Here is a 64,072-nt window from a genome sequence, read left to right as displayed (position 1 = left end):
ACCCTCCACCAGAAATTGCAACTTTGATTGACCAGCGCAATGCCTTTGGGCAAAACTGGAAAGCAAATAAAAGGGGGAGTTCTACAATACAATACCCTTAATATACGGTTAAAAAAGACATTACTGATTTTATTATTATTTAAATAACAAAACCGGTAAAAAATTACTTAAAACATTATTATTTCTACTTAAAACATCAAGTTTTTTAACATTTCCGGTAAAGTGTCTAATAATAACAAAACTGGTAGAAAAAATAACTAAATCAATAGCGCTTTACCGGTTTTGTTAACAAACCCGATAGAAATAATAATATTTTCGATAATTTTTTACCGGTTTTGTTATTTAAATAATAGCAAAATCGGTAATGTCTTTTTTTAGTTATATATTAAGACGTCACACGTGATCATTTCTCAAACAAAGGTCCCTTTTCCATTAAAAAAAAGTGTATGTGTACCGATTACCTCCGAGAAATAACATATACCTATTTTCATGTACTCATACACACATAAGAATCACATCAATCATCAACATTTTAGGAGTCACTTCTTACCATAGTAACTCCTTCACTAGCTCATCGCAAGTCCATGTTTGATTAATAACATAAGTACAATTTTAACTGCACTCACCTTAGCCTTGCTTTGATTCAATCCTAATTCTTTGATTGTTCTGGAACTTGTTTAGGCTCAATATCTACATAAACATAATTTCCGAGACGATTATCAGAAGCCTAAACCTTATAACTTGTTGTTAATAACTTAAGCTAGTTTAATGAACCAAAATTTCATTTTTCCTTTAGGGTGTATCGATACCTTCCCTAAGGTATCGATACCCTTATTACATTCTGAAATTTTTCGTTCAAGAGGGTATCGGTACCTATTGAATGGGTACCGATGCTCTTTGCCCAGAAATCACATTTTAAGCACGAAATTCACTCTTTTCAGCTTCAACACTTCATGTTTCCTCCCCTTTCATGTTCTTAACTTACAAATACATGCTTAAACTCGTTTATATCCATTTATCTTATCTTAAACCTCAAAATCCTCTCATCTTTATGAACTTCAAGAATCATACCCAATTTTAAACATGTTTTAAATCCAATTCTAACATTTCATATCTCTTAATTAGATTGATGACAAGTCAAATTCAACTTTCAATTCTTATTATAAACAATATTTCAAGACTTCACTAAAAAATTCCAAATCTTTAATCTTCTTTAACTCATTTATCTTTTGATTTTAAGATAACTTAAGCTTTCCTTAAGCTTAGTTGTCTTCTAATAATAAAAACTCAACTTAAATTTCAGCTAATAATCAACAACAAAGAAATCTTACCTTTGCCTTGCTTCCACGGGGAGGAGGAATAAGAAGGGAGAAGAGTTTTCCAGATAACTCTCCCCACATGCTTATCTCTTTATAAAGAGATAATTATCTTTCCTTATTAAATGACCATTTTGCCCTTTAATTCCTTTAATAATTACTAACAACTTTCAGAAAATATTTTCAAACAAATCATTGAACTATTCAACTATTCTACTTTTATCACCAAATTCTAAAATTTTACAATTTGGTCACTAACCCGTATTGAGGATGTTAATAATTTGATATTTTTTTTGTTAAATTTATTAATTTATGTTTATATTAAATTCTAAATAGTGTTAGTAGATTTTAGGGTAAAGTACATGAATGGTCCCCCGACTATAGGTTACTACTTTATTAAGTCCCGTAACTGTTAAAATTTATAAAATGGTCCTACGACTATAGAGTGTTACTTTTTAAGTCCCTTAACTTTTAAAAGTTACAAAATGGTCACCTGACTATTCATTATGTTCCAAACTTGTCATTTTTTGTTAAAAAAATTGATTATATTTTGAGTTGAACGTTAACTTGCTGACTGTGATATGATAAAATCTGACATCAGAATTTCAAACGACTATCACATCCCAGTCATCATGTTAACTTCTAGCTTAGACAACCGCCAATTTTTAATGGAAAAGGACGAGTTTGGAACATAAAAAATAGTCGGGTGACCATTTTGTAACTTTTGATAGTTGAGGGACTGAACAAAGCAACACTCTTTAGTAAGAGGATCATTTTGTAACTTTTAATAGTCGAGGGACGATTTGTGTACTTTCCCCTAGATTATACATATAATTAAGAAAATAAGGTCAAAAATTTCGGTGAACTTAACGAGCAACAAGTTGAATAACAAACTTTTTTAACGAGCTTAATGAGTAACGAGTTGAATCCAGCAACTAATTTTTTTAATAAGCATGAGTTGTGCACAATCTAGCTCACGACCGACTTGCTCAATAACCACCACTAGTTGCCCATGACCTACTTCATCACAACCTTCACTATAAGGGCCATAAATGAGACAAGACAAATCTCGAGCTACTCGAGATCGACTCAGTCAAAGCTCGGTCAATACTCGAATCTAATGGACTAGATCAAAAATAATATATATAGATTTTTAAATTAAATTATTAATAATACTAATATTTATATATATATATATATATATATATTTTAAAATACAATATAAGACTTTCATATATTTAAAGTTCATATTTGAGTTCGAGTCGAGTTTTAATTTTTGATTTCAACTGGAGCTTGAAAATTTTAAGCTTGTGAGCTTTCAAGTTGACAAATTTAAACTCACGAATTTTGAACTAAATCAAACTTAATTTTAAAATTTTCAAATCAAATTCCGTTTATAGTGCTGTTTACCACCTGGCATCAACCACTTTTGTCTACACTGAAACATCGATAAAATAACAACACCTAGACTTACCAAGTTCACTACTCAACTAACAACCAAACTAGTTAACTTATCTACGACACGAACCATCCCAACTCGAAACACCTTTTACCCCAGCCAAAACCAAATCAGTACCTGTAAAACAGACGCTAAGAAATCATTCGGAGAATTAAAATAAAATTAAAGGAAAGAAATAAAAAAAATTGTAAGTTTTATTTAGTTCTCTGATTAAATTTTTTGCCATTGATGAATCGATTACTTTTTTTATAAGATCATTTTTACAGAGTACAATAAAATCATTGTAAGAATCATATTGTCTTTTCACATTTTTTATAAATCTTTATATAAAAATTATTAAAGCGAATTACTTAAATTCTGAAAAAAAAATCTTTTATATACAAATCTTTTATCATTCTATCTAAAATCCTTGTAAAAATATTATTTTCAACAAATCAAATATCTAAATTTATACTTTTAAACGCAAACATGTGACAATTTAATTAAAAGTAATAATTATGTTAAAAAATAAATATTTGATTATAAAAAAATATTATTGATACGCGTTTTATTTAAGAACTAGTTTTGATAAATTAAATTGTTGAAATGAAATTTTGATTTCCATTCTTTGGATAATTATTTCGGTAAACTACCACCTATGTGGTTGTATTATTGGTTTTATTCCGATCATTAATTATTATTAAAATTATTGATATGGTAATTAAATATATTTTTATAATAACATATTTGATTTTTATTACTTATGTATTTTATGAATTTGTTCATAATTAAGATAATAACACGTTCGATCCTCATTATTTACATATTTTATCAATTTTTTTTAATTTTAGTTAAAACAAATTAATAAATTCAATCCTTTAATAAAATAATAACTAAACTGATAGCTTAATATATAAATTTACTTAACAATCGTATCAACATTTCTATTATGAAATGCTAAGTGACTTGATTGAAACTAAATTAAAAATTTAATAACCTAATTGACAAAACATTTATTTCAATGATAGGATAGAATTGCGCTAGCAGTTTACTGACCATGGGGGAGTTTACCCTTCCTTATTAAAAAAATATATTACGCTTAGCATTATTTGGTTTGAAAATATGTTGTAAATTGACATGCGGTGATGTATTTAGAAATATTTTTTAAGGTGAATATATATATTAATAACTTACAATTTTTGGATGGAATAAATGTAAATAAACTTTTAGGATAAGTACAGTTCGTAAAATAAAATATTAATTAAAAAAATTTAAATTTTAAAATAGATACTATCAATAAAATAAATAATTAATCGAAAAATAAATTAAATTTCAACATATATAAGTGGACACCCTCATCAAGCTGCGGCTCGGCCATTGTTAATACATACGGTGGGGTCAGGTCTTTCCTAATAACTGTGGCTGTTATTTATACTTTTCTTATATTATAACCTAAACCTACCACTTTTCTTATGCATTTTACCACAAAAAAAAATTATTCAATAGGGTGTCCCATTCTTATCTTCTCCTTGTAAGAGTTTCGTCTCTTTAATCGCATCCCTCCAATCTATGACGGGACTCACCAAAGTACATTCTTTTGTGGGCCACATGTGTTCGTCACTCTCCTCTCAATCCCACCTCCCATTACAGCGCGTTTGTATCACTCTCTTCCTTCGCATTGGGGAGACCCCACCGGAAACAAATGTGGAATCAACTGTACAGGATCATTAACCCTCATGCCCCCAATATATTAGAATAGAAAAAATTAAATTTGGACAACTATCATGACGTGTAACATCGGCAGCTTTTTTTTCCTTCGGAATATAAATAAAAAACCTAAGGACACAATGGGAAAACAGAAAAATAAATCGGAACATATGAAGGGCCAAGAAAGCAAAAGAAAGATGAGAAAACCCTGATCATCGAGTTGCGTGAGATCTACTAAGCACTACCAGACCAAATCCCCCACCCCTCTTCTGTGAGATACAAACAAAGAAATGGCATAAATATACACACACCCTTTTGGATCTAAATATTGTTCATTCCCCTTTCACTTCCTTTTTATCCTACCCAGCCCCCTCCAGTTTTGCTTTTGATTTCTTTATTTTCTTTCGTGTTTATGGGGTTATTTGTTTAATCAATATCGATAAATAATGAGGATCCGGAAGAACGCGAAGCTATCTTCGCTGATAAACTCGACGGGTTCGAGAGTCGAGACTGTGCACGTGTGCGAGCTGAACCAGTCACCATGGGATGTGATTCCTTTCGCTCAAGAACCATACCCATCGTATCTTCATCACCAGGTACACGAAAACTCTTCGATTATCTCTTTCTTTCATTTCTCTTCTTTCAGAATAAATTGGTTCGTCCCTCGTGGCAGATCTAGTTGCTCATTCTTTCCTTCTTTTCCCTTCGCCTCCATTTTATGTTTCTTTGTCTGACATTTCTTTTTTAGGGTTTTAATAAACCCTAAATTCTCTCATTCTCATCGTGTATTTAGGTTAATGGGTGCTTATCATTTATGCGTATTATTCTTTTTGTTCGAGTTTTTAGTTGGCCGCTAGGTTCGTTTATTTCTTTGTTTTTTTCTTTAAAATCCCAGTTTGAACCTGAGGATAACTTTAATGGAAATGAGAGCTTAGGCGATTCTGTTGGCACTGTCAAGAGGTAATCCACTTGATATTTCTTTGATCCGATTGCTTTTATTGAATTTGTTGTCGTGATATCCTATTAGGGTTTTTTATTACTCGTCCTCTAGAATATATGTAGTCGAATAATTATCCACAAATTTCATGATGAGCTGGCAAGTTATTGAAAACCCATATTGTGTTTAATGTTTACCCAACGGGTGTTGAAAAATATTGCGGTTTGTTACTCGAAAAACGCAGCGTCGCATCAATGATAGACAATGAAGATAAATCCATTATGAAAGTCGAACGCATGGTTATCGATGAGGAGGAGGAGACGAAAATAGGCGACCAGTTCGGGTTCAAAACCCAACGCGAAGATGAAGGAAAGGGATCCAAGCAAGATTGTTCGTTGAAATCTTACTTCCATGATAATGGCAATAATCCAAGCTCATCGACCAGCAAGAGAGCCGGGAACCGCCGCGAACGAGCCGGAACGACCAAGAAGGGGCAGTCGTCGGCGTCGAATCCGTATGAATTATACTATTATTCAAGGTTCAGGCCGTCGTGGAGGAGGAGGAGAGGCGGCAACGAAATAAGGGAGAATATTATTGTCGAGGGTAAAGATGTTGAAAACAACAGCAACGCTGTCACCACTCAAAACAACAATACGACGTCGTCGTCGTCTTTTACGCAATTTGATTATGACGATGATGAGGAGAATGACGAGGATAGCGGTGGCAAGAAACAGATGAGGAAGCCTATTAAAGCAAGATCGTTGAAGTCCCTAATGTGAAGAATTTGATAATTTCATGTGTTTTTTTGTTTTAATTTTACTTCTAGGGTTTTAGATTATCAAGTAATTTAATTTCAATGGTTTGTTTTGTTGTTTTACATGATGTTGGGTTTTGTCGCGGGTGAGATTAGAATTTGCTTGGCCAACTTGTCAGTAGAGGAGATATTGTACGGTGTGACTCGCGCGGACTAAAACCAGGGTATATTAGTCCATGTCTAAAAAATGAAGGCGTTTTTTGTAATTTCATTTCCTTTTTTCAATGGGTTGTTTAGTTGTCGACGTGGCGTTCGTTAAATGTTTAAGTCCAAAACGGGGTCAGTTAAGAAATTATATTATGTTCAAGAAAAATATATATATTTTTTAAAGAAAAAGAAAAGTATATATATATATATATATTAATTTACGGTGATTATGAGTATATGTTTTAAAGTTCTTAATCATTTAACAATGAGCGTATAATTATCTTGAAGTCGTTGGTGCTCGAATCTAGAATCATTGAGGACAATAATCATGCCATTAATTATTGAGATCACTTGATTCATATAGAAAATTATTAAATTACAATTTAGGTTTCAATTATTCCAAAATTTTCCAACAATCAAATTATCGCGAATTGGACTGATATGAACACGTAAGATATGAATTGATAGGGTATAGAAGGAAGAGTCTACAATTTACGTCTGTATACCGTCACGTACCACTAAGTGACGTATCGAAACACACAATCTTTATTTTGTAAATTTTAAAAAGTATAAGGATTTATTTAAAATTATTCATTAATTAAAATCTAGTTTTACTTTTAATAGAATTATAATAAAATTATGATTTTTTTATTAAAAATAATAATTTATTTAGGGAACTTGCCTAGTTCATCCTTTTTAAGGAGTAAGATAATGGTTGGAACGATGCATCAAATGACAGATTATTCGGATGTGTATTGATCAGAAGGTAATATTGCAGTTGAACTCAAATTAGAAGGAGCATTGTTTCAATACAAGTGAAGTAAAAGCGGTAATTAGCATGGCCACTCATTCGTGGAACCATCATAATCCAAAACCCGTGCTGTGCATTGGTGATAATTGGAGCTGCTTCGTTCTTAGCAATCGATTTCCTGCAACTGCTATGGAAAATTGGTCCAGCTGAAATCTTTCTTACCCTGAGACACACATAATCGAACCCCATAGAATAGACCGATGTAAGAGCAAATAGGCATCCATAATTCAGCAAATAGAATCATCTTCTTGTATAGAATTAATAGGAGAACTAGACCGCGTCGAATGGAGAAAGACGCCTTTTAAAAATTTAAACTACCCTATATTTTTAGATTTTATTTATGTATTTTTTATTGAAAAAATTATTTTCTCTCCCTAAAATTTTATAAATTCAAGTTCGTCCCCTGAATTCTTATAAGTTCATGTACGCCCCTAACATAAAAACCTGAAAGATGAAAAGAGTTCCGGAGAAAAATAAACTTCTACTTATTATAGTTTTTTAAATAATTTATCCATTTACCCTACCTTAAGGGAGCTCAAATAGCAAATACAAATCCACTTTTACCGACTGAGAATCAAAAATTGAAATGAATTAAAATATTTAAACCTTTATGAAATTCAAGTTTAAATACTCTTTGGAAACATTTACATAACTTTAAAAAAAAAGATTATCAAATAAATAAAACAAAAGTGAAGCCCCTCACGTTGAATTTTCATATCCCATAGCTTTTATTAAATTAGAAAAATATTAAATATTGAGATTTAAACTCATACAAAAGAACACAATATGAATATCTTTAATCATTAAACCAATTGAAAAGATATATGTTACATTTATACGGCAAACTTCCTTTTTTTGATGTCACTGTTTTTAGTGTTAACAGGACAACTTGGTGATTAGCCTAACGACAGTAACACAGAATCCAAGTTCAATATGAAAGAAGAACAAAATCAATCTTTAAATGCAGCAACCAACCTTTCTGCAATTAAGGAATTTGTTCAAAAATACCTCCATCAAATTGTACTCGCTATGTAAATTACAATCCTGGAACCGAAATGTACTCGCTGTGTAAATCGGCGACCCCGGAAGCAGCCAGAGCCGTTGGTTGAACTCGCCCTGCAACTCATCGGGCACGAATGGTGTTCTACAGAGCGGACAAGTTTTCTGATCATGGTCCACCCAACAGTCCAAACAAGCCCGATGGAAAACGTGCCGACAGTTCCTCAACCACCTGATCTCTTCACCTCCTTCGAACTCGTACAAGCAAACTGCGCAACTCTCTGGCGGGTTCCCCACGACGAATAGCTCGTCGAACTTTACAACGGGGAGGATTTCCCGGATCAATGGGGCCGATATCGGCGGGTTTTTGGGTCTTGTTCGGGTTCGGGTATCTTGCCAGACTGTGTCCGTTTCAAGGAAATCGGAGAGTTCGAGGTAGGTGGAAAGAGCGACAATCACGTAGCGGATGAAACCCAGAAACAAAAGTGTGTGAAGGAAGAGTTTTGGTAAGAAAACTTGGGTGTAACCAACTGGAAATCCCATGAAGAATTTAGCAAAAGAAAAACAAAAAAAGAAATATAATTATAAGGAGAGAGGTTTTGTTTATGCTATTATATAGAAGAGAGAGAGTTGAGAAAGAGATGGAGGAGGAGGAGAAGAAGCTTCTGCTTTCAGCTACAATGGTCGGTATGGAAATAAATATACTAGTCTCTAAACTCAGTCTCCAGCTGTGACATAGATGCTTAGTTGTGATTGGAGGGTGATGTAAAATGTAAGTGGTGCGGGTGAAATTAGCAGTAAATGGAAATATGAGGGAGTTGCGGGCAAAGTCACTAATCAGCAATATCGTTAGCCAATCAGCATTCAGTTGAATTGAGGATAAATTACGATTTTAGTGTCTAAATTATCAATTTTAATTCGTTTCAGTATCTCAACTTTCAAGTTTTATTAAAACCACATCTAACGTTTAGTTTTTGTTTAATTTTAGTATCCCACCTTTAAAAACTTAACGCGTTTAATTCCTAAACTATCAATTTTAGTCTATTTTAATACCTAAACTTTCATTTTTTTGCATAACTTAACCTTGATTTTTTAAGGGATACATTTTTAAAAAAAGTTTTTAAGGGTACTAAAATTAAAATAAAATCTAAATGTTAGGTATAATTTTAAAAAAATTAAAAATTTAGGTACTAAAACGGATCAAAATTGATAGTTTGGGTACTAAAAGCGAAGTTTACCTTAAATTAAAAATAAATTATTTGGAAGCTTTAGTAGGAAATGAGAACTTCGGGTAAAGTACACAAATGGTCCTCCAATTATAGGACATTACTTTGTTGAGTCCTCAACGATTAAAAGTTATAAAATGATCCTCAATTATAGGGTAATGCTTTGTTAAGTCATTCGACCACTAGAAGTTACAAAATGATCATCCAATTATTCATATATTTCAAGCTAGTCATTTTTCGTTAAAAAATTAGCAGTCGTCTGAGCTGGACAATAACTTTTTTATTGAGAAATAATAAAGTCCGATCTTAGAACCGTTTGAGCTATATTTTGCAGATTAACTCTCCATTTACATTATGTCAATGAGTCATTACTTAAAAACAACTATGATGCTAATAAACATCATTAAAATATGATTTTCTCATATCTCAATCAGTAGAGTAATGTCCAGCTCAAACGACTGTTAATATTTTAGCAGAAAATGATGAATTTGAAATATATGAATAATAGATTGACCATTTTATAGCTTTTGATTGTCGATGAACTCAATAAAACAATATTATATAATTGAAGAATTATTTTATAACTTTTAATAGTAAGATAAATCAACAAAATAATTCTCAGATACCATTTATAAACTTTACCCAAGAATTTATTTGTTATATGAGATTGATTTATTTGAGAAGGGGACTGTCCATGGAAGCCTTCGTCGGTATGGCCGGCATAGGAAAGGAGACATTAAGAAAAACAAAATGGTGGGGGGCGGGACGGGAACCAACATGATATCATGATTGGTCGATGGCGGGAGACCCAATTCTCGTTGCCTTTTGGATGTACATCGCTACATCCATGACCCAACTGTCTCTCAAGTTATTTTCATATATTTCTCTTCTCTTCTCCTCTCTCATAAACAATTATATATATTGTTTATTATAAAAGGGATAGAAAACAATGGTTAAAGCTTAAGCAAAACATGTTTGATTTATGTTTTGGCCGCCTATGTTACAAACGACAATAAGCATATGCATGATCAGATTCCATGCCTGCTTGCTCACCTCCATTATTATCTTATCTTTTCACCTTCCACTTGCTTTTTTGACTCCTCATTTGGATTTCTCCTAATTGCAAACCCCACTCTCTGTGGTTTTCATCCACTCTCCTGTCCTTTCTTTCCCGTTTTATTTATCGCTTTTCCTCTGTTAACTCTGGCAAAAGGTAATTGGATCAACCGATACACGTCGTTTTATTTATTGTTTCTGGATCTTCATACTTGCTCCCGGTATTTAGATTCTTACAATTCAGCCTATTCATCAGGGGGAAAACAAGTGATGGTATTTGACAAAGCGTAGAAGATGAGACGATTAATTACTCTAAGCCCTCACAATTCATAGGTGAAAAAGTACCAGTAAGGTCCATCAGTTTTGTTTAACAACTTAATGATCGATCTCATACTCTTGTGTAGCTAGAAAACATCAAACATGACTGACCATTCATGTATTAGAAAGAAACCCACACAATTTTAGAAGGAGAAAAAAACTACAACAGCCAGGGACCCTTTCCCCAGGAAAAAACCATTCTCACACTGCACACTTCTAGTTAATCACCAACTGAAACTGATTGACTCGAAATGCAGATTATCCACCAGACCGGATGAACAGATTGCCGCGACGTCGTGCCTCAATTTCGTCGGACCACTAGCGAGAACCCCGATACTATCTCCTTTACATTCAAATATCAATCCTGCACCCAAACCATCAAAAATGTAAGTTTGATGTGAATTCTAGTTAATACTTAGTACCAATAGACAAACTGAAACAACTTACTCTTCAAGTCAGGTCTTCCTCCTTAGTGAATTTTGGTAGCTTCTATGATAGACTGGTGAGGGATGCTTTCCAATTCTCTATCACCATTATAACCTTTGATGTTTGGTGATCCTTCTGGTGTTTGTCCTTCCATGTTCTGCACCTGCATTGCTTCCCTTGCATACTGTCTCTTGTTCCAAAAAACCGCTGCACTCGCCGTTGCAGCTATCGAAACACACATTGCCAAAACATTCAACACAGCTTGTTTTGAGGTCGAGAATTCGTGATTATTGTGAACCTTCGGGTAAATGTAGAACCGTGTGATGATCCCTATTAAGATAAGGAACATGATGAACGAAGAGGATATTATGGCACCAAGCCAGAGACAGCTGTTGGGGCCTAAAATGGCAGCCATAGTCTTATCTGTTGGAAGGGGCTTGAACCATACGGACCGAACTCGTTTCGATTTATCGACTATGGGTTCTTTCTCCTTCGTTACGTAAGCTTCGATCCGGAGCTTCAGGTTAGAAAGTTCGGATGGTGAACCAGTCATTGGTAGCAAGAGGTCTAGCATGGTGAGATCCAAAGAGCTCTTGAATATAGCAATTAAGATTATATCTGGTGTCTTGGATTGAGAGAATTTGCTCATGAAAATTAGCTCTCGGATTATGGATATAAAAGGAGTAATCCCACTGCCTCCACTCACCATCACAACTGTGTCATGCCTTAGGAAATGGTTGGATGCAGGTCCATAAGGTCCTTCAATGGAAACATCGAGACGTTCGATCAAAGACGAAAGCATCCGATACAGATTAGTCGACCAACTTCCTTCAGTTTTAATGATCACACTGAGTCTATCAGCCTCCATATTACTATTTGAACTAACTGTAAACGGATGCCATTGCAGCTTAGAAATGCTAGGCACATTCACGAACATAATACTCGTCGGATTATACGTCAAACCTGGATTTTAAGCAAACATATTAGCAAATCAAGTGGGGTAAAAAAAGGAAAGTACCAAATATCTCTCCCGCCACGTTTGAAATATCGGAATAACTCCACTTTAACATCTGAAATATTCAGATCAACATGGAACTACCAAGATTCAAGCTCCTTTAGGGGTAAAATTAGAGGAAAGTTATAGTTTAAGTAATCAAATTAAGATACTAAAAATATACATACCAAATGTGAAATTTAGAGTATTTCAAGGATCACATTGTAAAATGAGCCAAGTACATATGTTTATGTCATCATATGAAATAGATATAGTAATTTTAAATATAAAAAAATAATAAATAATAATTTTAACAATACAGAAAATGAAAGTACATACACTTTAATCCTAAAAAAAAGTGCAACTCTTCCTAGACCCTTCGATATCAAAGATACCATTGACATAGACAACCATATTTATGGTTCTTATTTTTGTGATGTGGACCACTGGATTCAACATTTATGAAATCTGAACTTATAAGGAATATTAATTGAGTTGATTTTGTTTTTATTTTCTGTTGCATGTCATATTGTGTGCGTGACCTCACGTTGACGTGGGATTATCTCTCCATAATAAAAGTTTCCTAAACCGCTTGTATTAATTCTCACGTCTAATTTTAAAACAATAATGAGCACCATGAAGCAAACGCCGTTTAAATCTTTGTATAGTAATTAGGTAATGAAGAACAGTAATTACCTCAGATATCTTCCCAATAGCTGCCCAGAAAACAATGAAGCAAACGCCGTGGGCGGTGAAAAGAATCATGGTCAAGTGTCCCAGCCATATATGGTACTTGATGTTCCCCTCCGACGTTAGCCCCAACACTGGTAGTACCGAGGAGCCCCGAGCCACTGGGTAGAACAGGAACGCTAAACATACATTCCCGGTCAGCCCTATCCACAACGCAGACTCCACTAACTTCAATTGCCACCTGCCCAAACACACCGGACCCACAGTATAAATCAAACGTTTCATTCATCGTTACATTAATCGAATCGATTTGATTTAAGCTTACACTTCGATCCCATCTTCCGCCGCTTCTTTTGCAGTGAGGGTAGGTAGCCTGTGTAAATAAGTCCCCAGTATCCAAGCCAGCAGAGCGATAAACATGACGAAGAACGCTAACTCTATCCCTGAAACGATCCCTAACGGGCCTCCTCCATAACGCCAGCCAACGTTTTCTTTCATCGCTGTGCACGTTTTGGTCGGAGTTCTTTTTTCTCAAGTGAAGGTACAAAGATCCCAAAGCAGCAACGAAGAGGACAGGGAAAGTCCAGACCAGCATATTGGGAGCTGTAATAATAAGACAACATTACAACAAATGTAAAACAAAATTCCTTGTTTTCCAAACTAAGTATATGTATATCTTCAGACAAATTTACCTTGGTTTCCAAAATATGTGGAAACAACCTTTTTGGAGATGGCGGGCTTCCATTTTTTCTTGTAAGTGTTTGTTGGTGCCATAATCCACATCATGCAAATTCCCAGAAATATTACATTCAAGAGGTGCCTGATTATCGCTCTTACAAATCTGGAATCCATTGGTTTAGAAAGTGAAAGAGAGGGTTTTGTTTATGTTGGGAGAATATCCGAGGAGAACGTTAGTGGAATTATGGTGCATGTGTAGGGTGGAATGTATATATAATTAAATAATGAAAACAGATTGCAATGGGGAATTAGGGAGTATTAAATTATAAGGAAATACCACGTCTTGGGAATTGTAAGCAAGAGTAGAATTTATTTTTCAAAAGAAAAAAGTGTGGCAAAAATCAGGGTGTGAAGAGCAAGTTGAATGACAGAAAGTCAACTCTTAGGCACGTGGATGAATCTACGTCCCTCCGATTGCAAGCTCCATGCAACGCAATAGTGTTATATTAAGAGCCTAATTGAGATAACGCATTTGGATTAAAGATTAAATGTAAAAAAATATTATTATCGGATATATTGATAATAGTTTTTTAAAATATCATTCGTTTAAGATATCAGGCCACATACAAGTATGACTTGGAAGAGACAATGAGGCAATATTACGGCAAAACTTTCGAGATAATGTTCTCGAATTTTTTATTTAACGATATAACGTACTCCCAAGATGGCCGTAGGTCGCCATGCCTTCCGGGCGACCTACGGCGTGACAGCTTCCCAGTATAGGTCGCCATGTCCTCCGGGCGACCTTGTAGGTCGCCATGCACGCCAGGCGACATGATAGGTCGCCATGCACGCTGGGCGACCTTGTCCTGCGCCCTGCTCCCCGCTGCATGCTCGCCTGCTCCCCACTACATGCAGGCGACCTCTTTCGACGTGCATGGCGACCTCTTCTGACGTGCATGGCACATGCAAAGCTTCATCCTCTCACCACAGCTCGTAGCAAAACTTCATCCTCTCGCCACAGCTCGTATAGAACACTTTTGTCGTGATTTCATTGTTGCATGCATGAGGGAGACAGGGGTGAGGGAGGCAAAGCCACCTTTGTCGTGATTTCAGCAGAATCACGGAGGAGTTCGAGCTGCTTGCATGGCGACCTACAAGGTCACACCGAGTGTATGGCGACCTATGATCTCGTTTGGCTTGCATGACGACCAATCCATGCACTGTATAATTCACACCATTTGAACAATTATTTCTTAGACATCATTATCACGTGAATTGTTTTTTTTTCACAGTAATATCTCGTGAGTTTTGCCCAATATTACAGTTGAAAAGGCAGATTTTGTTTAACTTTGCTTATTTTTTAAGTATGCCTAAAAAAGGGTTTAATATATGTATTTATATCAAAACGCAAGAAATAGAACGTGCATGCACTCACTCCAGCATCTGTATCTGAACCCAATTTGAGAAATTTAATAAAATTTAGAGGAGATAAATCTCGTGTCCGAGCGGGTAATTACATTGGTGGCAATGTGTTTTGTGCGTGGTTTCTGTGTGCGAAGTTGCTGACCGATAACATATTTATTTTTTAGGGTAAATTAAATTTACTTAATTAATTTCCATCTTATTTCACTCATTGTTTTCCGTTTTATAATTAAACTTTTTATACATTGTTTTCCCCCACTCCACCATTAAGTACACAAATGGTTATCGACTATAAGATATTATTTTATTGAATCTATTGACTATTAAAAATTAAAGATCATTATAGAATACTATTTTATTAAGTCTTCGACTATTAAAAGTTATAAAATGATCCTCTGACTATATATAGTTGCATTGTTGAGTCCCTTAACTATTAAAAGTCACAAAATAATCAATCGACTATTCATTATGTTCCAAACTCGTCCATTTCAGTTAAAAAAATTAATGAGTGTCTGAGCTAGATGTTAACACATATTGATTGAGATATGATAGTTGTTTAAGATTATGAAATCAAATTTTATCATATCTCAGTCAACAAGTTAACATATATCTTAGACTGTCGTTAAATTTTAAAGAAGAAGGGCGAGCTTGGAACATAATGAAATAGGCGGATGTGTTATACAAAATAACAATCCAAGACGAAATTGAACTTTAGAAAATAAAATAAATGAAATTAATCTTCTAAAAATTAATTAAATATATAGAAAGAATAAATACTCTTTTACTGATTTATTGATCGAAAAACGAATTGAGGTATGTCGCTACATAGTTTCTTTAAGATATATTTTCAGTTACTCCTTGGTGCTTGAGACCTTTTGGTCCTCCGTCTCTCAAGATACAACTACTAGATGACCAATGAACAATAGCACAAACTGTCGAGATCACAAACTATTTCTTGCCCTAGTCTATCACCGAAAAACTAAAAAAGGAGAGAAAATATTTTTAATGATTTTAAAAGTTCTTGAATTCTAAGATGTGTTTAACCTAACAGGTTAGCTCAATATTTATAGGGGATTTTCAAGAAAGATTTATTCAAAATAGATATATTCTAATATTCAAATTTAAAAAGATAATAATGTCTTTTAATTTGAAATATTCAAAAGATATAGATAGCTTTTACTATTCAAACTTAAATAAATTTTATTCTAATTTGAGATATTCAAAATAATATAATTATATTTTAATATTCAAAGTTAAGTAGATAATAAATGCCTTTTAATTTGATATATTCAAAACAATAATTATCCTATTAATATTCAAATTAAAGAAATAAATATCTTTTAATTTGTAATATTCAAAAGGAATATGAATTTAATTTAAATATTAAATCTATCATTGAAATCCACTCTTTTTCCAACAATCACCCACATGAATGACATTGATGATTTTATCAAAATATTTTGACACAATATGGTGTTAGACTCTACGATCGATAGTTGCATATGATAGGTAAATGTCCTCCTTTGAACCTTCTCTAGTGACAATATATTTACTTTATTGGCTAAATAATAGATTTGACGTGTTTGAATTGTTCCACTGTTTGTGTAAACGATGATATACTTCACACAACTACACCTCTGACAAGAATTTTAGTTTTCATGGGTATATATATCCTTAAAGCCATGAACATCGTCTAATTTTGCAAGAGGTTGAAAGAATTATGCCCAATAGTCTTCTAGAAGTGGCCCAACTTCACTCTTACATAGGTGACATTTGTTACTCGGCTCACCGAAGCACACAATGGTCATTAAAAGCTTTACTTAGCCTATACCACTTTGATCAATGTTTACATCATATGAACGAACTTGGGATGATAGGCCCCCATAATGACCATACATGGTTTATGTAGTTAGGTTGTCCCTTTGAACCTAGATCTTAGGATCTCCATTCAACTAAGTAGGGTTTTTCTTCAATTGGTGGTGTTACTTCGTGAATAATACCATGTTGTGAACAAAATTCACAAATGGTTCAATGTATTCACCACCACGATCACTTCACACCATCTTGACTTCTGCTTATTGAGTATAAATTTCTCTATAGCTTCATATTTGTTCTTAAACAAATACACATACTTTGTGCTATCTTCAATAAAGGTAATAAAATATTGTTGAACCATGTTTTATAATATTTTGATATAACAAATTAAGGAAAAATATTTTTGGACTTGATTGAATTTGTTCAAAGTTTTCAAAAATAATTTAAAGTTCATTAAACTAGAATTTGAGCACAAAACTATTTTCTGGGTACATAGTACCGATTTTATTTTTATAGTATCGATATTGCATGAACATTATCGATATTGTTCACGTGGTACCGATACCAAAGGTAAGAGAAGTATCGATACTCTCTAGGTAATATCGATACTACTAGTTGTTTTTCAAATAGCTCAAATTCCAGAATACAAAATGGGTACCGAGACTCATAGGGGTGCCGATACTAATTTACACAGTGGTATCGATACCATGAAGCATAGTATCGATATTGGTCAAACCCAATGGTCTTTAACGGCTAGTTTATTTAAATATTACAAAGTTAGTACCGATACTCATTATAGGAATACTGATACTCCCTGTCTTGGGTAGTTTTATTTTGTAGAAAATTAATCCCCAACGGCTAGAAACGACTACAAATAGAAGAAGGGTTAGAAACTCATTTAAACATATAAAAACAAGTTGAGGACACTTGAAGAAGGGTTAAAATACCTATCCAAGCAATCAAACACAAGAGAAGAGTTTTTCGATCTTTATTTTCTTTCTCTTATAAATATTTGTGTTTTGAGCTTAATTGTATATCCTTAGGTTTTGTTTTTATGAGCTTAAATCTTGTAAACACCCTACCTTAGAGAGGTTTTCTTGTTTACATCTTATCATTTGTGTAAAGGGAATTAGTTATAGCTTAGCCTTTGAAAAGTTAGGGAGTTGTAAAGGTTATCTCTTGATCATGTAAAAAGAAAGATCAAATTAGTGAATTTACTAGAAAATCTTTAGTGAGGAGCTAAGGTAGTGGATGTAGACTTGGTTGAGAAGTAGAACTACTATAAATCCTTTTGCATATTGTTTATCTCTTTAATCTTCTTACTCCCTAAACTCAAAAAGTCAATTCACCCCCTCTTGGTAAATTATTCGGTTGATCATTGAGCTTCATCTAAAATCCCAACAAATATTTATTCTCTCATCTCGTTTGAACAATTTTAAGTCACAAATGTCACTGCCAATTAAATCCAGTGGCTTAGTATTTCTTTCAACAATTTAAAATGAGGACCTTGTAAATTTTATGTCATCACACGTTTCACATTTATGATTATAATTAATATGAAATGAAGTGCTGCATTTTAAATTAATTAATCTCCATAGACATCATAGTTAACATGTTCAAGCCTACCATGCCCTAAATTAAATGACTCAATCATATAAACGGGAGAAGAAACATTATTCATGTTTTTGGCTTTTACAGAGATAACATTGAGTTTCCACATATCATTCAATACATATCCTCTGCTCACAAACATTCACTCTTTAGACAAGATCAACTTTTGAGATACAAATACCATTATAAAGCCATGAACACTTAAGAGTGTTCCAAAAATAAGAATTTTTGTATGTCAGGCATATATAACACATTTTGTAGCTTAATTTTTTGTCATATGTCATCTTCAAGACCACAATACCCTTTCCCTTGATTTTGGAAGTTGCGACATTGCCCACATAGAACTTCTCTCTATTGCTGCGAGGTGTCAATTTAGAAAAATAGTCATTGTTGCAACAAATATGATGCGTGGCTCCAATATCAAGCCACCATTCTCTTAGATTAGTGTAAACTAGGTTGACTTCATAGAACACAACACATAGATCTATGTCCTCCACATCATTAGTCATTCTTTTTATATCATTAACTTTGTGAGCTCTAGCATTCGTTAGATGTTTGCATTCATATGATGTGTAACTCATCTTTCCATAATTAAAACACGTTTCTTAGAATTTCTCATTCTTGAAAGTGCCACCTTAAGGTCTCAGCTTTAACTTATTTTTAGGTTGTTTTCCCTTCTTGAAGTCACTGACTTCCATCACATTTATCTTAGTCTCTTTGAAGATTTATTTGTTGAGCTTTTTGGCATTACCTTTATTTTCGTCTTCTATTCAAAGTTTGATAGTTAGTTATTTCATGACCATTTCATTCATTTTGTACTTTAGATAATTCATGAAATCACTCCATCCGAGAGGGATTTTTTTTTTAATAATAGTGACTACCTTAAATGATTTGCCTATGACTATTTTTCAGTAAGAATTCTATTAACAACTAGTTGGAGTTCCTCCACTGATTTTACTACATGTTTAGAGTCAACCATAGTAAAATTCAAGAACTAGACAACTAAAAACATTTTAGTTTCAACATCTTCCACTTTATATTTATGGTCCAATGCCTCCCATAATTTCTTAGTTGTTTCATAACCATCAAATACCAGATGTGTGAATCTTGTAAACTATCCATAACTATATTCTGACATATATAATCAGTATGTTTCCAAGCATTGACAATATTGAAGACAATAACATTGTCTACATCTTATTCCCCCTTTTTTTTAAAAACATGAGGATCCTCCTCCAAGAAAAACATATTGAAATTCTCTCCATAGAATTTTATCGATTTCTCGTTGTGGTTAAACGCCATTGTTGGTTGACTCGCATTTAGATTTTGATTCTAAACTGAAATCGTCATTGTAACATCCAAGTCGGGTAAAGTGGTGGAGTCTATTATCTCTATTTCTCTGTAAAAGAAACTGAATTAGAATTAATAAAAAATCAATAAACAAAAAATTAATTCTTGTTTATTTTCGATTTTATTATTGGATAAAATCAACGTTCATAAAAAATATGTAAACAATATTACTTTCACGATAATTTCTGTTAACTAGATTTGTCCAATTTGAGATTTAAGCAAACCCGTTAAGACAACCATATAAATCTTGAAACAAATTTATTTGTTATCTCAATTTTACCATGATTTTTGAATCATCTTAAATTAAATAAAAGGTAGAAGATATAATTAAAATATATCTTAAGATTGTTATACAAAATAACAATCCGAGACGAAATTGAACATGAGAAAAAAATGAAAGAAATTGATCTTCTTAAAAATTAAATAAAATATATATGAAGAAGTAATACTCTTTTGTTGATCTATCAATTGAAAAATAAATTAAGGGTTGTCGCTACACAGTTTCCTTAAAATAGATTTTTGACCACTCCTTGGTGCTCAAGATCTTTTGGCTGTCTTTCTCCCAAGATACCACAACTAGATGATCACCAAACAGTAGCATAAATTGTCGAGATAACGAACTATTTCTTGCCTTTACCTATCACTGAAAACAAAAGAATGAAAGAAAATATTTTTCAAGATTTTAGAATTTCTTGAATTTTGAGATGTGTTTAACCTAACAGATTAGCTCAATATTTATAGGGGATTTTCATGAGAGATTTACTCAAAGTATATATCTTTTAATACTGAAAGTTAAATAGATAATAATATATTTTAATTTGTAATATTCAAAAGATATAAGTAGCTTTTTTTATTCAAACTTAAATATATATTATTTTAATTTGAGATATTCAAAATGATATAATTTTCTTTTAATTTTCAAAGTTAAATAGATAATGAATACCTTTAAATTTGAGATATTCAAAAGAATTATCATCTACTAATATTCAGATTAAAGAGATAAATAATTTTTTAATTTGAAATATTCGAAAGGAATATGAATTCAATTTAAATATTAAATATATCAATAAAATTTACTCTTTTTTCAACAAGATGATCATTTTGTAACTTTTAATAGTCAATGACTCAACAAAGTAATTATCTATAGTTAGAGGATCATTTTGTAACTTTAAATAGTTGAGGGATTTAATAAAATTGTATCATATACTTGGGGACCATTTATGTACTTTACCCTTAATTTTTTATTACCAACCCTAATTTAAAATCTCTGTCTGGTTAGTCGTAACCTGCAAAAACACGTTCCTAACTAATTCATCCTCTCTCCGCTATCAGACGTCATTATCTTCGACAATTACAACCTCTATAATCCAATTGCAAGCTTCCTAATAGGCATCGTCGAAGCTTCTTTTTCTACTGTCTCCAATCTCCTACCTCTTCATCCTCGAGCTCATATTCAATTCTACCGTCGTTTTCTTTCATCTCTCATTTCAACAATGACTACTTCTCATCGGCACGAGAAAGTTATCAGTCCGAAATTTGTATTCTTATTTCATCACGCACCTGATAAAACAAAGTTCGCCACACACACCTAACAAAACAAAGTTATGGTTTGTTCATGCCTAGGTTTTTAGTTGCATGAACACTTGTGTTCATTTCATGTCTTAAACAACAAAATTGTAACATATTTTTATCCAAAAGAAAGTTATCCATTTTATTTTATTTTTTTCATTTCTGGTTAACTTTACTTGTAATTTTGTTTTGATTTGTTTTGGGTTCCATCATATAGAGTAAAGAATATTGTTTTCTCGATTTTCATAGGTTTGTGTTTTTATCGATATGTAGTGTAAGCTCAACCTTGAACGAGTCGAATTCTTAGTTCGTAAAATTTTAAAACATAAGTTGCATTTGCTCAAAAGAAATTCAACCAGACATACATATTGAGGATAATAACCATGGAGAGAAAGCGGACTTATCGAAAGGGCCCAAGGTGAGTATTGATACTCAAGGGTCAATATTGATACTAAAGAACTTAATATAGATACCGATGTACTGATTTGGTTAATAAACCCAATTCAGTTAAGGGGTTGGGAAAAGGGGTCAATAGCATCAGAACTTCACTAAATAAAACTATAAGTGATAACAATTAATGAACACAACTACAACTAGAAATAAAATGTATTAAATTGACATAAAACTAGTCATTGTGTGACGCTCGGGAAACAATCAGGACACTCGAATTACTTTAATAGTACAATGATGGTCTTGCAAGTTTAGAATATCCGGATATATCTCAGCTAGTGCCAAGGTACTTCATTTACAAGCTGGACGCAAATGTCCCAAGACTCCAAGGTTTGAGTTAGTCGGGTGTACGTTTCCAATGCAATTTCGGATCTCACCCTGAATACCCACGTGTATTATAGATAAGCTAGAGGGGTGTGCGTCCCGAGATGCAGAACCCTCCGACCACACCATGATGCCTACCACAACTTTACATATTAGTGTTCTTGTATGTTCATACCTCCGTGCGCAGGTTCTTAGGAGATCTCTCGAGAAACGATATCGTCACCAGTGATTCCAGACTTTCCAAGGCACCAGAGTATGTCTTGAGTCTATTTTAGAGGGCATATACTTTTTATAAATCTTTATGTATTTGAGTCGTAACTCTATTTTAAAATACTTGATTGTATTATTTTGAAACCTATTTGGGAGCTCCATGTTTTGTAAATTTAAGCACATATGTTTTTATTTATGGATCATTTGATGGTATTTTAAACAATGATAAATATGTGTATCAAAGAAAAATTTTGGGTTAGTCACTTAGATGATCCCATATAATACTCTAGTTGGGCGGTCTTCGGGTTGGATCGGAAACAGACTCGACCATTGCTATAGTCGAGGCATTTTGCATTGTGACGTCAAGGGCATAAATCCTTTGATAGACTATAATGGAAACCTTAAGATTGCTAATTTTAGACTGGAAACTTTTTTCAGTGCCGATGAGAAGCAGCCTGTGCTGAAATGGGAGATGGAGTTGTGAAGGAGCTAGAAGATGAAGAGATTGAAGATTGGGGGATAATGAGAAAGGAGCTTTGACGGTGTTTGTTAGGAAACTTGCAGTTGGATTGTAGATGTTGTAGTTTGCCCCGGAATGGTGACGTTTATTGAAAGAAAGGGGCGGAAAAAGGTCAGATTTTATGCTTTTGTAAATAACTAACTTTAAATATTCAAACTGTGTTTAATACTAATAAGTTAATATATTAAATCACTTCATGACACTGTTATAAAATTATCAATGGAGCTATGAAAGAATTTCATGTAAAGAGATTAGTTATTAAATTAAAAAATTTTAAAATACAGTGAGTAAAATAAAAGAAATAATGTAGTTCGCTGAATTTACATTTATTTTTATACAACTCTTATAATATTGTTATTCAATTACGAAGAAGAAAGGCGTCCCTTGGTCTCTCATAAACGCGAGATTAGTCATTCGATCGGCGCAGCGACTCCCTTCCCACCAGGTATGCCTGACTTCATAAACCCATCCTTCATTCTTCATCTTTTCACAGTCTCCTTTACATGTCTTCAGATCGATCCTTTTGCAGAGATTCAATGGCCCATTTCGCATCTGCCTCAATTATAAGGTTTCCCACCCCCAATAATTTCCTTTCCTGATTCTCTAAACTTCCGCCATAGCACTCATTGTTCATCCAATGTTGACCATGAAGACGTGTAACTCCATTATAAGTTCTTTATATAATAATATTAACCGGCTTGTATTCAATTGATAATAATATCTAAATACAAGTTAACAAATTTAGGAATTATGAAATTAACAATTTATGTTCATGTTATAAAATTTTAATTATTTATTTGCAGTTTGAGGTCCCTTCTATCCCTTTTCCGTTTAAAACTCTGCTACAACAGCTACTAGCGTGGCTTTGATTTAGTGGTTTTGAGTACTTTCCTTTGGATAAATATAAACACCTACAAAATAACCGATTCTTGAGGAATTTAAGAGTAAGTTGTTATAAAGAAAATTGAGAGTATGATGCTCTTCGCTATTACCAGCTCTTCAACATACATTACCAAATGTATCATGTCAAGGGAATAATTAATTCTAATAATGGAGTAAAACTGAAACCTCTCTCTCATCGCAATTCAATGACGTCATCTTCTCCGCAAACTCTTACATCGACAACCACCGTGCCTTTCTTCTTCGTCGGCAAAACCCTGCAACAATTCCTTCGCGGGGCCTGCAAACACACTTCTCACCGATTACCAAACCTGGATCTGTTATCGACCTACCAAAACAACAAACGTTACCTTGTCCCACAAATGTGGATCGGGCTTTTATAAACGTGGACTTTGTCGATCCTTGATGGATCCGCCATCTTCCAATTACACTCGGATCTCGGAACTCGGTGCTGAGCAAACTCGCTCGCCGTCTGATTCGTGTTCCTGTTGTACAGAGCATTAGACAAGTAGAACACAAACGGTCTCTGGCAAGCGTGTTTGGCAACGGGGCGTGTGTTGAAAGAGAAGCCGGTGTAATCGGCTCTCTTATGCCAGTTCAAGAATGTTCTAGCCGGCATTTCCAGCTCCCGAACCGAAAATACGCCTCGGTATATTTGGACCGCATATCCCCAGCTGACCGACACCGTCCAGCTTCGGGTTTTGTCGTAGCAAACCGACTGTTGCATTATTGCGGCCGAGTCCAGGTTTATCGGGACCTTCAGACGCTGAAGGGCTTGAACCCGGTTCACATTTGGGAATATGGGCTCGACCACGTCGAGGTGGTGGATGCTGATTAATGGAGCAACAGGGTGAGCCGATAGCAGACCCAATAGACTACCGTAAACATCGTACTGACAAAAAAAAGATCAAAATACAGTTAGTTTTGAAACCCATATTTTTTTAACGGTTGGGAATCAGAGAAATTAATAAAAAAGACGAATTCAAAGAGTCTCATCGCATCAATTAGTTGTGAAAGATACCGAGTCAAGAAAAATCAAACGCGTGTCCATATCGAAGTTATTGAGTTGGACCGAGATCGAGACATGCTTGTGCGGGCCCCATAATTAGGAATTAAAAGAAACGGGAGACAGGTTTATTACGACAGATAGAAGAGAAACATCGAGCGACAAGTGGAACGATGTGGTACAAAATTCAAAAAGTTGTGCCTATCAACGCCATGATATATGCGATGCGCCATAACCTGGAGGCACGTAGCTAAATGTACATACTTATTTATGTTTAAATAATTTGAAAAACATCATTAAGCCTCAAATAGTGCATTAGTTAAATTTGAACTCTTAAAAAAACGATTTATCATTAAATGTTGATAATTTTTAGAATAAAATAAGATGAGTTGATCAACTTATTTAAGAGCAGTTCCCAGAAATTATGCCCAGAAAAATATATGGCATATTATCAATCAATTCAGATTTATGAACTAATATTAGGATTATCTGAAACAGTAGAACTTTATTACTGGCTAGATTAAGGTTGTTTTTCTTAAAAATAATTAATTCCCTCACTCCAAACAGCAAGCCAATCCCATGTGCATTAGCTAAAAAACAAAATTTAACCTTCTCGAGAAATCTTTTGATGGCTAGATTTTACATAATTTTCATCATTTAAAGAAGAAAAATCAAGGGTTTTGACGATGGAAGAATAAAAAACCATCACGATTTTCGACCCAGAAAATAAGCCAAAATCTTCAACTATTTGAATTATTCACAAGTTTGTCTTCTTTGTTAAATTTCAGTAAAAAAATGGATGAATATAAAGAAAAGTAGAAGTAAATAAACAGAAAGTCCAGACAAACCTGGTGAAATCCCGGTTCCTTGGTGAGGGGAACTCCCATCTCAGCCATACAAGCGTGAATCCGGTCATCGGAGCCGTACAATCCGGGGTATCTCTGTATACATCTATCTTGCATTTTCGCAAGAGCTTTAGCCAAAGGGTAACTAATGGCAAACCCACCACCGCCATAAGCCATCCCATAAGAGAAATTAATGTTCTGCAAATGACTCTCCGATGAACTCCCGATGTAATACAGCTGATTGTGATCGTACTTTGACAAAACCCTAACCAAATTCTCCGGCACAAAGAACGTATCATCGTCCCCCATCACGAACCATCTCACGTCTTCGAACCCCAGCCGCAGAGTCTCCGAAACTATGCGGGATATCCTTATGGCAGACCGATGACCTTTGGAGTTCTTATACTTGAACTTGGATGTGTCGCCGGAGATCTTCACCGGCGGTAAAAGACGGTCCTCGTCGGAGGATCCGTTCTTCACGGCCTTGTCTAACCAGACGATGCCACGCATTTGCTGAGGCTTCCACCAGAGCTTTATGTACTTTTTGCGTTGTTCCCAGAACCGAGCCGAGGCGGCAATGCCGAAAACGATGTGGTGGAGGTTTGTTTCCACGGCGGGACTGAGCTTTTGTGGGGAAGAAACCGGCGGGGGCAGCTCTTGGTCGATTACTCGAATGGTTCTGCTGAGGTTGAGTTCCTGATTAGAGGAATTCGAAGCATTGGAGAAGCGCAGTGTGTAAAACAGGCTGATAGTTGAAATGAAAAAGATTGAAGAAACTAGTAATCTGGGGAAAGTTCGGGAAATAGTTGAATGCTTTTTCGTGGTTTGATCCCATTGAAAGCTTTCTTCAACCTTTCGATGGTTTTTCATGGGGCTCTCCACTGACTCAAATCTCGGTATAAATTTAATCAGAATAATGGTTGAAGGCGGAGAACTTTAACAGGCAGTGCGGCTGTGTATAGAGAATTGTTTTTTCACCAAACTGTGAAAACGTAGGTAGCAAAAGATGGTCTGTATATGGCTTAAAATAAATATAAGGGATTAAATTATACTTTAAAATTAATTTTTAGTGTTTAAAGTTTTTTTCGTTACACTTTTAGATACGTACAATTAAAAAATATTAAGTGACATGTGTCATTTTTTTAAAAAAATAAAATAAAATATTATTTAAAAAATATTTTTTAAAAATATAAACATAATACGTTTCACTTAATAATTTTTTTAAATGATATGTAACTAAAAATATAACGAATAAAACTTTAAGCATATATTTTTAACTAAAATTTCTTTAAACATTAAAATTATTTTTCGTTATAAAATTTAGACTCTCATTTTTTCATGTAGAAGCTGAAGTAGATCACACAGAAGCCAAAACGGCATCGCTTCTCAATAGGGGATTGTCTCAGGAAAGGCGAGTTAATATACGGTTAATATACGGTATTATCGGATACATTTAAAGATATTTAATAAATTCGGTTTAGCGCTACCTATTATGTTGACAGACTAATAATGTTTTAGGTAGAAAACATGAAAAACTATTAAAAAAATTGGTAACCGGTAAACTTTGGTTATCGGTAAGTATCTATCCTTTTTATAAAAGTGTCCATACTTTCAACATATTAGGTAAATTTTATCAGTTTTGTTATAATGAAACTGGTTTTGTCATATTTTTACATGTTATATTGTAAAGTATCTATTCTTTTTATAAAAGTGTTCATACTTTTTTCACTGTGGAAAACATTAATTTAAGGTTATATTTAAAGTATCTAATGATTTATTTTTTACGTTACGGTATATATTATTATTAAATTAAAAACAATAAACATATATATTACATATTTATTATTATCTTTGGTTAATATTGTTAAATTTAAATACTAAATAATATTTTATAAAATATCAAACCAATCAAATAATTTTTTGTGTAAATGAAATTATTAAATTAATATTGTAGGTGAAAAACATGAAACACTGTTAAAAAAAATTGAAACATAAATTACATAACTTTAAAAAAAATATCGATCCTTTTTTATAAAAAGTATGGACACTTTCAATATAATAGGTAAAAATATGATGTAATAGGTAGCACTTATATAATGTAATAGGTAGCGTTTATATAATGTAATAGGTAGTGCTTATATTGTAAAGTATTTATCATTTTTATAAAAGTGTCCATACTTTTTTCACTGTGGAAAACATTAATTTAAGGTTATCTTTTGAGTGAGTTTTAAAATATTAATTTAGTAATTATAGGCGTCTAATGATTTATGTTTTACGTTACGGTATATATTATTATTAAATTAAAAACAATAAACATATATTACATATTATTATTATCTTTGGTTAATATTGTTAAATTTAAATACTAAATAATATTTTATAAAATATCAAAACAATCAAATAATTTTTTGTGTAAATAAAATTATTAAATTAATATTGTAGGTGAAAAACATGAAACACTGTTAAAAAAAATTGAAACATAAATTACATAACTTTAAAAAAAATATCGATCATTTTTTATAAAAAGTATGGACACTTTCAATATAATAGGTAAAAATATGATGTAATAGGTAGCGCTTATATAATGTAATAAGTAGCGTTTATATAATGTAATAGGTAGTGCTTATATTGTAAAGTATTTATCCTTTTTATAAAAGTGTCCATACTTTTTTCACTGTGGAAAACATTAATTTAAGGTTATCTTTTGAGTGAGTTTTAAAATATTAATTTAGTAATTATAGGCGTCTAATGATTTATGTTTTACGTTACGGTATATATTATTATTAAATTAAAACCAATAAACATATATATTACATATTTATTATTATCTTTGGTTAATATTGTTAAATTTAAATTCTAAATATTATTTTATAAAATATCAAAACAATCAAATAATTTTTTGTGCAAATGAAATTATTAAATTAATATTGTAGGTAGAAAACATGAAACATTATTAAAAAAAATTGAAACATAAATTACATAACTTTAAAAAAAGTATCGATCATTTTTTAAAATGTATGGACACTTTCAATATAATATGTAAAAATATGATGTAATAGGTAGCGCTTATATAATATAATATGTAGCGTTTATATAATGTAATAGGTAGTGCTTATATTGTAAAGTATCTATCCTTTTTATAAAAGTGTCCATAATTTTTTCACCGTGGAAAACATTAATTTAATGTTATCTTTTGAGTGAGTTTTAAGATATTAATTTAGTAATTATAGGCGTCTAATGATTTATTTTTTACGTTACGATATATATTATTATTAAATTAAAAACAATAAACATATATATTACATATTTATTATTATATTTGGTTAATATTATTAAATTTAAATTTTAAATATTATTTTATAAAATATCAAAACAATCAAATAATTTTTTGTGCAAATGAAATTATTAAATTAATATTGTAGGTGGAAAACATGAAACACTATTAAAAAAATTGAAACATAAATTACATAACTTTAAAAAAAGTATCGATCCTTTTTATAAAAAGTATGGACACTTTCAATATAATAGGTAAAAACATGATGTAATAGGTAGCACTTATATAATGTAATAAGTAGCGTTTATATAATGTAATAGGTAGTGTTTATATTGTAAAGTATCTATCCTTTTTATAAAAGTGTCCATACTTTTTTCACTGTAGAAAACATTAATTTAAAGTTATCTTTTGAGTGAGTTTTAAGATATTAATTTAGTAATTATAGGTGTCTAATGATTTATTTTTTACGTTACGGTATATATTATTATTAAATTAAAAACATTAAACATATATATTACATATTTATTATTATCTTTGGTTAATATTGTTAAATTTAAATTATAAATAATATTTTATAAAATATCAAAACAATCAAATAATTTTTTGTGTAAATGAAATTATTAAATTAATATTGTAGGTGGAAAACATGAAACACTATTAAAAAAATTGAAACATAAATTACATAACTTTAAAAAAAGTATCGATCATTTTTATAAAAAGGATCAATACTTTACAATATATCAGGTAAAAATATAATGTAATATGTAGCGCTTATATAATGTAATAGGTAGCGCTTATATAATGTAATAGGTAGCACTTATATTGTAAAGTATCTATTCTTTTTATAGAAGTGTCCATACTTATTTCACTGTGGAAAACATTAATTTAAGGTTATCTTTTGAGTGAGTTTTAAGATATCAATTTAGTAATTATATGTATCTAATGATTTATTTTTTATGTTACGGTATATATTATCATTAAATTAAAAACAATAAACATATATATTACATATTTATTATTATATTTGGTTAATATTGTTAAATTTAAATTCTAAAAATTATTTTATAAAATATCAAAACAATCAAATAATTTTTTGTGCAAATGAAATTATTAAATTAATATTGTAGGTCAAAAACATGAAACACTATTAAAAAATTGAAACATAAATTACATAACTTTAAAAAAAGTATCGATCCTTTTTATAAAAAAATATGGACACTTTCAACATATTATAATATAATAGGTAAATTTACAATGTTATCGATATAAATATACTGGTTTACTTATAAAATAGGTCAATATAAGTTCTACCTATTACATTATATAAGCGTTACCTAATATGTTATTGTACTTTATAATATTTCCGATTAAATAATATAACTTAACCGATCTAATTTTAACCGATCACTTATTTAACCGATCACGTCGTATATTAATCATTTTTTAAGCGCCGCACCGCATAACTACCCTCTCAATAGGGTCTCCTCGTTTAGCACAATTTTATTTGCTCTTTTCGGTTTTGACCACTCTTTCCATTTTCTTCTCTTTCGTTTATCTTCATTTGATAATAATATTTCCCTCCTTTTTTTAAAAAATATTCTTTTTTAAAAAATCTAATAATTAGAAAATTCAAATTTAGAAAATTCACATTTTTTAAATATATTTATCAAAAAATTAATTTCGTTTTGGAAATATTAATTTACTTATATTTTGAAATTTTAAGATAATTTTATTTAAAAAATTTCAAAAACAAATTGGTGTTTAATGTTTTGGTCGGCAATGGCGGTGGGTGTGGACACGAGAGTGGCAAGAAGCTCATGAGATATAATACACCAATTTGTCTACCGACTCATATCGTCTCCCTACTCATATCGTCTCCCTACTCATTTCACATAGTAAAAGTTCAAGTCTTCATATATCATTTTACAGCAACGGGGTTGGTAAGGATGAGTCCTTTTACAAACAAAAACAAATGATTTTGCGTACGTACTTTGCCTTTTTGAGCTTGCTGGTGACCAGGATATCTTTATCGAGAGTTATCAATTTTAAAAATTGATTTTTTTAATTTTAAATTATTTGAATTGAGTTATTTGAGTTTACTTGAATTATATATTTAAAAATCAATTTAATTTTTGAGTTTAAGTCGAATTGAAATTTAAAAATTTTGAACTATTCCAAAAATAAAAAATTTGACTATATATTATGATAGTTTTACAATTTATTACCTTATTTCATTTTCCTTTCGATTCCTCCTCCATTTTAAATCAATTTTCTGAAATTTCCAGGCCTCAAGACAGTCCCAGTATTGAAAAGTTTAGACTGTCGTGCTTCAGGTTGATAATCACCTCATATGCATCCCCTTCGATGATAACGTCCCTGGCAATCAACTCCAGAGTGATAGCACTGGCCTCCGCCAAGTGCACCACCTCCCAAGACAAACCCCTCATTGTCCCTGGCACTCCTTATTCCACCCAATCCGTCCTCGTGGCGGGTTGGCATTGAGCTAGACCGATCTACCTTCAGATGGTGCCCGGCCATCTCTGAAGGCCAAATTGGTTAGAATAGCAAATGGAAATATATGTAAAGTACTGAACATTTGCAAAGAAATATGAGACTTTTATATTACTTTTAATATAGTACAAGGATACATGTACAACCAAGTAAATACTATCATAAGACACCACCTTACAGCTCACAAAACTCATAATAGTATAACCCAACGGTCGTATAAGTCGACTGATTAGAAAACATAAGGCCTCATTCCAAAACCATCCGTATGCACAAGGGTTTAGCTTCATTACACTCGTAGGATTCACCTCACAAGTTGCTCTTTCACATTTTTCCCTATCATTGAATTTGCGGCAGCATCATTGGCATTTCTTAGATTGCAAATCAATGCATTACGCCCCGTCAAAACTATCTTGAAAAAACTATCTATTACCTTTGAAAGATTATCCAGCCCTTGTGCTAGTTTCTCTTCAGTTGTTCTCAAATCCGAAACAGATTTCCTGAATGACTCCCTTTCACTAGGACCAGCTCCATCTTGGAGCAGAAGATACAACTTCTTGACACATGCATCAACAGCCTCCAGTTCTCTTAGAACTGTAAATTTTCCGCAAAAAAATATATTTCTAATTTCTACATTAACGACAGTTTGGACATCCAAAAAAACTTGAGTCCATGGTAGTGTATTAGGAACAGTTAAGTCTAACAAAAACTTGGCAGAACCAGAGAAAGCTGCAGTAAAGACGCTACATATGTATGTAGTAGCCACCTTAGCTCCATACATAGCTTGCATCAACACCTTTCCCTTAGATGAGTTCTTAACCATTGGCAAGTTTAGTGATCCCACAAGGTTGTCCAAGATTGGCCAACAAGTCTCAACTCTGGGATTTTTGGAGCTAATGTGTTGTTTCCAGCTATCAAGCAAGGAAGTGGCCCGAGTGAACTGATTTGGGGAATTGGACTCCAACTTATGCAAGACATACTGAAGCATAAGATGGCCTTGGTTGAGCCGAGTAAGCTCGGAGTTAAAAGCATTACTAATATCAAGCAGCTTCACACTGATATCCATGTACACATCCATCCATTTTTCATCCCAATCAGTCACAGGGAGATCAAGTTCAGTTATCAGGTTTTTTATGTCGCAATGAATCTCAGAAAGCGACTCCATTGCTAGTTTCATCCACGACAAGCTGAGGATGTCACCCTTGTCTTTAGGCACAAGTTTTTTCAGCCTCTCTGATAAGGTGGCCTCAAAATTTTTCAGTAAAGAAAGAAGCCTTGAAGACAACTGAGAACACTTAGGTGATATCATACGGAAAGGATTTCCAAAATGGAAAAAAGGGCGATTTGGTTCCTGAGGACGACTCATCTTGATGAATTAACTGCAAACATAAAAGAACAAATTCTATCATCACTTGCGGGTGTTAAAGGCATAATCTCCATAACAAAAACAAACCATTACTTCCAGTACATAACAATAAAGGTGTTACTCCCAAAACCTGCCTCTCACTTCTAAACAAAAGGCAAATTAACTTGAACCCATTTTCAAGACTATACCTGGCAGATCTAACCACCACAACTCCTCATATACATCCAATTTCATAAACTGGATTCTATGGATTAAGACATACATCGACCGTGGTAACGATCAATTATTTTATACCAAAATCATAATGCGTAAGGTATGGTGAAACAATACATAAAAAAGACATGTTTGAAAGCAATCAAGGCAGTAAACCAAGATCTCCTTGATTGCCTTCATTTCCATCATGCTTATCCACGCTATCTTTGCTTTAAATTCTAGATAGTTCTTTCCCTGAATATTATGAGAAGCATCCACGTTATTTCTACACAAAATGAATCCATTCTTAACATGAAATTCTAAGAAAACACTAGATCACATATTTAAACACAAATCTTTGACGTCCAAATTCATAATCACGTAAACTAAAGACATCCACAAAAATGAAGTCAAATAAATCTAAAAGTTAAAAAAACCAATCGAAACATATATATACTTACATGGTATTAGATCTTTAAATCCGAACAGAAGTATAAACTTATCAACAGATTGATATGGCTTTGTTAGGAACTGAAGCTTAAAAAATCACAACCTAAAGCTAAGAATCTTCAACTAGGAAGAAATTGTGTTTCTTCAGAATCGCACAAAGATCGGAGAATTAAAAAAAATAAAGAAAAGGAGCAGAAGTAAATCAAATCTTCCACAGAAAAGAAGAAAAAAATTGATTTTCTTCAGAATCGCACACACAGAAGAGGAGAGAATTGAAACAATCTTAGTAAAAGTAAACACAAAGGAAATCAAAAGAGAGAATTCTACCTGATTTAGTACTTCGTAACCGGGAAATCTCTATGAAATCTTCAGACGCTTATTGTATTCTATCTTTGTTTGAAATTTCGCCTTGGAAACTTGTGGCATTATCTCTTACTATTTTTTTTTGTGTGGTGGGTGTGGATGAGACTGTTGATTAAACCACCGCCTGTCTTAGTATTACGTCTCAGAATACATTTGTGGAGGGCAATTATTGAGCGAAAGTGGAGATATTAGATTATGAATAGCAGAGGGTATTATCGTATTTTACTTATAAAAGTCAGTCGGCTGGAATTTTATTTTGCAATGGGCCATATCCACACGTCAGCCCTACTTAACAAAAATGTTCAGAAAATTCAACGGGTACAAATGGGCTGCCGTGTCAGCTGTATGTTTCCAAGCAATGATCACTGTGTTTAGCACGATATTTTTTTCCTTATCACGAAATGAGATGTAAGCAAGATTTCATTGTAGGGTATACGTTACTAGTAATCACTAGACTTTTAGGTTAGTTTCACTTTGATATCAAAATATTTAAAACTTGCATTACAGTACCAAATTTTTTTTTTTTTTTGTTGAAGTTAAACATTCTTCGATATCGTTCATCATTAACCGCATCATTTACAAGAACATCAGCAAAAATGGCAATACCATGAGCCGCCATGTTAGCCGAGCGTTATATGCCTCGAACAAAGATGTGGGGATTATCCTGAAGCAAACGACGAGCCTCGACCAGTTTGAACCCGACGACAGACAAGTCAAGCTGTGTTAAAGTGAGCCGGAGAACAACATTCACAGCGTCGCACTCGATGGTTATCTCTGAAAATTGCAAGTCAATCGCCATCCGGATTCCAAGTGTGACTGCTGCTGCTTCCACAAGTCCAACATCACAGGGTCCAGCAAGCGGAGAAGCATGGCAAGCCACGACCAAACCGTGATGATCTCGTGCCAAGACACTAATCGTTGATCTGCCCGATGAGCGCGAACAGGCTGCATCAACATTTATTTTTATAGCAGCATCAGGTGGTTTGCACCAATTGTTCTTTAGAGCTGCTGAAGACGTCCGGTTTGAGTTGGTGAAACCCTTTGATGAATCATATGATGCCAGAAGTGCCCGACTTGAAGCCGTAACTTGCCAGCCATGGGTCATTCGATTTTCATGGACAACCAAATTGCGTCGATGCCAGATCTGGTATAGCAGAACAAGGAGCAACCAAAATTCTTCAATGGTAAGCACGTTGAGTAGAAATTGTAACCATTCACCACAAGAGCTCCATTGAGTGAAGAGAGAAGCTGCATGGAATCCCGAAGCATAAAGGATTGGTCTGGTCCAAGGGAAATCACAGAAAGCATGCAAACAATTTTCAATCATATCTCCACACATCGGAGACATCCCCAACGACAGACCCGATATTTATTAATTATCATCACTGTTATAAATGTTCGCGTAACACATTAAAACTATCTTCTCCCAAAAAAAAATTTCTAAGTACTAAATTTACAATTGTCGTAGAGGCCAAGTCCTTTTATGAACAAAGCAGTTGTGTGTCAATCGAGAAGGATCTGTTGACTCAGAAAATTGATATATTTTTATTTTAACTTCTTCAACTGTTGATAAACAGTAGATTGAAAAGCTTTTAACTCTTAGGGTGGGTTTGGTTCACGGAATGTAAGATTACCAGTGGGAATAAAAGATTACCAGGGAATAGGATTACTGGGAATGTTACATTACTGTGTTTGGTTGGTTTAGCAGGAATGTAAGATTACAGTGTTTGGTTGGAGGAATAAAAGATTACTGGGATGTATATTTTACCAAATTGTCCTTGTTCTATATTTATTTTTTAACAAGTGAAATCATAAATATTTAAATAAAAATTATTTATATAAAAATTTCATTTGTTGATAATATATTACTTGAGTATTTAAATATATCATATATTATTTTTATTTTAATTAATATAAAATTTTACATAATTTATGTAAAAGTATATTAAAATTTTACATAAACATTTAACTAAATGTTTACATTGTGAAAATTCTTCATAGATATTCATAATAATAAAAAGATGTAAATTATTTTTGTTATCTAAGATATAATATTTATTATATCTTCTATATACAATAATTTATTTATTTATCTTTTATACTTATACTTATTTATGCATACTTTATCATTATTATTTATTTCATTAATTTATATTACAAAAACATAATTCAAATAAGTAAAAATATAACACTAAAAATCATATTGTCTATAATTTTATATTTCACCGTCATTCATCATTATCTTTGTTAATATTTTAATAAGTAAGAAAACATAATTTATCAGTAATTGGTTGATGATTTATATTATTATTCATTCAGTAAGGAATACTTATCTCAAATTCGTGGATTCTTGGTATGTTTGTATGTTGTAACAAGTTTTTTGTGCATTAACGTGAATAGCTTCTCATCTTTTCTTTCTTTTATTTCAGGTCAAAGAGTGGAATTGGATGTTAACTATGAACCGGATGAGAAACCCGAACCAAAAGCTCCTATTAATAATTTAATTTTAATAACTGAAAAGTTTTTAAAAAATCAAAATTTATTCCCCCTTAATTTGTGTTGTAACATTTTAAGTTATAATTGTTTGTATCGTATGAATACTAATCAATACTATGGTTTCAATCGTAAATCAATATCAAAATTTAAATAGTTTATTCATCTCGATGGTACAATGTGTTTGGATAGAGTCCACCATACTCCTTACCTTAGCTAAAAATATCAACAGAACAATCCAATCATCTGTAACCAACAAAACAAACCAACAGAGGAGCGTCATTCACCCCAAACCAAGGCAAAATTTCAATGGTACAACACCCTGCACAATGAATCCACAACCTTCAGAACTGAAAACTCAACTTGGGCACCAGCAGAACAATCCCAAGTTACGATAGAACTATAAAGTCAGACCCCACTATTCCTCCCAAACAACATCACTCGAACAATATCAAGATCAAACCTGCAATGCTTTCAATGAAAAAGAAAACTTATTCGAAAACTAGAACATTACTTGCAACTCATATACTACATAACAAAAAGAAGTAACATTAAGTCATTAACCATCAAAAGATTGTACAATGTTCAGACTTACAAAGATAATAGCCATGACATTCTAAACGTAATCATATATGTTGGCTATATTATATACACACAAAATTCTTCAAGTCAAAAGATTGACATATACTTGGCTAAGCTACACAAAAAAGTTGGGACCATATTCTAAAGTCACAATCAAAAAGAGATCGACATAATTGTAGAAGGACGACAGTCAAATGATGGTCTAAATTGACGGCATTCAACCAATTGCTTAATCACATAATCTTTCTTGAATTCTTTTGGCAAAGAAAAGAAGAAATCTACCTTGTGCTCATCTTTGCTAATATACTCTCCTGCAGTAAGCATTTCATCAGTGGACAGTCCTTCAATTTTCATGATTTCAGTGAAAATCGACATTCTTCGATCATTTCCTTCTGCCTCTTTTTTCAATAAAGCAGTAATATCCTTAATTTCTTTGGCAGTTTCTCGGTATGCAGCACCGAACTTACTTATCTCCTGTACAAGCTCAGTTAACCCATCATCACTTCGAGACCTTTTCTTGCTAGCTACTTTTTTCATTGTAGGGGTAGAGCCAGTAGCATCAGATGTTTGGCAAGTTGAAGCACCAACATCCTCTCTTGATTCAGAATCTCTTACTCCCTCTTCTTCAAGTAATGCATCTATAAATGCATTGTCTTCTACATCAATATGTTCCACTGCATCAGCTGCTGTCTCCGCTGCTGTTCCTGTAGCTCTTTCTTTTCCAAATATATGAACAAAGTCATCAAAGAATGGAAATGACTTGTTTCTCAATCCAGCAGCAGTTGGATGACTCTACAATATAATAAAATCACAGATTAATAAATCTTACAAAGCTAAGTAGATAACAAGAGTATAGAAAGAAGATAAATTCAATTAAAATACTACTCTAACCCAATCATCAAACACATCCTTTGGTGCAGTTAAACATTTTTCTTCTTCATTCCAACCGAATCCACTTCCAATATTCAGCATTTCAGATAAAGCATTGTATTGTCTTTTGAGTAGCTTCACTCTAGATTCAATATGTGGATGGGCCCTAATTTGTGATGTTGGAAGCTTGATTTCTAACATCTTTTCAAGGTTAGATAGATAACCTGATCTAAATGTTCCATTATCAGCTTTCCAATGTGGGTCTTCAGCCAAAATGTGTAAACATTCAACAAGTGCAGCATCCTCCTCTTTAGTCCATGTCCTTTTAGTTCCTAAAGACTTAACCTTTCGAGATGTCGGTTTTTCCCCCTTTTGAGATTCCATATTTGATGTTGACATATTGCTCTTCGAAACAATCTAAGAAGATGTATATAAAAAATGCATAACATAACATAAAACATGTCATCATTGTCAATACTAATCATAAATGAAATTTAAAATAGTAACATAATATAAATCAAATGTAGTGAATGACATAAGTAATGAATGGCCATAACAAATAAAATTTGAATTTTATAGGAGATAATACATAAAATTTAATAAAGTTTATGCCATAAAATATAAATATGTCAAATACATGAAAGTAATGACCACTAACATTAGATAAAATATAAGGTGAAAGTCATACATAACATAAAATAAAATCTATCCTAAAGTACGCGACGCCAACCAACTAGTAAACATATCTTCTGCTAATTTGTCTCTCCACTCAGTCCAAGCACTGCTTGGCTCACAATGTCTGATCATTTCTACTTCATTAATCTCTTCAACATGCCTACTAGCTTCAGTATAGTCAGATTCAATAGGATCGATTGGCATCTCAGATCTTATGAAATTATGGAGAAGACAACAAGCTGAAATGAGTCTACATTGTGTTTTCACTGGATAAAATGATTTTTCCCTTAAAATTGCCCATCTCGCTTTCAATATGCCGAAGCATCTCTCAATGCAATTCCTAGCTTGAGAATGTTTCATGTTGAAATATTGAGGGTGGTAGGTGGTGTCCTTCTCTCCAATCATTCAAGTGGTATCTTTGACCTCTATATGGTGCAAGAAATCCCTCTCCATTCGTGTATCCAGCATCACATAAGTAGTAACACCCTATATTATTTTAATTTAAAAAGTAAATTAATATACAAAACTTGTAAGAATTTTACATTCTTATATATATATATATATTAATGACCTAATAATTTACCTTGTGGAACATTTAAACCATTTCTTCTACTAATGGCGTCTCTGAGTATTCTACCATCAGCTGCAGAACCTTCCCACCCAGGTAAAACATAAATGAATTGCATGTTTGGTGTGCAAACACCAAGTACATTTGTCGCAATTTCATTTTTTCTTGTTCTGTATCTAGGTTTATCGATTGCAGCTACATTGACCTTAATATATGTTCCATCTAGAGCACCCAAACATCCCTATATTCATCAAATAAAGTTAAATTACATTATTACTATCATTTATGTATTAAGCATTACTAATTAACTTAAAAGAAAGTTCAGAATTATGATACAATACCTTAAACCATTTCCATCTATCGTCTGTTGAATTATCTTGTATCGGTTCTGGTTTTCTAAAAAGGATCGGATGCAATTTCAAGACTGAAGCTAACACTGTATGGAGAACTCTACTAATTGTTTCACCAGATCTTACTGTTTGACGTTTTAAAACTCTAATCTTAATATGGTGGGATATAATATGAAGGAAAGTAATAACCATCTCTTCTATAGACATATATCGACTCTCTTTTAACCCACCTTGACTTTGTAATAGGTGACACAATTTGAGAAATGCTCTCCTATCCATTCGACAATTATCAACACTTTGTCGATCACTTTCAAATATAATTTATGTAAATTAAGTGATCTAATATTATGTCTATGAAGTCTTTCATGTGCATAAGTTATTTTAGGTCGATTTTTATATTTTCTAAGAATAACTGAAATAACCATAGCATATGACACACAATCTCCATCATTTGCAGTTGTAAAATAAGAATTGTGGCGATATGCGTCTTCTTTCACATTGGTAAACGAGCCATAACTGTTATTATGAACAAACATTTTAATATTAGAAAATAATAATATTTAACAAGAACAATTGTTTGTCATCACAATAAAAATAACCTAAAAGTTTGGACTACCAATATATTTGGACAAACATGTTATATCAGTTTTTTACGATAATAATTGTAATAATAACGAATTAAAAGTTTAGTGACTTTATTGCAAATTTCAAATGTTCGGTAACGAAAATACAAATAACCTAAAAGTTTGGACTACCAATATATTTTAGCCTAATATAACAAAGAGGGTGGCAACAACAAACTAGGAAGTTGAGTGAGTGTGTTGGCGTGCATAACTGAGCTAGACGTTGAGCGTGTTAATGACACCCCCAAACCTAAAGAGCCATACCAAGCAACAACAAACCTAAAGTTTTATTTGTGCCTATGATGGAGACAAAATCAGTAGAGGACCAAGTCCAAGATATTAACACTATTTCTAAGGTTTCCATGGTTCAACGGAGCAGGAAAACTGTAAAACAGTTGCAAATTAAGGGCAAAACTGTCGATGTTGATGATAAAATTATCGCCGCCGAGCAGAAGAAAACTACTTGTGCTTCAGGTACTGCAGAAAATTTATTTATATGTAGCAGTAATGCTTATACTGTTCTTATTTACAGAACTATTCTTTTCTCACTTTAATTTGAGTATAAGGATGGGTTATTGTTTTTTGAACCTTGCTTTACTAGGTAGGAAGACTTCTCTAACAAAGAGAAAGAATAGACCTGTGAAAACTTCAACCCCTGCTTCAAAAAAGGCTAAATATGCAGGTGAAGGGAAATTTTAAACATCAATTCACATGGTTATCAACCTGTGAAAATATATTTTGTGCATCAATGATCGAGTCAATTACATCGACTGAAGAGTCTTGGACTGCCATAATTACCGTGCAAATCCAATATCATTTCCCATTCATCAACTCAAGTTTGCCAGAAAAAAGGGGGGTAGAGAAAATTTTATCTCGTGCGTGGTTATAATTGAAAAGCTCATTAATGCAGGCCAACATGCTGCAATTGAAAGGCACGTTGAGAGACAGTTGCAAGCACTAGCTTCGACTATCCTCTTTCTCAGCCAGCTATTTCTGACTTGATTCCATGATTAATGAATCCACATGACACAAAAAAGACACTGCAGCAGCTTCCTCACAATTTGACAATTTGGGTTTTTAACCCCTTTTTTTCATACATTTCTAGATCAAATGTTGTCAACTTCATCTCTGTTTTACAGCTAAACCTAACCCTAAACAACACCGCATCTGATTTTACATGGGAGTTCTTCGAGATTAAGGTTTATGTTTTTATTCAAGGGGAATTTTGAACTTCGTTGAAGTTTAGCTTATTTGTGTGTACCCCTTAAAAATATTATTCAATGTCATTCAAACTATATAGATTGCACATGGTTTAATATTAGTTCTATAAAAAAAAGACATTGATAGCAAAGATGTTAGTGCTGAAAATGGAGTTACCATTGGAAAAAAATATTGATAACTATATGCTTCAATGGCGATTATATTTTCAGCTGAAAAATCCCAATATTCTGGTATCTAAGACTTCAGTTCAAAATCTTGTTTTATTGTATTCCAAACCCTAGTTATAACCAAAGCGACCCATTGGGAAAAAAATCCATATCTATATGCCTCAATTGCCATTATCTTAAAAATCCCAAATTTAGCATCTTTAAGAATTTAGTTAAAAACTCTGTTTTTAACGTATTCCAAACCCTAGTTATAACCAAAGTTTCTATAATTATTTGCCTTAATTGGGATTATCTTTTGAATTGTTAACTCAGCTTTTTTTTTCTCTCTCACAATTCAGCTTCTGGCAATTTTCTAAGCAGCAAAACCTGTGAATCAAAGCGAACCATGGACTATTTTGGCCCATAAGAAGCCGCAAAAAGGGTGGATAACATATAATCCTAGAACTATGAGACGAACACCTCCTAAGGAGAATACAGAGTTTGTTAACATTCTGTCTTGGAATATCAATGGGCTTAGAGCATTTTTGAAACTAGAAGGATTTTCTGCATTTGTGGTTTAAACTTCTGGGTAAACTCTGTTTTTTCCATTTCAGTCTTCTATATGCTAAATAAGATAAGATACGTCAACCTATGCTTGTTACCCCCGTTGTTAAGGGAACTAACCCCAATCTTCTAAGAAAAATGAAACTTGACATTAATGAAAAGAGACAAGCAATGGACATGTTACCAGGTTTCTGGAAAATTTAAACAAGTCAAAAATTGTAAAGAAAGGGAGAAGAGAAGAAAGGGAGAGGAGAGGAGAAGAAATCTTACCAGGATAACCGATGAATTTTTCGCAGAGGCAAGGGGAGAAGAAGATACACAAAGGCAAGGGGAGAAGAAGATACGCAGAGACAAACGGGGAAAAGAGGGTATTTTAGCCCTTAACACAGGAATAAAAGAATACCTAACATCTACGTGGGAATAACATTCCCGTGAATACACACACAATATTTACTGTTGGTAAATAAATATTTCCCCCACTTGGGAATTTTATCCAACCAAACATGGGTATCCTCTACCAGGAAAAGAATATGCCTACCAGGAATTCTAAATTCCTTGATCCAAACGGATCCTTAGTTTTGATTGAGATTTGAGGAGATTAAAAGATATTTTTAATGAGATTAAATTACACAAAAATATGTTTAGTTTGATGATTTTTTCTAATAGAGAAACCATTAAATGAAAATAAAAATAATGACTACCAAGGCTTGATCACCTCCATCTCCAAACTTAGTCAAAGTTAACGTTGATGCAGGTTACTCTTTGGCTCAACAGAAAGCTACCTCTGGAGTGGTCATTCGAGATGAGCATGGCAACATCATGGGTTCTTGTTTCCGACTCCATCACTCTATCTCATCGGTTTTCATGGATCTTTATTTTCAAAAATCCGTAAGAGCCATTCTTTAAACTCAACATTAGAAACAGTTGTACGCCAGTGGAATTCAAGCTTATTTTAGAAACATGAGACTTGCTCATGAGTTATATCTTCAATAGGATATCGACAATGAGGACAACAACTGTTATAAATGTTATAAATGTTCGCGTAACACATTAAAAATAACTTGAGTCTTGTTTGATTCGCTTCATACACAAATTATGGAAAGTAGGCACGAAATTGAGAAAACATTTCCAAATTAGGATACGAACCTTGGGAGGGCATTTTATTTTCCAAAGCTGGTTAAACAGATGGACCTCATCCGTATTTACATTCCTCGAACCAAGTAAGTGTTTATACCTGCTGTGAACCGAGTAGAGACCAGATTGTTCCCCATTCTAAGAATCATAGCCTCGAAGAAATTCCACTAACTCGATCATAAGCCTTGCTTATATCGATTTTGAGGGCGAAAAAGCCTGTTTTGCCAGTGCGCTTATTCTTTAAAAAATGAAGAGTCTCATACGCAGCAAGAACGTTATCAGTTATTAAGCGGCCGGGATAAAAGCACTTTGCGCTTCATCAATCCAAAGATGGACGGATTGAAGCCTATTTGCCACTACTTTCGAAATGATCTTATAGAGCACGTTATTGTTGGAAGCGTAGAAGGACACTCGAGTAATTTATATAACTCGAAATATTATTAATACGAGACAAAAATACGTTACAATGATGTTACCACAATCAATATTACAACACTACAACACTAGCTGCGGCTTGTTTACTAACACAACCTCGCTATTTTAAGATTTGCTAAGCTTTACCCTCTCTCATAGCTTTACTAAGCTATCTCAAATTTTCTCTAGCTATTCTAAGCTTTCACTCATATTCCATCTCATTCACTTTGCATACATTTATATTAATGCTAAAGACATATATTTATAAGGGTAATTAACCTCCTTAATGAAAGATCAAGTCATTTTCAAATTCTTCTTGTATTGCCACATGGAGTTCCTTATCTTAATGAAATTCCCTTCCATCATCAATTGTCACATATTTATTTTCCATGCTTAGTTCTTAAGTAATTCAAGATTATGCTTCATTAATCAAGAATCTTCTAGAATTATCCATGCATTGCCACCATAAGTAGTAAAATTAGATTTGAATTCTAACACCCCCTCAAATCTGATTTTTCATTCCGAGCTTTTCTTTGAGTCGGTTGAATATATCTGCCCTCAATGGCTTTGTGAAAATGGCTGCTAGTTGATATTCAGTTCTGCAGTAAATTAGCTCCACAATTTTATTCTTCACCTGCTCTCGTATAAAGTGATACTTTGTATCGATATGCATGCTTCGGCTATGGGAGACTGGATTCTTGGCAAGTGCACGCTGCTGCGGCTATGTATTATTCTTTGCTTTTTTGAAACCTTGGAGAGATTTTTGCAAAATCTCCCATGCTTGTTTTGCGGTCTTCGCATCAGAAATTTTTTCAAAGGTAGATTCGTCTACTCCTTGAAAAATAAAGAACAACACTCTTTTATCTTTTTTTCGGGATTCCTTCAATACCTTCTTTTCTTCATTAGGCAGGGTTGCTTCTGCTGCTGTATTTTCAGGCTCGGTGTATCCTCGATGATATCCCAACAATCTTGGGAGTCTAGTAATGCCTTCATTTGAATGCTCCAATTGCCATAATTCATCTTTGTTAATTTTGGGATTTGAGGTTGAATCATGTTGGCCATCTTATCTACCACGTTAAACTCGAACCAAGCTCTGAGGCCACTTGTTGGAAGCGTAGATGGGCACTCGAGTAATTTATATAACTAGAAATATTATTAATACGAGGCAAAAATATGTTACAATGACGTTACCCCAATCAATATTACAACACTACAACACTAGTTGCGGCTTGTTTACTAACACAACCTCGCTATTTTAAGCTTTGCTAAGTTTTACCCTCTCTCATAGCTTTGCTAAGTATCGTAACCGGTTTTCGCCCGGGCACGAATGTTTCTTGACGGAAAAGCGAGTGAATAAATAAATTGTTTTTAATGAAATGTTTTAGAGTCGCCATCGAACCTTTTGAGTTAGGTAGGTTGAATACCTAAAAATCACATTTTAAAAGAGTTTTTAAGAAAACATCATTTAAAAGATAAATCAGTCTGCTTATAGCCATAAATTCATTTATTTTAGTAATAAAAAGGGATTCGTGGTCGGTTACGTTTGGGGAAGGATTAACACCCCCACAACACCCAAAATTAGTACCCATCGATTATAAATTGTCTCTATTATTGGAAATCTAAGAATTCAAATATGAATTTAATTTACGATCATATTATTCCATATTCAATCGAATAATTCTAAGGAAAAATATATTAAAATAATTTTTATAAAATTAAAGTATATATATACTTAGGTTTCATAAATAGGGTATTTATTTATTTAAAAATATCAGAAAATGACATCTAGTTACTTTAAGAAAGTTATTCTATTTAATATAAATAAATAAATAAATATTAATGAGAATATGATAATTTTCCTAAAAATAATAAAAATAAAGTAAATATATATATATATATATATATTAAACATTATATTTATTTATTTTTAAAATACCAGAATAAGACATCTAGTTATTTTAAGACAACATTTTTTTAATATTTAAAAACAAATAAATATTGTCCTTTAATTAAATTATAAAATTGATTAAATTAATTGATATAAGATATTATGATTACTTAAAAATATTTTAAGAAATAAAACACATATTTCAAGAAAAATAAAAATTAATAATAATAATCTAATAATAATAATAATATAATAATAATAATATAATAAAAATAATAAATAAAAAGGACAAACACATGTACGTGATATTCAATGATAACAAAAGTTAATAAAGGAAAGCATTTTGTTTAAGTGGCAATAAATTATGAATGATAAGACATCTTTTATTTATTAATACATCTTTTTTTATTGGTTAGGTAATGACCGATTATGTTAGGTATATTCAAATTCAAAATTATATTATATTATTCTTATCCACTATGTCCACTAAAGAAGACTTTAAGCATTTTGTCTTTTATTTATATTTATAATTTATTATTAATATATATTATTAGAATACATATGTGACTAAAATAAAAAAATAATAACTAAAGTATTAGATTTAAAATATTTAAACATAAAAGGTAATAATAGAAATAAAATAAAATATAAATGCTAAATTAAAATAAACAGAAACATGCTTTTAAGGATTAAATTGTAAAATATAAAAATTAATAGAAATAACTTAAAATATTATATAATATAAATAATAACAATGTAATTTAACTATAAATATTAATACGGGATTAAAATAAAAATTACTAAAATATAAGGAACTAAATAATATATTTACCCTAAATATTTAATAAATATGGCAGGGACTATAACATAATAAAATAAAATAAGAAGACAAAATTAAAAGACTTTAAAAATCAATTTAGTGACCAAATTGCAAAAGGATATAAATTTGGAGGGATCACGGATGTGATTTTGCCATGTGAGAAATTACAAAAACATCCCTCACCAAAACGATAAATACCCCAAAAACCGGCCTTTAGGCCATTTTTCTCTCATTTTTCACTTTGCTTCTCTCTTTTTAGAGAGAGAAGCTCTGAACTCTCTCTAGAATTCCCTCACCAGAGGGATTTCCGACCACCGTCGCCACCGTTCTCCGGCGTCGATCGCCACCGCCGACCACCACACACGGTGGCCAGAAAACGTGAAAACAACCTTAAATCATAGATCATACAACCCTAAAGCCAAATCTAGCTTCCGTTTCTTTTAAAAAATCATAAACTTTCCTAGATTTAAGTTTATACCTTCGACGATTCAAGTCTCTGATGAGGCATAGAGACTCCAACCACTGTGGATAAGTATTCTCGATCTCTTTTCTTCTTTCGTTTTAATGTTTGGCTGCTATGGTTTTTTTTCTGGTGCTTGCTTGCTCTCCTCCTCCTTGTCTTTGCAGGTTCGGTGACCTTTTATAGGCCACCATGAAGCTGCATTTGGTTCGATGGTCCTTCGGTGAGTCACCAAAGGGATGTAACATGAACGGCTGGTGTAGATCTTCTGGAAGCATCGATGTCTTGGCAACAAATGACTGGGGAACATAACGACGTAGTGGTTGGCGTAGAAGCGGCGGAGTGGTTGGCGTAGAAGCGGCAGAGCAGTTGGAGGGATATGGCGGCGCCGAAATCTCCCTAGGGTTCACCAACCCTAGGGTTTCTACTATGCTTAATCTGGACCATTGGATCATGCCAGATCCAACGGCTGATAAAACTAGTGGCTGGAGAAGATGCTAGAAACCCTAATCAGGTTTGGATCCTATTGAGTGGTCTGGGTCGGGTATGGATATGGGTACCCATTTATAATTGGGTTCTGGTTTGGGCCTGTAATAATAATAATATTTATAATAATAATAATAATAATTTTAAAAATGAAATGAAAAAATTAATGTCTACAGCTGCCCCTCTTTGCTAATTCTTGTGTTAACAAGAATAGAGCAAAGACGAAAAAGACAATAATTTTTTCATTTGGTTTCTTTTGAGTAGGATGGAAATATTGAAAACATTCTGCCCAAAGGTCTTGTGAATGGCCCGGATGACTTATCATATTGCTCGGAAGGCTTACAGATGACCCGAAGGATTTAAGATCAAAAAACCTTTGAAAATCAGTTTCTTAAAATCTCATTTGAAAACATCCTGCACTGGAGGTCTTATGGATGACCATGAGGTCTTATCATCTTGCACTGTAGGTCTTACAGATGACCCGGAGGATTTAAGATAAAAAAACATTTGAAACCCATTTTCTTAAAATCTTATTTGAAAATATCCTGCACTGAAGGTCTTACGGATGACCCGAAGGCTTTTTGAAAATATCCTGCACTGAAGGTCTTACGGATGACCCGAAGGCTTTTTGAAAACATCATGCACTGAAGGTCTTACAGATGACCCGAAGGCTTTTTGAAAATATTCTGCACTGAAGGTCTTACAGATGACCCAAATGTTTATTGAAAACATCATGCACTGAAGGGCTTACAGATGACCCAAAGGTTTTTTGAAAACATCATGCACTGAAGGGCTTACAGATGACCCGAAGGTTTTTTGAAAACATCATGCACTGAAGGGCTTATAGATGACCCGAAGGTTTTGAAAACATCATGCACTGAAGGGCTTACAGATGACCCGAAGGTTTTGAAAACATCATGCATTGAAAGGCTTACATATGACCCGAAGGTTTTGAAAACATCATGCACGGAAGGGCTTACAGATGACCTGAAGGTTTTGAAAACATCATGCACTGAAGGGCTTACAGATGACCCAAAGGTTTTGAAAACATCATGCACTGAAGGGATTACAGTTGACCTGAAGGTTTTGAAAACATCATGCACTGAAGGACTTACAGATGACCCGAAGGTTTTGAAAACATCATGCACTGAAGGGCTTACAGATGAACCGAAGGCTTTGAAAACATCATGCACTGAAGGGCTTACAGATGACCCGAAGGCTTTGAAAACATCATGCACTGAAGGGCTTACAGATGTGGGAAATAGTTTACTAAGTAAGAAACTTTGAAAATCGTTTTCTTATTATTCAACAATTTAAGTCTCAGAAGATATGTTTCATTTATGGAACTCTTACCGTAGTCAGAACTATGACCTTGATGCCCCATTTTGTCTTTGATAACATCGGCTTTCTTAGTCTGGACTTGTGTAGAAATCCAATAAGGCTTTCATCTTTGAAAAGAAAATATGTCATCTTTGAAGAGAGAATCTACCATATTTGAAGAGAGAATCTATCATCTTTGAAGAATGTAGATGTAGATATGCTAAACTCAGTATAGAGTAATTAGGAGAGTAGAATCTGTTTTGATTTAACTCTTGAAACATATCACAAGAATGATTTATCCTAATTCCTTTCATGTCTCCACATCTAATTGGATTTCGAACAAAGCCATTAGACCAAATCATGTTGAGATGTTTAACAACAACATATCGTTCAATTTTAATTGGCTCCACTAGTTTCTTGTTGTTGAAGTTTTAGTTCCCTTTCTCATGGAAAGAAATCTTCATCATTTGTTTCTTCTAACTTTAGAGTTGAAGAAGACAAACTTCATCTTGGGTCCATAAATGGAAATGCCATATGATCGCAACATTGGTTCAACACCATAATCACTGGTTCGTAAAATATTTGAAAACACATTTATCATTTCGTGTGGTTTCTACACAGATGTTCGTAAAACATTTGACAACACATTCATCATTTCCTGTAGCTTCTGCTCAGATTTATCAATCAATGAATACTCTTTACATAGTGTTTAGAGCTTTTGTATGATGTTACAAAGACTACAAGAGCAAAAGTCAGTGGGAATAAAAGGGGGATACTGGTGTGTTTCATGACCCAAAAATTGGTCAAATTCAAAAAATCTGCTAGTGCCGGATTGAATAAGAGATACCAACTAATCTTTATATTGTCTCGGGCAAGTGCGAGTGTAATACCGATCATGAGTGTAGGAAGTACAAACATATCCACTATAGAAGCCATGTACAAAAGTATGTTCATAGAATTCTTATTGCTGTAGATGAAACGCACATGATAAAGCCAAATAGATGAAAACTCAGTTTACCCTGACTGGCAATGATAACCCCAGTAACAACATGAATAAGGGTAATATACGTAAGCTGAGCCTCTTTCTTCAATGTCATCAAGTAAGCAAAAACTGATGTGAAAAACAGCTTCGTAGCTCCAACAACATGATTGAAATTAACCGCCAGGACCCTCAAAGAAATATCTAATCATCACTGACATATAAAAGAGCAAATTCAAAGTTGAGATCTTAAGGAACTAAACCCTGGACGAATGGTCTGCATGAGGACCATATTTATCCATGTAACTGCGATGTAGCTTAACAAAGAACACGTTGTCATGTGACACATGGTTTAAGAAGATTGGGTATTTGAAACCATACTTGTTGAGTAGATATTTGTTCAACACCAGGACCCTAATGAAACTGCCTGATGAACGAAGCAATTATGTATAGTCAGTTCTACTATCACTGTTTCACCATTTTTATTCTTCATACCTTTCTGTCTCATTGGAAATATTTACTCAAGTCAATGATCTTTAACACATGATGATGTAGGCCTTCAGCATGCCCCAATATTTGCTGATATGAACGTTCAAAATACATCAACATTCTTGATTCTAATTAAAATGGGCTTTCAACATGCCCCAAAATTTGCTTCTTGTTGATGTGAGCTTTCAAAATGCCCTATATGGATTTGTCTGAAGTGGCCTTCATGTACCCAAGAACAAAGTTGAACTATTTACAAACATGTACAGGAAGTGCCAAATTGACAGAAAAGATCCGTAAGGCTCTTGAAGCTTATGACAACGAGCCACCTTCGAGTATCCAGAAGTATGTTCTTGATGAGTGTCGAAAATGGAATCTGGTATGGGTTGGAAGGAATAAAGTTGTTCCACTTGAACCTGATGAGGTGGAAATGCTTCTAGGTTTCCCTAAAAACCATACACGAGAAGGAGGATCTGCTAGAGACATGTTCCCTGGTGGCATTAATGTTCTGTCTATTTCTCAAGGACCAGTGATACAGAGGTTGCCTTCTACTATCTTGGCATACCTTTGAAAACAGATGCGCAAGAAGTGAATAGTGATCGATTGGAGTAATTAATGAGTAGATTTGGCGAATTCGACCTTGTTGTTGGTGGCATCCAGTGTAACAACCTTATTGGAAGAAATAAATATCATCTGTATGAACTAGAAAATTTTTGTTGGTGCATTTTCTTGCAATGACTGCTACAACGACTATCTCTTCTGCTGCTCCAAGATACTCACTGATATATCCCACTCTTCCCGAACCATGGAAAAGTTTGGTTGATAGTAAAACTGGTTATCTTTACTTTTGGAATCTTGTAACCAATGTTACCCAATATGAAAGGTCTATAAGTGTAGAATATGTTCTCATGTCTTATTCTGTGCCATAAGTTCTCAAATTCAAGTTCAACAATCTTCTTAAGGATATAATGGATATAATCCTGACAAAGAAAATGATTGACATGGAAGAGGCAACAATGATGCATCAAGATTTGAACCATTATCACGGTGTAACCAGAGTGCAAGTGGTGACTTGTTCATTCCCATAATACACCTTAATGGGACTTACAACTCTGTGATTGGAGAATCTGCTAGAGACATGGATTGATGGTTGGGGAAAATAATTTTTCTGGTGATGCTTATCGCCCTCAGCATGAGATAAGTGATAATCTTTCTTGATGAATTGCTAATGATGTTATAGGAGAGCGTTACAAGTTCAATTCTCCAGACTTTCTGGCTTCTTGGACCACTTACTTTCAAGAAAGTGAAATGTTTCATCATTCTAGCCTCGTTCATTCTTTTTCTTCAATAGAGGAAGAATATGCAACAACTTGCTTCAAGGACTTTTCTCATTTGAGACTGTCTTGTTTGAAAATTATTTTTCCTCTTTTCTTCATCGAAGAATGAATTTTTTTGTGTGTAAAATGTTGCCTATCACAGGTTCAGAATAAAATCAAATCATAAGCTTGAATTCAAAAAATATCAAAAGAATCAATAATTCTTTAATGTTTGAGAATTATAGCTCTTTGACAAATATCAAAATTTGGGTTGGTTTCAGGATGGCTTTCCTATTTTTTATGGTTACATCTATTTAAGATGTCACTCCTTTCTCTCTCTTTGTGAACTTTGTCACATACCTCACTTTCTTTGACTTGTTATTTTAACCGGATGTGTACAAAATGACACAATCTAGCATAACAGTTACTAGACCTTCTAGAATACCTCCATTTCAATTCTCAGAAATCCTTGATAAAGTAATATTGAAAACATCGATATGATAATGAAATTTCTGAGTGCTCGTGTGAAGTTGACTATAACATGTGTTTCTTAGCATCCTTAGTCCATTTCTTAACACATTTGCCATTTTGGCTATCTGAATTCAGCTTTATTGTATATAATAATATAATCACCTTTATCAGGTTAGTTGAAACTTATCCATAAAGCCAGGGCGATTAACTAATTGCTCTAGAGGAACAATTTTATTGCATATAATAGTATAATAAGTTAGCTGAATATTATCCATAAAGCCATGGCGATTAACCAATTACTTTAAGGGGATAACTCAAGCATAACGAATTAGCTGAATATTATCCATAAAGTCGGGGCTATTAACCAATTGATTTAGGGCGATAACTCAAGCTTTATTATATATATAATAATATAACATGGGTATTCAAATCCAATTTCTTAAGCTTGTTAAGAAGAACCTGTTATAGTCTAGGTGTTTTGGTGGAATTCAGAAAATCTCATTACCAAATGACTTTAGACTAGATTTGTCAAAGTTTCATCATCGAACTTCATCAATAGAAAAGCAACCTAGTCAGATTTACAATGTTACATAAGATGCCCCATATTGTATACCTTTATATGTAAATACAAATCCATTTTGCCTAATTCCTTATATTGGAGAAAGCTCTTTCATTTTTGTGGAAAGGGTCGTGTTTGGGTATATTTCTTCTGAGGTAAGGTCAAGGGTCCTTGTTTTTCTGATTTTCAATCTTGATATTCTATCAAAGATTATAACTCTAATCATTTAAATAGTTTTTGAATCCAGTTGATATTCAAAGAACTGCAAGATTGCAAAATTGACTCAATGCTCATAACCTTAAAAGCAACACAAATTTATTTATTGCACAAAAAATGGAGAAAGGAAAAAAAACATGTGCAAACAAGATGCTGAAAATAGAAAGTACTATAGTGGTAGATAACAACTTCCACTTGTTTTGTTTAGCTTGCTTCGAATGTTGGGTATGTACTTGGCCCAGGATTTTCATCTTTATTTGCCCCCCATTTCTTGATCATTTCTTGTGTCAAGACTCCCTTCTCAACGAGCGTCTCTATTTCTTTTAACAGTGGCCAATAACTCCCTGTTGAATGTCTCTTTACCCCCAAGTGAAAATTACAAACAATACCTTGATCATAACTATGAGCAGAAGGGTTTGGTAGCACTTTGGTTGGTCTTGGTGTGATGTATCGACCTTTAACCAAATGAGGGTACACGTCTGAAATGGAAGTTTGGAACACTTCCAAAGTTTTTCTTGATCGCATGAATTTCTTTGGTCGATCCGAACAATTACTTGCTCTTTTTCTTTTGTAGTGGCGAGGACTCTGCATATGACATTCATTTACATCATCAGCTTTCGCTCTCTGATTTGTCGGGCTCTTGGATGTGACTTTTGAGTTTCCTTCATTGATTACATTTTTAATTAATTCTCCATTTGTCATAAGATTCTTGAATTCCTTCGTCGGATTTGCCAACATTAACTCAAAGAAAGGAGCGGGAAGGGAATCACGAAACATATGTGATATCTCTTCTTCTAACATGGGAGGTTGAACTTGTACTGCCATTCCTCTCCATCTTAAGGTATACTACTGAAACCCTTCATTGGCTTCCATTTTTACTCCTTGAAGATCCATACGTGTTGGAGCTAAGCCTTTAACATATCGATATTGTCCCAAAAAAGCATCGGCTAGATCAACCCATCTCTTGATTTGTTCCTGGGTCAACTGATTGTACCAGACTACTGTTGGGCCAACGTGGCTATCATGGTAAGAGTGAATTAACAGATCATCAGAACTTAAATATCCTTCCATTTTTCTGCAAAACATTCTCAGGTGGATTAGAGGACAACTGGTGCCATTATATTTCTCAAAATTAGGCATCTTGAATTCATGGGGAATAACCAAATCTGGAACCAAACTGAGGTCTTTTGCTTCTAGTTCTTTGTGGGAAGTATTAACACTTTTCATATTTTTGATTGCTTCATCCATCATCTTGAATCTCTCCTCATATTATGAATAATTAATGAGGTTATTCTTTGGGCTCAAGTGGGATGCCCCAGGTTATGTTATCATTCCCGACTTTTCAATCTGATTGCATGGTTGTCCTTTAGCAATTATCTCCCTTTTATCAGATGATATCCCCTGACTAATTTGATTTGATCCATCTGGTACTGAATCCGATGCTTCTTTCCTTGTATCTTGAGGTAACCCTGTAAATTATTCTGGCCACTGATCTTGTAGTCCCTCACAAGATTGCTCCATTATTTTCATGATGATGGTACAGTAATATGAATGAATGGTCTCAATTTTACTGTTACAGAACCCTTCATGATTTATTTATATGTTTTTATAATTAATGTATATACCAATACTTGAACAAATAAAAATTATAATGTAAATGTAAAAATGCATAAATACAAAAATAAGAATGCAAATTGTGCAATGCAAAAGTAAACATAAAAGTATGAATACAAAATGAAAATGCAAAGATGTAAAATGCAAATGCATGTATGAAATGGTGTTACTCAAGAGTGATCATCTTAGAACAGAGTTCATTGAACGCAAAAGTTTCCGTGCATCAAACAAAACTTTTACATGTAAGGGATAGCTTTCACTCCTAACTTCTCTATTTCCCTTAAAAGCCAAATTAACTTCCACTCATGCTCAGGTGTGGAGTTATCAATCTGCCTTAATTCTCTCGTGAAGCCAGCTAAGTCCACCAGCTTATGAGCCACATTGTTTGCTTGGGCAGCAACTTCCTTCATGATATTGTCTTTTTCCTCCATCTTTTGTGTTAATTCTCGGAATTGCAAACAATGTTGTTCATTTTTTCTCGTGAGAGAATCTTTTTGTTTAAGAAGTTCTCGTATAAGATCCCCATAATCATCTAAACATTTCTTCAATATATTGTTCTTAGCTCTAGTGGCTTTTAATTTAGTATCAATCTCATATTGATGGATCTGATATGATGCTTCCATGTTGGTCATAGAACTATTCAACCTTTGATTGTCGACTTGATATTTTCTCAATTCAATGACAGTTGTATTGAGTCTTTCTTCTATAACTCGTAAATCATGAAAAAACTTCTTGGCTCATCCTTCATTTATGTTGTAGTTCTTTTTCAGTTTGGTGACCCCTATTATCAACTCTTCTGGGGTATTTCCTATGCCAGCATTTTGAAAGGCTTGACTGACCTTCTGAAAATCTTCATGCATGGTTTCTATTTTGGTGTTCAATTTATCGTTTTCAATCTTTAAATGACTTATTTGAGCCTCAGACCTCAGCAAATCTTCTTCCTTCTGGACACCTCTACTGATACTTTTACCTTTGAATACTTTTGGTATTAATCTAGCAGGACCTTAAATTACCAAACTAGGTCGATCATTTATCATAAATCGTAAGGTTCCATGATCCAAAAGACTTTGGACTCGACGTTTGAAGGCAAGACCATTCTCAATGGTATGTCCTTGAGCGTCGACATGATATTCATAATAAACGTTGATGTCATACCAATTCGGATACGGAGGTTGGAACATTTTTATGTAGTACGGAGCCACTTCTCGCGCTTCAAGTAGCTTCTCATATAACTCTTTATATGATATAGGGATAACATCAAAATGAGAACCGCATTTTGTCTTGGATTGAACCTGAGTTTTAGACGTTAGGAGAAGACTAAACTTCGACGATTTCAGATTACATGATTTCTTCTCATCTCTGGGAGCTTTTACAATTGTCACCATTTCTTTGGTATCTCCAGATAACTTGTGAATACGAATGATGATTGTTTGTAATTTCTCAAATTGGTTAGGATCAGAAGTGCATATCTGAGATTGCAGATTTATCTTCATTGAGCTCTCTCTTTTTTTGTGCAGGAATCTCTTTTCCTTTGGTCAAAATAGATATTCTACCCATCATCTTGGACATCTGCTCTCTTATTTCTCGTATCTCCTTTTGCTCTTCAACAGGCATATGATCTTTGGGTGCATAGCTCTCCTCCATCCTCGGAGTTCCCTCATGATGCCATTCCATGATTGCGTCATATTTTGTTTGATCATAAAACCTTTTGTCCATTTATGAATTCTTTCCAATTTGATGAACAGTTTTTCAAGTCAACACCTTTTGGTTATGCCATGATCATGCAATGCAAACAAAAGAAATCAATATAAACAAGTTATAGAAAAACAAAATGTATAAAAATGAGAAAGGAAAAAATAAATTGGTTAGTACTAATTAATAGAAAGAAAAGCTCCTATTTATCAAGGTATAAATCCTAACCTCATGATTTCTAGTTCCATGCTTTGTTTAGAAAAACTAACCTAACTGCATGATTTCTAGTTCCATGCTTTGTTTAGAAAAAAATGAAATCAAATAAATTAAAAGCTAGAGCTTATTTCTCTTTTGTGTACACATACAGATAGGGTTTCAATATTGTCTTAGATCAGGAGAATTTCTAGGGTTTATTATATGCAAGGATTCAGTTCTAGGAGTAAAGGTACTCGAATTGTCCTTGTTGGTGCCCCCTTGGGCTGCCAAACCCTCAATCCTAGTCCATTACAGACTTAAGCGGATTGAGTTCAATTCGAGGGGACACATTTCTCTATGTCTGACACGGAGAATAAATTCTCACGAATACATAGAGCATATGAACCCCGAAAGCTACTTACTAGGTCTTACACAGAGAATAAATTCTCACGAGGACCTCGCTTTCACTCCCACTTAAAAGGGACAAGCTTGATTATAAAGCTTATGTTATGCAATGCATATGTTATGTGTGAGGAGAAATTTTCACACAAAATTAATATCTAAAAAGCAATTAAATACAAATAAATATACAAAGGTATAAAATAAATTGAAAGAAATGAATCATAAATTAAATAAAATTGGATTCTCAATTTCTAATTATAGAGAAAATATATAATCGACTTAGGTTTGACCAAAATCCCCAGTAGAGTCGCCAAGCTATCGTAACCGATTTTCGCCCGGGCACGAATGTTTCTTGACGGAAAAGCGATTGAATAAATAAATGGTTTTTAATGAAATGTTTTAGAGTCACCATCGAACCTTTTGAGTTAGGTAGGTCGAATATTTAAAAATCACCTTTTAAAAAAGTTTTTAAGAAAACATCATTTAAAAGATAAATCAGTCTACGTATAGCCAGAAATTCATTTTTTTAGTACTAAAAAGGGATTCGTGGTCGGTTATGTTTGGGGAAGGATTAGCACCCCCACAACGCCCAAAATTGGTACACATCAATTATAAATTGTCTCTATTATTGGAAATCTAAGAATTCAAATATGAATTTAATTTACGATCCTATTATTCCAGATTCAATCGAATAATTCTAAGGAAAAATATATTAAAATAATTTTTATAAAATTAAAGTATATATATACTTAGGTTTCATAAATAGGGTATTTGTTTATTTAAAAATATCAGAAAATGACATCTAGTTACTTTAAGACAGTCATTCTATTTGATATAAATAAATAAATAAATAAATATTAATGAGAATATGACATTTTTTTCCTAAAAATAATAAAAATAAAGTGTATATATGTATATTAAACATTATATTTATTTATTTTTAAAATAACAAAATAAGATATCTAGTTATTTTAAGACAACCTTTTTTTAATATTTAAAAATAAATAAATATTGTCCTTTAATTAAATTATGAAATTGAATAAATTAATTGATATAAGATATTATGATTACTTAAAAATATTTTAAGGAATAAAACACATATTTCAAGAAAAATAAAAATTAATAATAATAATCTAATAATAATAATAATCTAATAATAATAATAATAATAATAATAATAATAATAATAAATAAAAAGGACAAACTCGTGTACGTAATATTCAATGATAGCAAAAGTTAATAAAGGAAATCATTTTGTTTAAGTGGCAATAAATTATGAATGTTAAGACATCTTTTATTTATTAATATATTTTTTTTATTGGTTAGGTAATGACCGATTATGCTAGGCAAATTCAAATTCAAAATTATATTATATTATTCTTACCCACTATGTCCACTAAAGAAGGCTTTAAGCATTTTGCCTTTTATTATTATTTTTTAATTATTTATTATTTGTAATTTATTATTAATATATAATATTAGAATACATATGTGACTAAAATAAAAAAAAAACTAAAGTACTATATTTAAAATATTTAAACATAAAAGGCAATAATAGAAATAAAATAAAATATAAATGCTAAATTAAAATAAACAGAAACATGCTTTTTAAGGATTAAATTGTAAAATGTCAAAATTAATAGAAATAACTTAAAATATTATATAATATAAATAATAATAGTGTAATTTAACTATAAATATTAATACGAGATTAAAATAAACATAACTAAAATATAAGGAACTAAATAATATATTTACCCTAAATATTTAAAATATGGCAGGGACTATAACATAATAAAATAAAATAAGAAGACAAAATTAAAAGACTTCAAAAATCAATTTTGTGACCAAATTGCAAAAGGATATAAATTTGGAGGGATCACGGATGTGATTTTGCTATGTGGGAAATTACATAAACATCCCTCACAAAAACGACGCCGTTTTGGTAAGGGTATAAATACCCCAGAAACCGACCTTTAGGCCATTTTTCTCTCATTTTTCACTTTGATTCTCTCTTTTTAGGTAGAGAAGTTCTGAACTCTCTCTAGAATTCCCTCACCGGAGGGAATTCCGACCACCGTCACCACCGTTCTCCGGCGTCGATCGCCACTGCCGGCCACTACACACGGTGGTCGAAAAATGTGAAAACTACCTTAAATCGTAGATCACACAACCTTAAAGCCAAATCTAGCTTCCGTTTCTTTTAAAAAATAATAAACTTTCCTAGATCTAAATTTATACCTTCGCCGATTCAACTCTCCGATGAGGCGTAGAGACTCCAACCACTGTGGATAAGTATTCTCGATCTCTTTTCTTCTTTCGGTTTAATGTTTGGTTGCTATGGGTTTTTTTCTGGTGCTTGCTTCCTCTCCTCCTTCTTGTCTTTGCAGGTTCGGTGGCATTTTATAGGCCACCATGAAGCTGCATTCGATTCGATGGTCCCTCGGTGTGTTACCAAAGGGATGTAACATGAGCGGCTAGTGTAGATCTTCTGGAAGCATCGATGTCGTGGAAGCAAATGACTAGGGAACATAATGGCGTTGTGGTTGGCGTAGAAGCGGTAGAGTGGTTGGCGTAGAAACGATGAAGCAGTTGAAGGTATATGGTTGCGCCGAAATCTCCCTAGGGTTCGTGAACCCTAGGTTTTCTGCTATGCATAATCTGGACCGTTGGATCATGCCAGATCCAACGGCTGATAAAAATAGAGGGTAGAGAAGATGCTAGAAACCCTAATTAGGTTTGGATCCTACTGAGTAGTCTGGGTCGGGTATGGATCTGGGTACCCATTTGTAATTGGGTTCTGGTTTGGGCCTGTAATAATAATAAAGTTTAATAATAATAATAATTTTAAAAATAAAATGAAAAAAATTAGTGTCTACAGCTGCCCCTCTTTACTCATTCTTGTGTTAACAAGAATAGAAAAAAGACGAAAAAGATAATATTTTTTCATTTGGCTTCTTTTGAGTAGGATAAAAATGTTGAAAACATTCTGCCCAGAGGTCTTGTGAATGGCTCGGATGACTTATCATATTGCTCGGAAGGCTTACAGATGACCCGGAGGATTTAAGATAAAAAACCATTGAAAATCAGTTTCTTAAAATCTCATTTGAAAACATCCTGCACTGGAGGTCTTATGGATGGCCCTGAGGTCTTATCATCTTGCAATGTAGGTCTTACAGATGACTAGAGGATTTAAGATAAAAAAAACTTTGAAAATCAGTTTCTTAAAATCTCATTTGAAAACATCCTGCACTGGAGGTCTTATGGATGGCCCTGAGGTCTTATCATCTTGCACTGTAGGTCTTATAGATGACTCGGAGGATTTAAGATAAAAGAACCTTTGAAAATAAGTTTCTTAAAATCTCATTTGAAAACATTCTGCACTGAAGGTCTTACGGATGACCCGAAGGCTTTTTGAAAACATCCTGCACTGAAGGTCTTACGGATGACCCGAAGGTTTTTTGAAAACATCCTGCACTAAAGGTCTTACGGATGACCCAAAGGCTTTTTTGAAAACATCCTGCACTGAAGGTCTTACGGATGACCCGAAGGCTTTTTGAAAACATCCTGCATTGAAGGTCTTACGGATGACCCGAAGGCTTTTTGAAAACATCATGCACTAAAGGTCTTACGGATGACCCAAAGGCTTTTTTGAAAACATCCTACACTGAAGGTCTTACGGATGACCCGAAGGCTTTTTGAAAACATCCTGCATTGAAGGTCTTACGGATGACCCGAAGGCTTTTTGAAAATATCCTGCACTGAAGGTCTTACGGATGACCCGAAGGCTTTTTAAAAACATCTTGCACTGAAGGTCTTACAGATGACCCAAAGGTTTATTGAAAACATCATGCACTGAAGGGCTTACATATGACCCGAAGGTTTTTTGAAAACATCATGCACTGAAGGGCTTACAGTTGACCAGAAGGTTTTTTGAAAACATCATGCACTGAAGGGCTTACAGATGACCTGAAGGTTTTGAAAACATCATGCACTGAAGGGCTTAAGGATGACCCGAAGGTTTTGAAAACATCATGCACTGAAGGGCTTACAGATGACCCGAAGGTTTTGAAAACATCATGCACTGAAGGGCTTACAGATGACCCGAACGTTTTGAAAACATCATGCACTGAAGGGCTTACAGATGACCCGAAGGCTTTGAAAACATCATGTACTTAAGGGCTTACAGATGACCCGAAGGCTTTGAAAACATCATGCACTGAAGGGCTTACAGATGTGGGAAATATTTTACTAAGTAAGAAACTTTGAAAATCGTTTTCTTACTATTCAGCAATTTCATTTTCAAAAAAGATTAAATGAGAAACATTGAAAAGCGTTTTCTTATTATTTTTCAAAATAACATGTTGATTGGGTAACATGCCCCAATCTCAAGATAATGCTCATTCTTGTAGATTGCGTCCATCTCTTCTTCAGATGTTTGCGTGATTTCTGTATTTGAGGTTTTGAATTCTACCTTTTTCTTGTAAGGTATTTTTCATCATGAATCTTCTTTTTTCATACGAAGATCTGTAAAACTTCATATTTGAATGCAATCAAATGTATCAATGTAATGCATTGTCTATTATGCAAATGATGTTCTTATGAATGCATGAATGTTGATGCAATATTCAATTGACTTCAAAGTGGTGAACTCGGTCTTTCTTCACTTGATCATTTATTGTCAGGGTTACCTTCGGATATCAGTGTAGCAACTTATGCTATATTTCTGAAGAACCATTTGATCAACTGGTATCTTTATGTCTTCTTTGCTTCATTTAAGTCTCAGAGGAAATGTTTCATTTATGGAACTCTTTCCGTAGTCAGAATTATAACCTTGATGCCCTATTTTATCTTTGATAACATCGGCTTTCTTAGTCTGGACTTGTGTAGAAATCCAATAAGGCTTTCATCTTTGAAAAGAGAATCTATCATCTTTGAAGAGAGAATCTACCATATTTGAAGATAGAATCTATCATCTTTGAAGAATGTAGATGTAGATATGCTAAACTCAGCAGAGAGTAATTAGGAGAGTAGAATCTGTTTTGATTTAACTCTTGAAACATATCACAAGAATGATTTATCCTAATTCCTTTCATGTCTTCACATCTAATTGGAAATCGAACAAAGCCATTCAGACCAAATCATGTTGAGATGTTTAACAACAACATATCGTTCAACCTTAATTGGCTCCACTAGTTTCTTGTTGTTGAAGTTTTAGTTTCCTTTCTCATGGAAAGAAATATTCATCATTTGTTACTTCTAACTTTAGAGTTGAAGAAGACAAACTTCATCTTGGGTCCATAAATGAAAACGCCATATGATAGAAACATTGGTTCAGCACCATAATCATTGGTTCATAAAACATTTGACAACACATCTATCATTTCCTGTGGTTTCTACACAGATGTTCGTAAAACATTTGACAACACATTCATCATTTCTTGTAGCTTCTGCTTAGATTTATCAATCAGTGAATGCTTTTTGCATAGTGTTTAGAGCTTTTCTATGATGTTACAAAGACACCAAGAGCAAAAGTTAATGGGAATAAAAGGGGGATACTGGTGTGTTTCTTGACCAAAAAATTGATCAAATTCAAAAAATCTGCTAGTTTCGGATTGAATAAGAGATACCAACTAATCTTTATATCATCTCGGGCAAGTGCGAGTGTAATACCGATCATGAGTGTAGGAAGTAGAAACACATCCACTATAGGAGCCATGTACAGAAGTATGTTCATAGAATTCTTGTTGCTGTAGATAAAATACACATGATAAAGCCAAAAAGATGAAAACTCAGTTTACCCCGACTGGCAATGATAACCCCAGTAACAACAGGAATAAGGGTAATATATGTAAGCTGAGCCTCTTTCTTCAATGTCATTAAGTAAACAAAAATCGATGTGAAAAACAGCTTCGTAGCTCCAACAACATGATTGAAATTAATCGCCAGGACCCTCAAAGAAATATCCAATCATCACTGACACATAAATGACCAAATTCAAAGCTGAGATCTTGAAGAACTAAACCCTGGATCGAATGGTCTGTATGAGGACCATCTTTATCCATGCAACCGCGATGTAGCTTAACAAAGAACACGTTGTCATGTGACACATGGTTTAAGAAGATTGGGTATTTGAAACCATACTTGTTGAGTAGATATTTGTTCAACACCAGGAACGAAGCAATTATGTATAGTTAGCTCTACTATCACTGTTTCACCATTTTTATTCTTCATATCTTTCTGTCTCATTGGAAATATTTACTCAAGTTAATGATCTTTAACACATGATGATGTGGGCCTTCAGCATGCCCCAATATTTGTTGATATGAATGTTCAAAATATATCAACATTCCTGATTCTGATTGAAATAGGCTTTCAGCATGCCCCAAAATTTGCTTTTTGTTGATGTGAGCTTTCAAAATGCCCTATATAGATTTGTCTGAAGTGGCCTTAATATATCCATGAAAAAATTTGAACTGTTTACAAACATGTACAGAAAGTGCCAAATTGACAGAAAAGATCCGTAAGGCTCTTGAAGCTTATGACAATGAGGCACCTTCGAGTGTCCAAAAGTATGTTCTTGATGAGTGCCGAAAATGAAATCTGGTATGGGTTGGAAGGAATAAAGTTATTCCACTTGAACCTGATGAGGTGGAAATGCTTCTAGGTTTCCCTAAAAACTATACACGATAAGGAGGATCTGCTAGATACATGTTTCCCGGTGGCATCAATTTCCTCTCTTTTTTCTCTGGGATCAGTGATGCAGAGGTTGCCTTCTACTGTAACACCCCCAACCCATACCCGACCCGGATATGAGTTAGAGATACTACATTGACTTTAAAACACAACTTTTAACAAATAATAGCAAAATATTTGAACTTATATTAAGAAAATACGATAATATACATATTGTAATATAAGTTTACCAAAATATTCAGAGCATACACAACTTAACCCTTTAATTACATGCCAACTACCATTTACATAACAAAATGACCTGCTGATTAAGTTGCTTCTGATCTGGTGGTTGCAGGAGTAATGTTGTCAAGCTGCTTAACCTGTCTCGTCTACTTTCTCGGATCCTACGTGTGAAACACTCACACGCTAAGTCATCGACTTAGTGAGGCAATGTAATAATAATAACAAAGCAATGTAATGACCATGTCATAATGATATGAAATTAGATGCAAACATGTACTTAATCAATGTAGTCTACATCATCAATATCCATACCTGTAAGCATATTACTTTAGCATTCATGAATTTGTATGAATAAGTTTATTGGCCCATGATATCATACTAAGAACCTAAGGTATCTGAGTAATGTGAGGTTGTGCACTATGCTGTCACCACAGCTCGTATAAATGCACCGAAGTGCCGCGTAGAATTGCACCGTAGTGCCATATAATGATGTCCATAAGGACCACATATAATTCCTTAAGAATCATATACATATACTAGGGATCAAGTATGTGTCTTTCCAAGACTTCACACATGTTCCACAGAATATATATATCCCGAAGGACCGCGTAGAATTGCACCGTAGTGCCATATAATGATGTCCATAAGGACCACATAGAATTCCTTAAGAATCATATACATATACTAGGGATCAAGTATGTGTCTTTCAAGACTTCACACATGTTCCAAAGAATATACATATGTCCCGAAGGACCGCGTAGACCCTCTACCCTTGGCATGCCAACTATACCTATAGTTCTCATCTACATAACATGGGCTTTTACATTTCACGTACTCTATATCGCGTAGACATGTAAATTCTTACCTTTTCA

The 64,072-nt window shown here is 33.3% G+C and overlaps 4 protein-coding genes and 3 pseudogenes across 5 annotated transcripts; 1 reads left to right on the top strand and 6 right to left on the bottom strand.

Annotated features, from left to right (window-relative positions):
• Positions 1-5,652: 5,652 nt before the first annotated feature.
• LOC120181493 lies at positions 5,653-6,177 on the top strand. The gene has a single exon (XM_039186602.1). The coding sequence runs from the start codon at positions 5,653-5,655 to the stop codon at positions 6,175-6,177; it is 525 nt and encodes a 174-aa protein (XP_039042533.1).
• Positions 6,178-7,083: 906 nt separating this feature from the next.
• LOC120181520 lies at positions 7,084-8,804 on the bottom strand (annotated as a pseudogene).
• A 2,009-nt stretch (positions 8,805-10,813) lies between these two features.
• On the bottom strand, positions 10,814-14,496 carry LOC120181492 (annotated as a pseudogene).
• Positions 14,497-23,821: 9,325 nt separating this feature from the next.
• On the bottom strand, positions 23,822-26,479 carry LOC120181545 (annotated as a pseudogene).
• Positions 26,480-31,451: 4,972 nt separating this feature from the next.
• Positions 31,452-43,335, bottom strand: LOC120181546 (protein BPS1, chloroplastic-like). Of its 2 annotated transcripts, XM_039186643.1 has the most exons (3): positions 43,322-43,335; positions 33,384-33,420; positions 31,452-32,743 (listed from the first exon to the last, which is right to left on the bottom strand). In XM_039186643.1, the coding sequence occupies exon 3, from the start codon at positions 32,728-32,730 to the stop codon at positions 31,669-31,671; it is 1,062 nt and encodes a 353-aa protein (XP_039042574.1). In that variant the 5' UTR covers positions 32,731-32,743; positions 33,384-33,420; positions 43,322-43,335; the 3' UTR covers positions 31,452-31,668. The 2 variants fall into 2 exon arrangements, with proteins under 2 accessions (XP_039042574.1, XP_039042572.1); XM_039186641.1 differs by lacking the exons at positions 33,384-33,420; positions 43,322-43,335 and adding an exon at positions 33,700-33,808.
• Positions 36,637-38,064, bottom strand: LOC120181491 (uncharacterized protein At2g29880-like). Its single transcript, XM_039186601.1, has 4 exons — positions 37,696-38,064; positions 37,093-37,602; positions 36,743-36,756; positions 36,637-36,691 (listed from the first exon to the last, which is right to left on the bottom strand). Exons 1-4 carry the CDS (start codon positions 38,062-38,064, stop codon positions 36,637-36,639), a joined length of 948 nt encoding a protein of 315 aa, XP_039042532.1.
• Positions 38,696-39,465, bottom strand: LOC120181490. Its single transcript, XM_039186600.1, has 3 exons — positions 39,265-39,465; positions 38,939-39,164; positions 38,696-38,841 (listed from the first exon to the last, which is right to left on the bottom strand). The coding sequence occupies exons 1-3, from the start codon at positions 39,463-39,465 to the stop codon at positions 38,696-38,698; spliced, it is 573 nt and encodes a 190-aa protein (XP_039042531.1).
• Positions 43,336-64,072: the final 20,737 nt, after the last annotated feature.

Source organism: Hibiscus syriacus, unplaced genomic scaffold (genome assembly GCF_006381635.1).
Source record: "Hibiscus syriacus cultivar Baekdansim isolate YM2019G1 unplaced genomic scaffold, ASM638163v2 tig00112528_pilon, whole genome shotgun sequence".
In the NCBI taxonomy this organism is placed as follows: Eukaryota; Viridiplantae; Streptophyta; class Magnoliopsida; order Malvales; family Malvaceae; genus Hibiscus; species Hibiscus syriacus.
This window is presented reverse-complemented; position numbering and strand designations above follow the sequence as displayed.

Bases quoted from the DNA above. Each gene is read 5' to 3' on its own strand.
- LOC120181493 (XM_039186602.1), top strand. From the start codon at position 5,653: ATGATAGACAATGAAGATAAATCCATTATGAAAGTCGAACGCATGGTT.
- LOC120181546 (XM_039186643.1), bottom strand. From the start codon at position 32,730: ATGAGTCGTCCTCAGGAACCAAATCGCCCTTTTTTCCATTTTGGAAAT.
- LOC120181491 (XM_039186601.1), bottom strand. From the start codon at position 38,064: ATGGAATCTCAAAAGGGGGAAAAACCGACATCTCGAAAGGTTAAGTCT. The intron at 37,603-37,695 runs GTAGTATTTTAA...ATTATATTGTAG, and splicing joins TGTTTGATGATTGGGTTAGA to AGTCATCCAACTGCTGCTGG.
- LOC120181490 (XM_039186600.1), bottom strand. From the start codon at position 39,465: ATGGTTATTACTTTCCTTCATATTATATCCCACCATATTAAGATTAGA. The intron at 39,165-39,264 runs GTATTGTATCAT...TGATGAATATAG, and splicing joins ATAGATGGAAATGGTTTAAG to GGATGTTTGGGTGCTCTAGA. The intron at 38,842-38,938 runs GTAAATTATTAG...AAAATAATATAG, and splicing joins TGGTTTAAATGTTCCACAAG to GGTGTTACTACTTATGTGAT.